This window comes from Lycium barbarum, chromosome 12, assembly GCF_019175385.1.
Source record: "Lycium barbarum isolate Lr01 chromosome 12, ASM1917538v2, whole genome shotgun sequence".
Taxonomy (NCBI): domain Eukaryota; kingdom Viridiplantae; phylum Streptophyta; class Magnoliopsida; order Solanales; family Solanaceae; genus Lycium; species Lycium barbarum.
The window spans coordinates 75445573-75517661 of NC_083348.1; the positions used below are offsets into that span (position 1 = coordinate 75445573).

The 72089-nt window shown below is 35.0% G+C and overlaps 5 protein-coding genes, 1 non-coding gene and 2 pseudogenes across 7 annotated transcripts; all 8 read right to left on the reverse strand.

Moving 5' to 3' along the window:
* Positions 1-2291: 2291 nt before the first annotated feature.
* Positions 2292-2365, reverse strand: TRNAN-GUU (transfer RNA asparagine (anticodon GUU)). Its single transcript has one exon. It is a non-coding gene; the product is annotated as a tRNA-Asn (tRNA).
* A 12196-nt stretch (positions 2366-14561) lies between these two features.
* LOC132624450 (uncharacterized) lies at positions 14562-15536 on the reverse strand. The gene has a single exon (XM_060339231.1). It carries the CDS (start codon positions 15534-15536, stop codon positions 14562-14564), a length of 975 nt encoding a protein of 324 aa, XP_060195214.1.
* A 1637-nt stretch (positions 15537-17173) lies between these two features.
* On the reverse strand, positions 17174-18165 carry LOC132622410 (protein PHLOEM PROTEIN 2-LIKE A9-like). The gene is made up of 3 exons (XM_060337016.1): positions 18013-18165; positions 17795-17871; positions 17174-17682 (listed from the first exon to the last, which is right to left on the reverse strand). Exons 1-3 carry the CDS (start codon positions 18064-18066, stop codon positions 17328-17330), a joined length of 486 nt encoding a protein of 161 aa, XP_060192999.1. The 5' UTR covers positions 18067-18165; the 3' UTR covers positions 17174-17327.
* Positions 18166-24803: 6638 nt separating this feature from the next.
* On the reverse strand, positions 24804-26498 carry LOC132624451 (protein PHLOEM PROTEIN 2-LIKE A9-like). Its single transcript, XM_060339232.1, has 6 exons — positions 26484-26498; positions 26276-26369; positions 26183-26193; positions 25591-25647; positions 25384-25460; positions 24804-25271 (listed from the first exon to the last, which is right to left on the reverse strand). Exons 1-6 carry the CDS (start codon positions 26496-26498, stop codon positions 24917-24919), a joined length of 609 nt encoding a protein of 202 aa, XP_060195215.1. The 3' UTR covers positions 24804-24916.
* Positions 26473-27428, reverse strand: LOC132622039 (protein PHLOEM PROTEIN 2-LIKE A9-like). Its single transcript, XM_060336551.1, has 3 exons — positions 27309-27428; positions 27094-27170; positions 26473-26981 (listed from the first exon to the last, which is right to left on the reverse strand). The coding sequence occupies exons 1-3, from the start codon at positions 27360-27362 to the stop codon at positions 26627-26629; spliced, it is 486 nt and encodes a 161-aa protein (XP_060192534.1). The 5' UTR covers positions 27363-27428; the 3' UTR covers positions 26473-26626.
* A 16214-nt stretch (positions 27429-43642) lies between these two features.
* LOC132622052 (protein PHLOEM PROTEIN 2-LIKE A9-like) lies at positions 43643-45933 on the reverse strand. 2 transcript variants are annotated; one of them, XM_060336567.1, is made up of 4 exons: positions 45721-45933; positions 45377-45453; positions 45049-45264; positions 43643-44398 (listed from the first exon to the last, which is right to left on the reverse strand). In XM_060336567.1, exons 1-4 carry the CDS (start codon positions 45772-45774, stop codon positions 44299-44301), a joined length of 447 nt encoding a protein of 148 aa, XP_060192550.1. In that variant the 5' UTR covers positions 45775-45933; the 3' UTR covers positions 43643-44298. The 2 variants fall into 2 exon arrangements, with proteins under 2 accessions (XP_060192550.1, XP_060192549.1); XM_060336566.1 differs by lacking the exon at positions 45721-45933 and adding an exon at positions 45593-45720 and having other exon boundaries at positions 43658-44398.
* Positions 45934-48770: 2837 nt separating this feature from the next.
* LOC132624452 (uncharacterized) lies at positions 48771-52735 on the reverse strand (annotated as a pseudogene).
* A 3680-nt stretch (positions 52736-56415) lies between these two features.
* Positions 56416-57317, reverse strand: LOC132622051 (protein PHLOEM PROTEIN 2-LIKE A9-like; annotated as a pseudogene).
* Positions 57318-72089: the final 14772 nt, after the last annotated feature.

Genomic DNA, 72089 nt, shown 5'->3' on the forward strand with positions numbered 1-72089 from the left:
CATGCATGTCATGGAGGGGGCCCGCAAGGGGTCTACTCACCGGTCCTGGGCGACCCAGGCGGTGGGGTCCTCACATCAGTCATAGCTCCATAGAATTCCTTTGTTTTGAATAGGACAGTAGGTACTCCACTATGCTTTGTGTAGTTCGCCTTAATAGCAGGATCCCCAAATTTGCTCTTTTTAGGGATTTGGATTGCAGGTGTTTGAATTGCATTCACATAGTTGTTTGTGGTCTGATTTACTTGGGTAGTTGGTTCATTGGAGTTGTTAGGGATACAAAAGCAAAAGGAGGGCTTATTACAATTAGTTTTTTTTTTTTACTTAAACTTAATGGCCTGGACTATTTTAATTTGTTTGGGTAATGTATTAAATTTCGGTGGGCGTTCGGTTTTATCAAACTTCGGTTCGGATATTTCGGTTTCGTTTTTTTAAAGGTAGACACCAAACACTGAACCAAACTAGTTCGGTTTGGTTCGGTCCGATTTTTCGGTTTTCGGTATTTATGCTCACCCCTACTATATATATACTAGTATGGGATAGAATAATCCTATATTTAATGTGAGATCAATGCAACTTTTTTACTATAAAGGAACTATTATATTTATCTCATCTCTAAATGATCTAATGATATTATGAAATCACTTAAACTACTAACAAAAAGAAAATGTATCATAACTTTGCCGGTCCCAACTCCCAACTATTACGATGAAAGGTGAAATTTAAATTAATTTAAATGGAAGTTTCATTAAATAAGCAAGAAATAAATAGCTATTTTTTGAATCTCTGGCCAAGTTTTGTCCCAACTTCATCCCTTTATAGCACATTCCTTCTCTTACTTTCTCATGAATATTCCTTAATTTAAGCCCTTTCTGGTAAATACGTTTGAACAACTCTTATTTGTCGTGATTTCTAACAGTTGTCTCAAATTATTTGTCGTTTTAGAAGTTCAAGACAATTAATTCTTCCTTTCCTATTTTACGCTTAGCAGCAATTATTTTTGAAGACTACAAACATCTCAATTATGGGGAGATGACACAAAAATAGAGTAAATATTCAGCAAAGAGATATTATATGTTAAGACATAAATTATGGTAAAATGGTCGAAATCCCTCTTAATTAATATCTTTTTAAAGATCGTGTAAAAATATAAATGCGACAAATAATTTGAGACGAAAAGAGCATCAAATTAGTGGCTCCATTAAGTTAGACTGGTCATTTATTTGAAGAGACAGTTGCAACCCTAGCTTATTCTTAACTAAGAAATCTAATTGTACTACCTATAATGAGTTAGTTTACTGGTTTGAATCACTATGGGTTGTCATTCAGTTTAGTGAAGCTAGTCCGTTTCAGCTCTCTTTCTCTTTTATATTCTTTAACATTTTCTTTGTTTTATTCCCTTTTTAAAATTATGTACTTCCTCGACCAATAAACCTCCCTAAAAAGGAAAAACACATATTTGGTGAAAATTCTTATAACTATTTCGGTAATTCAAGTATTTGGGATTGAAGTAGATTTAGAACCCTAATTGATATTACCTAAATTTCGTTAAATTACTACTACTATTTTACTCTATACTAACCATAAGTACCTATTATGATTACATTTTTATCTCAGATGTAATATCAACCATAATAAGTCCAACAGTTATTAAGGAAAATAAAGTCCCACAATGCAAAATATTATACAATATTGAAATTCAAAAGAAAGTTAAACAGAAGAAAAGGAGTATGAAATTATTATATATCTGATATGGTTGGGTATTATTAATGAAATTAAATGGGTAGAGGGCCTAGAGTAGAAACTTGTAAGTTACTAAAAGAGAAAGTAAGTGTAGAAATAAAAGAGAATAATTATCTGCAGGTTGAAATATAATAAATTAATTTAAGAGAACTGAAAAGTAGGGATATGGAATAACAAGAAATGAGAAAGAAATTGCTATGACATAAAAGTAGGAAGTGGGCCCAGAAATATAAAATTATATAACCATCTCTGAAAAGGCGGCATGATGCTCAATATGGTGTGAAATGAAGATTGAAGCGGGATTCAGCTTTCAGAAAATTGTAAATTAAGCAAACTAATCCTGATCTTTTCATCCAAAAATGTAAGAGTACACTGATAACACGCTGAAATACAACAATATTAAAGCAGGAAAAACGTTTAATACCATACATACCTCCAAGTCGGCAAGGAGGACTACGGGAAGCTCCTCAAAGTCTCCCTTACATATTAGTAGATGAAAGCAAAAGTAAGTAAAAACAAAGAATTAACCACAAAAAAGGGAGCATTTGATACGCTAGAAGGAGGGCTCAAACCTCCGACCTTGTGGTTAACAGCCACACACTCTAACCAACTGAGCTATTCCAGCTTGTGCCAGTGAAATACTGCTTTCTGGCTAAATTCTTGCATTTCGTTTTGAAATGATCGGACAAACTTCTCTCTTACAGATTAGGAAGTTTATCGAGGCCTAATTTGTTTTTACTAAGATTAAGACGGTTAAATCTGAATGCACATCTAAATATTAAGACACGCATTAAGATTTAGATGTTTGAATATCTAAATATATATTTGAATATTAAGATGTGCAATAAGATTTAAATGTCTGAATTTGAATACATAACTGAATACTAAGATGTATTAATATATGAATACTAAATAATTAAGACTCTTTGTTGTCTCAACAATATCTGAATATAATAAAACTTTTCTTTATCTAGAAATTAATAAATAAAATGCTAAATTAATCTAACCTAATTTATATAATTTTAAAAAAATTATATGGCAGTTGGTGGTGGTCGTGGATGCCGATTGAGGATTGTGTTGGTGGATGGTGATGGTTATAAGTAGTAACTAATGGTGATGGTCTCTATCATAATGATTAATAGTGGTTGTTGATCGTGGTTGTTGGTGGTAGAAGCTAATAATTGTGGTGGATGATAGTGATAGCTAATGGTAGTTGTGAATGATGATGGTAATTGACAATATATAATGGTGGCTGATGGTGGTTATTGCTCAGTATGTAGTGATTGATAGTTGTAATGGTGATTGGTGGTGGTGATTGTAACTAATGGTGGCTGATGGTGGTAAAATCCAGGTGTGGTGATTGTGACTGAGGACAGGAGAGGATCTAGGGTCCGGGAGGGTGTCCGAACACCCTCGGCAAAAAATTATATCGTATATATAAAGTTTTTATTTTTTAATTTTTATGTACATATATAAATTTTGAATACCTTAAACACAAGAGAAAATGTCAGTCTAGCGGTTTAGTGAATTCAAAATTCACCTTGAGGTTTCAATGTCAAATAAAAAACGGTCACTGCATTTTTATAGACTCACTTAATGATTAATAATATTGAAACATTCATTAAAAGCAAACAAATGAATCCTAAAAACGTGTTCAGAAAGCAATAGAATTGAATTTGAGCAATAATTGCACTCGTCAATTCTCAAGGAGGAGATGAGAATTGATAGTAATTTATATGGTATAATAACAAGATATTTTTTCAAATTCTTTTTTAGTTTTCTTTTCAAATTTATATATTATTTTACACTCTTTCTCTCACATTTTAAACACAAAAGTAACATTTGTTAAAAACTATTTCATATTTTACAAGTTTCGCTTTCTATTCATTAGTATAAATATAAAAATAAAAAAAATAAAAAAATCTAAACTCATATATTTCTTTTTGTTATGCAGAAGATATAGCAAATTATGAATTCCATATTATATTCACAATTTCACATGAGTTGTAAGATACCAATAATTATGTATGGTATCAGTTACTAATTTATAGTTACTTATATATGTTTTAAAGAAAATATGTATCTCAAATACTCCTTCCATTTCAATTTATGTGAACCTAATTGATTGGGCACGGATTTTAAGAAAGAAGAAAAGACTTTTAAACTTGTGGTGTTAAATGAGTCACATATATTTTGTGTGGCTATAAGTCATTGCATAAAAGTAAATTGTTTTCAAATATAAAAAGAGGTCATTCTTTTTTGTACGGACTAATAAGAAAATAGGTTCACATAAATTGAAACGGAGGGAGTATCTAGTAATAAATATTATTCATTACCTTTTATATGTACGGTAGGGTGTGTTTGCTATGGAGGAGACCATTTTCTGAAGGATGTTTTTAGTTTTTTCATGTTTGGTTGGTAAAAAAAAATTAATTTTTTAAAAAGAGGAAAATGACTTTCTATGAAAGTAGGTAAAACACATCAACATTCTTGATATCAAGATCAATGAGGTGCTTCAAAATGGTGTGTGGATTTGGGAAAACCTGAACATCAACATTCATGAGGACCTGAAGATTACCATCATGGCTAATAGCATTTCCATCAACTCAGACACTAATGACAAGCCAATTTGGACTATATCACACACTGGAAAGTTCTCCATTGGCTCAGCTTGGAAGAATCCTAGACAGGAAAAACCACACAACTAGCTTGACAGTAGATTATGGCATACCAACATCCCTTTCAAGATGTCTTTCCTCACTTGGAGAGCTGTCCACAACAGACTCTCAACAGATCAAAGTGTTGCAAGACTTGGAATTCCTATGGATCCAAAATGCTACTGTTGTAACACTAACAGAGCGGCTACTGAACTTGAATCAGTAGATCACTTATTTTGTCATGTAGAACTAGCTAATAGATTATGGTCTTACTTTGCAGGTCCTCTTGGCATCATCACCAACATTACAAATTTGAAATTTACACTCCTCAACTAGTGGAATCATAAAACAAAAAATCCATTTTGTGCCCTCATCATCAAGATCATTCCAGCTCTAACTTGTTGGGAAATTTGGAGATCGAGATGTTGCAACAAGTTTGAAACAGAAAGGTACTCACTTTACAGATCAATTGCTAATATTCTCTTTTCTATCTTGCAGGTCCTTAAAAAAAAGTTTGGAAATGCTAGATTTGGAAACTCATGGAACGCTATTTGTCAAGCCTGTGAAGCATTATCCATCAGAAATCAACCTTACAAGTCAAATGGATCAGGCCCCAACTCAACAGTGTCAAGCTCAATAGTGATGGGAGTTGTTTAAATGGGATCTGTGGAGGTGGAGGAATAGTCAGAGACCCCAATGGAAAGACTCTATTTGCCTATTCTATCCCACTAGGCCAAGGAACCAGCAACATGGCCGAAGCTGCTGCAATGCTATATGGACTGAAATGGTGCTCAACAAATGGCTTTAACACACTTTGGGGAGAAACTGATTCTCTACTAATAACAAGATGCATAAATAGAGAATGGAAACCCCCCTGGAAGATTGCAAAACTCATAGAAGATATTCAGAAACTAGTTGAAGAGAATGGATTTATCATCACACACTGCTATAGAGAAGCTAATAAACCAGCAGACAAACTAGCTGCATTTAGTCATGGAGGTGGTGTAATCCAAACCTTCAACTTCTCTGATATCCCTGCTTCAATCAAAGTGTTACACCTTGTGGATTTTCGCGTTGTTGTAAGCAAACTAACGTGAGTTCGGAGAGGCCATGATACCCCTATAAGGTCAAGGAAGACTTTTAATAAGTGTTAGACAAGTATTTAAAGGTTTCGGGATCAAGCGAATCGAAGAAATTAGGTTCGTTGAAAATTTGGAACAACTTAGCAAAATTTTTGACGGAAATTTTGGTCCAACTTTTCAGGGGCATATCTCCTAGAATATGAGGAGTTACGGAATCCATAACCTATGTAAATTGAAGTTCAGCGAGTCTTCTTTCCAATGCAACTAACAGATCGTATTTCTGTGAAGTACGGAGGAAAATACGGCCCGTACAATAAAGTACGTTCCGTAATTTTTGGGCGTATTTTGCCAAAAAATTTTAGAACTTAAATCCCCCCCCCCCCCCCAAAGTACGTGACACTATTCATCACGTACTATTCCCTAGATATCCAGAAATTGAGGCGGTGGAATTTTTTTTCCCAACTTTTAATATTCATTTCCACGCCTTGGGCCTCATTTTTCACCCAAAATCAAACCCTAATTTCTCTCTAAGCTCCCCTTAACACCCACAAACACACCAAATCATTCCAAATAAAATCAAGAGAAGATCAACCTTGAAAACCTAGTTTAATTTATGGAAGTTGTGTGTTCTTGCTTTCACTTGGAGTTGTGGGGATTAAGTATTGGAGCAAGTTTTGTGAGTTGAAATTCTTCAAATACAAGGTATGTTCTTCATCTCATCTCTTGTGTTAAGTGGATGTGAAGGTTTAGCAAGTCTAAAAAGTGGAAAGAGTTATGGGAAAAAGTTCAAATATGAATATTGATGATATTTTGAGTGTAAATTAACTTGAGCTATAATTGTTAGCATATTATGAGTATAATCATGTTATGAGGGGTAGTAACGATGTTGAGAAAGTGTTGTATACAAGAGTACAAGGGGTGGTTTGAATTTGTTGTTATGGATTATTTATGGAAAGAAGTTTTGGGATGGAATTGAGTATAATTTGAATATAATCTTTTGATTATGGAATTGTTGATATTGTGATCTTGGGAGTTGTTTATCATATGGAGGAAGTCGTTGGAACAAAGGAAATGCTGCCCAATTTTCGTTAGCTCATTTATTAATTTAGTTTGACCATATGAGCGTTTCAATGACTTACTTTTAACGCGAATCATCTTGAATGTAGAATCGTGAGCTTGGAGGGGAAGCGGTTAGTCGATAAAGTTAAAGAGACGCAAAGGTATGTAAGGCTAGTCCCCCTTTCTTTCAAAAGGCATGACTCGTTTATTACTATCTCTATTTACGATTTCCATGACTTCTCTTCATTCCAAAAGTTACAAGTCTATATTATTAAGAGTCTTCTTATGAGCCAGAGATGGGATATGTTCTATGATAATGATGATGATTCCATAGTTGTTAAACTACATACGACACTCATAATGCTCCTAAGTCCAGAAACACTAGAGGTTCACAATTTCCATGATTCTTGCGATATAATCGATAATGATCCTTATGATGGTAATTCTTACGTTATGACTCCACACACGATTTTCATATTGCCCTTACTCCTAAAATGTTAGATTTCCATGACTCTTAAGGCCCTCATGATGAAGTTGATGAGTGTTCTTCATGACAATGATTATGATGATAATTCCCCTCCTAGAGATACCCAGAGCCTAAAGTTTTAAATGTCATCGTGAGATGACTGAGCTTACTATATAAGTTTTGACTATATTCATGATAGTTGGCCCCGTCTTATACTATTGTTTCTTCAAAAGTGAGACTTGATAGTGATGATGATCATAACAGTGATAATGAAGTGAGATAGAATAACGATGATGAACATGATGATGATTTCAATTCTAGAAAGGCCCAAGGTTTAAAGTTCTTAACGTTCTCATGATATCATTGAGCTTGCCGCAAGATAGTATTAATTGTTATTGATTTCATCTTATGTGATTGTTCCTTCAAGGGGATATAGAGGCGTAATCCCCGTATTGCGAATTCATCTAAGATGTCTAAAATATCCTACTCCTAAGAAAAGCTAGAATTTATGACTTCCAAGACTCTTAAGATAATGGTGATAAAATACTTCTGTAGTGATGGCAATGATGATGATGAGATACACCGAGCCTTGTTATGGATGGGTATGGATGACTTGTATACGGATACTGTCGAGCCAATATGGCCGAATACGGATACTGTCCAGCCAATATGGCCGAATATGGATACTGTCCAGCCAATATGTTCGAATACGGATACTGTCGAGCTAATATGGCCGAATACGGATACTGTCGAGCCACCATGTGGCCGAATACGGATAATGTATAATGTGTAAGAGTGGATATGGTATCGTTACATGTAGATGCATGTGCATTCCACGATTTCTAAGGAAGGTAAAGTAAGTATGACGAACACCTCAAAAGGTATACTTGGGCTTTTATTTCATGTTACCCTTCACGTTTTATTTATGTTACTACTCATGCCGTACATACTCAGTACATATTTCGTACTGACGTCCTTTTTCCTTGGACGCTGTGTTCATGCCCACATGTAGACAGGGAGGTGATCCAGATTCGTAGGAGCTATCAACAAACTTTGAGAGCACTCCATTGTTCCGGAGGTGCCATTGATTATTATTTTGTGTATATATATCTTGGGCACGATGGGGTCTTGTCCTGTCCATATGTCTAGTACTCTAGTAGAGGCTCGTAGATACGTATGTGTGGGTAGTATGATCTCACGATTTCCCATTTGTATATATGTATGTATTATTTTTGATAGCCAAAGGGCTTATGTATATAAAGGTAATTATGTTTCAAGTGAAAAATGGTTTCCCTATGAATAGAAGCATGAGATTAATGAATGAACGCAGGATGAGTATGATGAATAGTAGAATGAGCGGTGCTCGGTGGTTAGCCCCGGATATCCGTCATGGCCCCTAATCAAGTCGTGACACAAAGGGCTCCTCAACATGGATAGATGGGGTACCCTTTCTTTTAGGATCAACGCTATTAAAGACGGCAACCTTGTTTATGATCCTCCATAGAAGAACTGGTTTGGAAGTTTTTGGTTAGGATAAAGGTAGTCTAGTCTCACCTCAATGATCATGTATAGTTTGGGATGTCAAACTCTTACTCAAATGTAACTTTTTGCACATCAATTATCAATGGAGACAAAGTTTGAATTAAAAAAAAAAAGTAGGTAAAACACGTTCCATAAATGACATCCCACATTAATTGTCTCATTGGTACACTCTAACACACCATGCCCCATATCCCCCATTCTCACCACCCCTGCCTCTATAGGGTTTGAATATTTTGTATATAAATGCTTTTGGACAATATCTTTTACTTAGTCACTGATCACCACAAAAAAAGTAAGAAAATCACTTACTTTCCAAACATTTTCCTTCCTATACAAACCCATAGTCGTTACAAATTAATACTTATTTACTTATTCATCCGAAAATAAAGTTTATTTCATTTATATGACTAACTTTTCTTTGAAATCAAGAATATCTAATTATCTAACTATAAAATTACACTTGTGCAGCCAAACATGATGTTGCGAATCACAGTGTAATTATATTAAAGCAAACAAACATATCTTTATAATTACACAGCCTAATAATTACACGGTGATTTTTAAACACATCCTGACTTTTGCTTTGTGTTCCTTAAATAATCACGAATCTTTTGCGTTTTACACTGTTCATTTTTTTGGAACCATTAAGTCCACTATACTTTTCTATATAAGAAAAATAGTTGACAGGTCCAAATAAACGAAGGAATTATCATCAATTTGAACTCTTCGCTAAAAATAGTCAACTTTACATTCAACATGTGATAGAGCTCATACTAGCTATCGGTCTTCACTCATCAGTGTGACTATGTAGTAAATGCATTACTCCCAAGGATGTCACCTAGAATGGGTATAAATCTATGAGGCATAATACATAAGTAGTCCCTTAAACTTGACCTCAGCTGGCAAGTATGACCTCCAACTTAGGTGCACAAGTAGGCACATCAACATGTATAAAGTTGAACATGTAAACACAAATGCTGACATGGCATTGACTTGGCACTAACGTGGCCCTTCAAAATTTATGTGCCACGACAGCATTTGTGTTTACAAATGATTAATAGTGGTTGTTGATCGTGGTTGTTGGTGGTAGAAGCTAATAATTGTGGTGGACGATAGTGATAGCTAATGGTAGTTGTGAATGATGATGGTAATTGGCAATATATAATGGTGGCTGATGGTGGTTATTGCTCAGTATGTAGTGATTGATAGTTGTAATGGTGATTAGTGGTGGTGATTGTAAATGATGGTGGCTAATGGTGGTAAAATCCAGGTGTGGTGATTGTGACTGAGGACAGGAGAGGATCTAGGGTCCGGGAGGGTGTATATCGTATATATAAAGTTTTTATTTTTTAGTTTTTATATACATATATAGATTTTGAATACCTTAAACACAAGAGAAAATGTCGGTCTAGCGGTTTAGTAAATTCAGAATTCACCTTGAGATTCCAAGGTCAAATAAAAAACGATCACTACATTTTTATAGACTCACTTAATGATTAATAATATTGAATCCTTCATTAAAAGCAAACAAATGAATCCTAAAAACGTGTTTGGAAAGCAATAGAATTGAATTTGAGCAATAATTGCACTCTTCAATTCTCAAGGAGGTGATGAGAGTTGATAGTAATTTATATGGTATAATAAGAAGATATTTTTTCAAATTCTCTTTTAGTTTTCTTTTCAAATTTATATATTATTTTTACACTCTTTCTCTCACATTTTAAACACATTTTAGACCCAGTTGAGGTTGGAGCCCCACATACCTTAAACATATTTGGTTTGGCAAGAGTTGTAACATGCAAGCATTTAAAAGCATGATATTTGATCTATATAATCGTTCATCTTTTGATCAAAGAACGACCTTGAACAAAGCTATGGATAGGAAATTCAACTCTCTCCCATATATGATACAAAGTAAATCAAATAAGATAAATCATGGAGTAAAAGAATATATTCATCGTAACCAAGATTTGCTAGCAATTGCCGTTTTCCTATTAAATCTCCATTAGTTGAATTAATGTGTCAAATTGTTCTAATTACCAGAACACGAAAATCAAATGGAAACTGTTTATTATCCAATATTTGAAGTGATATTTTTTTAAGATATTATGGGGTAGATAGATATTTGTTAGTTCATTGCATTAGTGTATTCTAAGAATATACATTTGAAAACTTTTTTCCTGAGGGAGAGTCCTTTTAGTAATAGTTTCTAGCACTTAAAGATTAACCTCCTCAAGACACGTAGGAATATGGTGAATTAAGAATTTCATACGGGTCTACTTATTTACATAAAATTCATTTTTGGCTAACCAAAACAGATTCCAAAAGTAACTTCAGATATTCTGAATTTCTTGTTGTTTACATAAAATTTTACAAGAGTCATTGTAAGAGAATGTTTTCCTTGATTATTCTGTTCCCTTGAATGGGTTGATATACATGATTTACAACATAATTGTAGGCTACAAATTAGGAACTAATTTGACTAAATAATTCTAACATATGCTATCCTAAAATAGAAGATTACAAAATGTATTTGACTAAATAATATTACATAATCTAACACACCCCCGCAGTCGAAGCGGGAGGTTTACGAACGGTTAGACTGTTCCGAAAATCATCAAATAGTACGCGCGGAAGACCTTTGGTGAAGATGTCAGCAATCTGATAACGGGACGGAACATGTAGGACACGAACTTCGCCACGTCTAACTTTTTCACGAACAAAGTGAATGTCCATTTCAATATGCTTGGTACATTGATGTTGTACCGGATTTCCAGACAAGTAAATGGCACTCATTTTATCACAATAGACCAAAGTTGCTTTACGAATAGGACAGTTGAGTTCAAGCAACAGATTACGAATCCAACAAGATTCAGAGACAACATTAGCAACCCCTCTGTATTCTGCTTCAACACTTGACTTGGATAGAGTAGGTTGGCGCTTGGAAGACCAAGAAATCAAGTTATCCCCAAGATAGATACAATAACCCGATGTGGAGCGTCGAGTGTCTGGACATCCTCCCCAATCATCATCTGTATATGATAGTAGTGACTGTAGAGAGGATTTGTATAGATGTGTGCCAAAGTCAATCGTACCTCAAATGTAACGCAAGATGTGTTTTAATGCTTCCATATGCTGGACTTTGGGGTCATGCATAAACAAGGAAACCTGTTGAACGGCGTATGATATGTCCGGCCGAGTGAATGTCAAGTATTGCAAAGCACCGGCCAGACGACGATACTTCGTAGGATCCTCATACGGGGCGCTTGAAGAAGCGCTGAGTTTGCCTTTTGTGTCAACCGGAGTGGGGCAAGGCTTACACTGTGACATGCCTGCTCTATCAAGAATATCCTCTGCATAAGAACTCTGAGACATAAAGAGACTATTTTTGTCCCGGGAGACAGCAATCCCCAAAAAATAGCTCAACGGACCCAAGTCTTTCATTGCAAATTCCGTAGCTAACTTGGACATAATACCGAGTCTGAGAGAGTCTGAAGATGCAGTTAGAATAATATCATCCACATATAACAAAATGTAAGCAATATCTTTTCCACGACAATAAGTGAAGAGAGAGTTGTCAGATGTACTATGCGAGAAACCAATAGTTGCCACATACTCAGCAAAACGCTGATACCAAGCCCGTGGTGCCTGCTTCAAACCATAAAGAGACTTACGCAAGAGACAGACATGATCAGGATGAGCCGGATCCCGGAATCCCAGAGGCTAATACATATAGACGGTCTCATTCAAGTTGCCATGTAAGAAAGCATTCTTTACATCAAGCTGGTGAATGGGCCAAGAGTGAGATAAAGCAATAGTAAGAACCACACGGATAGTTGCCGGCTTGACCACCGGACTGAAAGTCTCGTCACAATCAACACCTTCCCGTTGAGACCTGCCATCACCTACAAGACGGGCTTTATGCCTCTCAAAAGAACCATCAGATTTCTTTTTATGCCAAAAAATCCATAAAGACCGAATAATATTAGCATTTGGAGGACGAGGGACCAACTCCCAAGTCTTACTATCAATAAGAGTATTATATTCATCTTGCATATCATTTTTCCAATTCGGGTCATTAAGGGCAGCAACGGGATTCCGAGGAATGGGTGAGATGGAATTGTTGGTGACACTTAAGGCTTGATTATGGTATTTCAAGTTTGGCTTAAAAATCCCATATTGACTACGTGTAGTCATGTGATGGACGGGTGGGGGGCTGGCAGGGAGGGTGCTGCTGCCGTGGTGGGGCAGCGTGGGAGAGGGAGGGGCTGGCAGTGGGGGGACTACCGTGGGGGCCGTGACAGTGGGCTGAAGAGGCTGGCGGGCAGCTGGGACAGTGGAGATGGACTGCTGGGCAGTCGACGATGACGGAGAGGAAGTGAGGGGGCTCGGGTGGCGGGTTGCACGAGAGGGAGGGGGCTGCATTGGTGGAGCAGTGGCCTGGTCATGAAATAATTGGATTCTCAATGGGGAATTATCATCATCCAAAAATTCATATGAGGTAGGAGATGGAGTATTTATTTGTGAAAATGGAAAGGGATTTTCATCAAACCACACATGCCGGGCTATGATTATTTTTCGGCTTGCTAAGTCATAGCATTTGTACCCCCCGATGATTGGAAGGATATCCTAGGAAGACACACGGAGTGGACCTAGACTGCAACTTATGAATTTGTGTGGAGGGAAAGAGAGGAAAGCATACACAGCCAAAGACTCGGAGATGAGAGTAGGATGGATTCTTTTGATAGAGAATGTGAGTGGGTGTTTTCTATGCTAAGAGTTTAGAAGGGAGAATATTGTGGAGGTACGTTGCCATGGCTAAGGCGTGATGCCAATAGGAGGGGGGCATAGATGCATGGTCAAGGTTGTACGAACAATATTATTGATAGATTTAATTTTCTGTTCCGCCTTACCATTTTGGGGGGAAGTGTGGGGACAAGAAAAGCGGAAAAGCATTTCGTTTTGTTCACAAAACTTATGAAAAGTACCATTGTCAAATTCACGCCCGTTGTCACATTGAAAGGTTTTGATTTCTTTTTCAAACTGAGTGCGAATGAAAGTCCGGAAAGACAAGAAGCAATTATAAACTTGGAACTTTGTTTTGATGGGAAAAGTCCAAAGAAAATTAGTGTAATTGTCAAGAAATAAAACATAATATCTGTGACTTGAAGAGCTAAGAACAGGTGAAGTCCATAAATCACTGTGAACAATGTCAAAGGGCATAGTAGTAGTTGAAAGAGAGTCATAAAAGGGAAATTAATTAATTTCCCCAGAGGGCAAGAATGACAAACATTGTTTCGAGCCTTATTACATTCAATAAAATTACTACTACGTAAAGAACTAAGAATAACATCCCCTGGATGACCTAAACGGGAATGCCATATATGAGGAGAGATGACACTAAAAGTAGATGGTGCGGAAGACGAGATGGCTCGAAATTTTTTTGAAGAATGGATAAAGATCACCCGAACTCTCACATCTCATGAGTTTGCTCCCCGTCCGTAAATCCTTCACATAAAAACTAAAAGGATCAAATTCAACAGAAACCATATTATCGATAGTAAATTTACGAACGGAAATAAGGTTTTTGATGAGTTTAAGTGCATGTAAGACATTTTTCAGTTTTAAAGAGGGATTTTCTTGAAGGGATGTATGACCATAACCCCGAATTGGAATCATGTTACCATTACCAACAACAATGCCATTATTTTTGCTCAATTGATAATAAGACGAGAGAGTACCTTGGGAGTTGGTCATATGAGATGTGGCTCCGGTGTCCATGTACCAATTCTTGTCATCGATCAGATTCAACGACATTGTGTGCATAGCTTGATCAATATCTATGGGCGCATACCCACCATGTGATGACGAGGCTGACGAGTAGAACGAATGTGGAGAACGAGGACCAAGAACTCCCTGCTGCGAAGGAGCTGGACGCGACTGCTGCCAGCCGCGGGGCTGCTGCCACCCAGCCGTGGGGAACGGGCACGGTGGAGTGGCCTACGGCTGTTGCCCTCAAGCTGCCCACGGTGGAAAATACCACGACGGGGCAGCGGGTCCCTGCTGCTGTGACGCGGCGGGCTGGTATGCCTGTGCATTGGTGCGGCTGCCCCCGCCGCTGCTTTGTCCATTGCCGCTGCCACCGCGGTTGTTGCGGTTGCCGCCGCTGCAACCGCGGTTGTTACGGTTGCCGCCGCTGCGACCGTGGTTATTTTTCTTTCCACGATTCTGCGAATTCCCACGATTGTTGAAGTTATTTGCAGAGTTATTGGGATGTCCATTTCCTGAGAAATTCTGAGGAGTAACATTGTGGGAAACAAGAGCAGCATTGGAGTCGGAGTCGTGAATGGCGTCCTCGGCATGGCTATCCTCCTCAAGCTCAAGCATCGATCGGACAACGTCAAAAGATGGGAGAGGAGTACGGTGCTGCACCGTCGTGCGAAAAGTTTTATATTCCTCCGACAACCTTCGTAGAAGACGAAGCACAAGTCGTTCGTCGGAAACTTTGTGACCGACGTTGGCGAGATTGTCTGCAAGAACTTTCAGCCTGGTGCAGTATGCTTTCACATTTGGAAAATCCACCAATTTTGTGTTGGTGAATTTTGCATCAAGAGCAAGAGCCCTAGCCGATTTGTTGTCCTGAAAGAGATGAACAAGACGGTCCCAAGCTTCGGCTGCGGTGTCCTCTTGATGAATGATCGTGTTGAGAAGATCATTCGATATCGTACCATATATCCATTGCCGAACAATGTCATCTAGCCGTTCCCATAGGGCCTTAGCAGCAAGTTTTTCGACTGCAGTTGCCGGTGGTGGCACAGTTGGGGAGGCAGGAGGTAAGATGTGGTCAATGACCAAGTTTGCACGACAATGGAGCTTGAAGAGGGTAGCCCAGTTATTGTATTGACTTCCTTCGTAGTCAAGCACAATAGGAATGCATGATTTGATATTGGTGACGGTAGTCGCAGGATGCAACTTGGAGGTGTCAGCCATGGAGAAGAGGAGGGGGAATAGTCGAAGAAGAGGAAAACGAAAAGAGAGGGGGGGGGGGGGGGGGGGGGGTCGGCGGCCAAGGGCTAGGGTTTTTAGGAGAACCTAGTCTGATACCATGTAAGAGAATGTTTTCCTTGATTATTCTGTTCCCTTGAATGGGTTGATATACATGATTTGCAACATAATTGTAGGCTACAAATTAGGAACTAATTTGACTAAATAATTCTAACATATGCTATCCCAAAATAGAAGATTACAAAATATATTTGACTAAATAATATTACATAATCTAACGGTCATATTTAGCATTAAAAGACATGCAAATTTTCTCTCTAATACTGAATAACCAGAACAACTCTCTCAGAGATTATTAATTGTTAAATATTTATAACTAATAATCATGGACATGAAGTGAAGTTGAATATATGTCTTTTTGCAAATTATATATTATTAACTATTGATACATTTAGGTAACATCTCATAATAAAATACGTAGAAATATATATTCAAACAAATCATAAAGTTCTTTTGATTGTTTTTCTTTAAAAAATGTATCCTTATCAGTAGTTACGAAGAGCGAGTTAAATTACAACAAGAAAAACTTACTGGGCGATCTCGCGTAGGAGAAGGAAATCACAAGAAACAATTTTCTGATGGTAGAGTCACTAAGCTAGTCCGACATTGTTTAAAATTGGCGGGGCATTGGAATTTGGATTCTCACGATAATCACAAGTGAGAATAGAAGAACGAAAGAGTTATAGTGTTCTGAATAATAAATTTTTATTCAATAATTGGGGGTATAAATTCACTAGTTGGAAGTTTGCTGAAGGATCACATCCTTTTATCCGAAGAAGCACATCCCTTCATACGAAATCGGGTTTGGGATAGTTGCCAAGCGCATGTTTTTACTATTTATTTTTAAGTGGGAAAATTACGTTTTTAAGAAGGGGTATTTTAGTAATTAAACTTTCAAGTTAGGGAGTTCATGCTTTTAATATAATATAGACAGAAATGTCTGTTGGGTAAATATTCAACAAATTTCTAAATTAATTTTAGCGGAAAAATATTAGAAATGGAAAAATGAATAAAATAAATTTGGTTTAAGAAGATTATCAATCAATCAACCAAATCCGAAGCCGAGCCGAGTAACAAGGACGGCGCAAGGGGAGTCCCTCATCTCAACCCTTTAAGAGCTAAAAGAAGTGCTTCTCTATTTAAGCACACTTATTTTGATTTCCACCACCTACGTGGGACAAAACTCCTTTCCAAAAAGAACTTTGCTTTAAATCTCATTTTCCCTCCATTTCCTTTTTTCCTCCATTTCTCATTCACACCCACTTAGCTAACTTCAACAATAACTGCTTGCAAAAAATAAAGCACAGGCAAAAACTATACAATGTTGTGCACAAACATACAAATCCTTTGCTCTCTCTAAGTTACCGTGTGCAGATGTCTCTAGGTCTCGTTGTCTTTTAGATTCTTCGTCAACTTCTTTTCCTTTTCTCTGAGCTGCATGGCTCTTGCTATTTCTATTCTGAAGATATATTCAACGTTAGAGGCATTGTTTTGTTGTAAGCTTAATGCTTCAGCTACTTTGAGTTATCATTAAGTTCAATATATGAGTGTAAGAGATCATATGATTGTGAACCATAGTTTCATTCATGATGCAAGCAATACAAACACAACTACAAATTAAATATATGTAAGAAAACACACTCTTAACAAAATACATGGAACAAAAAGACGACTTTTAACTTGAGCTTCCTCTCTTATTTCACTCCATCAGCTAAATTAGCTTCTCTCTGTCAAGTTTACACAATGAATTTTGAGACCTCCTTTCCACTTTTTGTTCCAAACTTCATACAACCCAAAACAAAGCTTATCATCAGGATTCCCCTTCCCTTTTGTTATTGTAATAGTTTTTTGTATCATCTTTTTGTCCTTCTCACTTGTCAAATTCACCTTTCTCCATTGAGTGTTATCTCCCCATTTAGCCATAATATAAACCGGTGAATCTTTCCAACCGAACGCACCAGTCATCAGTGACATTGTAAAGCCAATGTCGTATGATTTCTTTTCTACAATATTGTCAATGCAACCAGTTACCTCCAGCCAATTTACTTGTATAAGTTCTGCACCATCATTTCTGTAATTCAAATATATTTAAAAACAATGTTTGCTCAAACTACAAATTAAATAAGTAGTAGTAACACGTTTAATATGATAAACTTAATTAGATTTGATATGCCCAATCTTACTCGTATTTGGGTAACCTCCAAAAGCGCTCATCGTTTCCCCAAACAATATTAAGAGCTTTGGGATATACTATATAACCCTGCAAGCAACAAAAAAATATATTATTATTTGTCAAAGATCTTCATAAAAAAAAAAACATAAACTAAGCATAATGCAAGAAGCAGAGTAATGGGAGAAACAAGAATTGCATATTGGAAGAAATGAATGACATTTCCTGAACCTTTTTTGTTTTACAGAATGTGTGATTGCCTTGATAGTGACATTTTGAAGCCATTTGCTATATAAGTTGAACTCACAAAATTACAAAGAATGTAGAGATTTGAGTGCCTTATAATAATTTGGCCTTACAACAACCAGATATATATAGATATGAAATTTCATGCAACTTCCAACTGCATGCATGCACTCGCCAAAAGGAGCAAAGGGAATCAAGTCACACGGAAGAGGCCTTTGATTAAGAATACCACCAAACAGGACAGAAATGCCTGAAATTCAATCCTCTGAAACTTCAAATACAACATATTTTGATGTTTGTCGAAACTGGCCGGTGCAAATTAAACAATTTTAAAAGATTGACTACAGGTTAAATGATAGTGGTATCCAGATATGGTACCCGTAAAAATTTTACAATTTTTTTTCTAAGAATATGTTTTAATTATCCCTTATTGGCTTACTCGGTGCTAATCTAACTAATCGAACCAGGACCGACAAAAAAGTTAAGAATATACATACTCCGTGCTATAAGTTGTCAAAAATTGAAGCGAATATTGATTAGAACCGCTCTTGGTTTTTGTACTAGAGATTGTGTCCAAATTGCTTAAAAATATTCTACCCACTACAAAGTGCCTTTGTACTATATTCTCACACGGTTAGTATCATATTAGTTCAGATCTTCCACTTTTAGATCTCTTTCCCATTGCTTTTTTAATCAACTATCCCTTGATCCTAGTCAGCCCAAATTAATTACCTAGCCACGTAAACTTGACTTGGAGAAATCAGACTAACGGCCACGTTAAGTTTAGTTCGGTGACGCCGGATCAACGGATACACTTCTCTCATCTCGGGTCAGTCGCCTTCGGTGCAATCCCCCGATCTCTAGAAAAGACCAAATATACTCGTGCTCATTTGGTCCTACCCTCGGCCCCCGATCTCACCGATCTTGCATATACCCGATTTTTACCGTATACATACATGCTTGCCTCCATATTTCTATTATTTCTTATAATTCTTGATATGATTGTTACTTCAATTCATTTTGGTAAGTATATTTCAAATTTTCAACGGATTTGCAATTTAAACAAGGCAAAATATTGATTTCATGAATGATCACTTAACTTTTATTTTATTGCATTAATAACTCCAAATTATTTTTATAATGAATAATTTATTCAACTTTTATTTTTGTCATCATAAAAAGTCGCTCAACTTTATATTAAAAAGAAAACAAAATATAAAAATTCGAAAGAGAAAACCCCTCATAGTTTTGCTTATACACAAAAAAGAATTCTCTTAAGGTACGTTATTATTGTATTGGCGTGGATGCAGAAGGTGGGGCGAGCACACAAGATATATAAAATATATTACTCAAAGAACAACAAGAAAAATTGAACGCTAGAAGGAGGGCTTGAACCTCCGACCTTGTACAATGGAAAAAGAGGGACATACATGTGGAAGAAGATGTTGCAGTGTAGAGACTTAATAGAACAAGAAATATGGTGGCAGGTTAAACAAGGAAACTCGTATTTTTGGCTAGACAACTGGACAGGAATGGGGGCTTTATACCAAAATATGCCTCCAGATTTCATATTTGATAGAACAGTGGTATTAGTGCAGGAAATGGTGCTGGAAGAAGAATGGGATGAAGGAAGATTAATGGAGATTCTCCCAGGTAATATTGTTGAATATATTATCCAGAACATTAAGCCACCAAATCCTGATGGAGTCCAAGATAAACCTTTCTGGAAACTAGATACTAGAGGCAAATTTACAGTGGGAACAGCTTTCAATTTGCTGAGGCAGAGAATGGATACTAATGAGTTGTACAAGAGAATTTGGATAAAAGGATTACCAGTGAAGATCTCATTTTTTCTATGGAGACTATGGAAAGCTAAAATACCTCTAGATGAGATAGTGAAGAAGTGGGGCTTTCAGTTTCCTTCCAGATGTTTCTGTTGTGATAAGCCTAAAGAGGAAACTATAGCACATTTGTTTTTAAAGTCCCCTGTTGCACAATATTCATGGAACATTTTCTGCAGACCCATGGGATTAAATATTCAAAATCTTCAGCTGAGTCAAGTTATTAATTTGTGGTGGGATGCCCCAGTAAATCAACATGTAAAATATATTTTCCAAGCAGTGCCATAGTTGCAGGTGTGAGAATTCAATAGCATGCCATTTATACAGGATTTCACTGTGATTACATGGCATTAGGCTCAACCACCTCAACAGCTTGCTTGTGGCATGTGATTCTTATAAAGTTCATAGCAATTAATTTAGAGCCATCCAGTAACTATGCCTCGTAAACAATTATGCTGGATGGGCAATAATATCAACATATCGGTGTTTCCCCAATACCATAGCTTATAAAGCAAATTTGTATTGGCACCAAGTCAACAAAGTAGTAATGGATGGTTATTATCCAAGAAGTAAGTATCCCTTCCTTATTTTCCAACGGCACCTTAACTTGTTCTCAACTGGTAACTAAGCATGCACATCTAGACATCTAAACTCATTCCCACTGTATCTCGTGGACACCTGACACTGACGTGGCACATACATTTTGGAGGTGTCTAGATGATTATTTTGTAAAGTTGGAGTGTTCAATTGACACATTGGAGACGAGTTGAGTTGTCTAGATGATCATTTTGTAAAGTTGGAGTGTTCAATTGACATATTGAAAATGAGTTAAGGTGTCTAGATGATCATTTTGTAAGTTAGAGTGTTCAGGCCAAGTATAAAAATGTCTATCTACTTATTATGCCTTTTCTAACCATACTCTTTGCTCAATTTTTAATTTTAAAAGGCAAGCCAGTCCTGACAGCACTGTTATTTTTTGAAGAATAAAAAGAAGAGAAATTACCAAAATATCCATGAGGAATAGCAACAGTAGATCCCTGAAGCTTCGTTCCTCTAAAATGAGCTTCCTCCACACTTAACCCATCAACAATCACACCTTCATTTCATTCACAAATTCAAACACCAATTAACCAAAAGACTGTGTTACACCTCGTAGTTTCGTACGTTAAAGATTTATAAGTGTTGGATGTTTCAAGTCTGGATACTAAAGTTACTTTCAAGGATATACGAGAACATGTGCACCAATGTTTTTGGTTATGAGGGTTTAAGTTCATATAGTAAGCTATGGGAGGATTGGAGAGCAAGTTATTTAGGGGAATTAAGTTTTTGGAATTTTGGAGAAAAATATGAGGGGCAATTTTGGCCCAAATTTGAGGAAGATCTTTTAGTATATGTGGAGTTTTGAAGCAAAGCAAAAGCCTAAATTGAAGTTCATGGAGACTAGTTTCCAACGCAACAAACCCCTCATCGATACGACATCGGAGTAGAGAATTATAGACGTTACAATTTAGCCGGGCAGAGCAGGGGACTGCACTGCGCGAACACACAGTGTCGCGCGCTGCTACAGTGCCACCGACTTAAATCCACTATATAAGGGCTAAAATCCATATTTTCCTCCATAATAAACTTCCCAAATACTCTAGAAAGCTCAGCCAACATAGGAGAGCTTATATACACCACAAAGTGAGGATTTTACATAATTTTTAAGTGACGGAGTATTAAACGAGGTCTGAGTAACGTGTAGTCGCGATTATAGTTTTGTTTTGTGTTGAAGTTGACTTGGATTCAAGTAAACATTGAAGATTTTTCTATTCTAGAAAAAGTAAGATATGATTCTCTTTTTATTAATATTGATTCAGGAATATTTACGAGAATAAGAGTTATAATTATTGCGTTGGTATGGTTGGCGTATGGATTGAGGTTTGAAGAAAGTTTTGCATGAAATTGTGCATATTTATCTTGTAGAATCTTGATGATATTGTTTTTGATGTTGGTATGGTTGTTGTTATTGTGATTTCGGGCTAGGCATATATATAGGGGAGATGCTGCCCGAAGTTCGGCAGATTCTAAATGAATTCGAATTAAAGGCTTAAGATGAACATGTGAGGATGAGTCTAATAATAGTGTGAATTGTTTTATATGTAGATTACGGGATTGCAAACGATCTTAAGTAAATTTCAAGACAGGAAGTAAGTTGAAAAGTCGAGAAATAAGCCTCCAGATATGTTAAGGCTAGTCCCTTTCTTTCTAAAGGAATGATCATTTTGTTATAAACCTTTGTGTCATACCCATAATATCCTTGGTTCCATAAATGCTAAGAGTCCATGAATCTAATGATCCTTATGATGTTATTGAGCTTCTAAAGGCATGATTCTTTTCCTACCAACCCATGCATGAATTCCATAAAAATCCTCATTTCCAAGAATGTTAGAGACTCAAGGCTCTTAAAGTTTTTATGATGCTAAAGATGAATATTTTTTTTATGATAACCACGACGATGATTAGGAGGGATTTATTTATCAAAGCTCCAAGGCATACGGATTTCATGTTATTATGAGATGATTGAGCTTACTTTACAATTTCTTAATTTTGGGTAATCTCACCTTATGACCCTTGTTCCTTCAAGGTGGGATAAACGATGATGATTGATCCATAATATAATCGGAGGCTACCGACCTTACGTCACTCCGATATAGTTGTGGCTTTTGATTGGGCTCTCATACATGCTTTATATATATGTATGTATTTTCTCACACCGCGTCGCGCTATAGTCGGCCGGGCATGGCACGTAGATGTGCACACCACTGCAGTGGGCATGTTATGATATCGCCCCGGACGCGGGAGGTCCGGATGCGGGCTAATGATGATAACACCGAGCCTTAATGACCGGGCATGATACTATATATATGACACCGAGCCGTAATGGCCGGGCATGGTACTATATATATGTATAAAAAATGTTTTTTTTAAAGTTAAGCATGCATGACATCCGCCTCAAGAGGCATCTAGACGTACAGGTTATCTCTCTCTTATTTCATGTTACATTTCATATCTGTATTATGTTGTTATCCATGCCTTACATACTCAGTACATTATTCGTACTGACGTCCCTTCTTGTGGACGTTGTGTTCATGCCCGCAGGTTTAGGTAGTCAAGCGAGCAGCCCAGCGCAGTTGAATCTTCCCTCAGCTGCAGTCAGTGCGCTCCACTTGGTTCGGAGCCGCCGTCTATTTTGGTATGATATTTTGATTTGTACATATGGGTATAACGAAGCCTTGTCCCGTCCTTGCTACAGTTTATATTCCATCGAGGTATGTAGACATTTGTACGTAGTTAGGAAGTTATGTAGCCTTTTCGGCTCTATGATACTCGTGATATTGTAGCGACCTTGTTGGTTCGTATATGCACATATATGTTGGATTACCGGATATTTTTATGTTGGGCCCATTCTGCGTGCAGGTATTCTTTGAGTTATGTTATATGTTGTTCAAGGTAACTGTTAAGTCAGGTGGTTCCCGGCCTATGGGTCGGAACCCGTCATGCCCCACGTTAGGGTGTGACAGAATGTTCTTTGGATAACTTAATTTTAAGGAAACATGAAGAAACGTACCCTTCGGCCGTCTAGTTTACCAAACCTGGCCGAAGTATACACTTTTGGTATACACAAGGCCGACCAAATGAAAACGACTGTAACAAAGGTAACATTATTCAACTTTTAGTTTTTTTTTTAAATATCATTCACCTTAATATCAATAAATCATAAATTACAAAGCTGAGGGAGCATAAGCTCAACCCACTGTTCTAGTTTGCAGGTAATAACTGTTATTCAAATTGTGATCAAAACAATAAACGTCGTTAGTAAAAAAATGTTCAAACAACGCAACAATATTTTAATAAAACCAAGAAAACAAAATGACAGAATAATATCCGACACCACAGAATTCACTGTGTGTCCTTAAATAATTTAATCCCCTTAAGTCCCGAGGATATGGATTACTTCCTCCAAAGATAAAACGGATAAACCTATCAAAGGAGTAGCAGTACCTCAAACGCCTATGACTTCACGCGAACTCAAAGATGGCAACGAATCACACAAGTCAGTTACTCAGTTTTTATTTTGTAAAAGTATGCATAATGCAGATGGTATGCAGAATTTATGTTGTGCAGAAAATGAGGCATGTCCTCTGTATTTATAGCCAGCGAAATACCTGTTCAGAACAGGTATGGTGTCTGCTCGGAAAGGCCATGCCTTTTCAGAAAATAGAAATGTCTGTTGGGAAAATATTACACAAATTTCTAAATTAATTTTAGCAGAAAATACTAGAAATGGAAAAATGAATAAAATAAATTTGGTCTAAAAACATTACAAATCAATTGATCAAAGCCAAGGCGAGTCGAGCAACAATGACGGCGCGAGAGAAATTCGTCTCCTTAACTATCTAAGAGCTAAAGAAGTGCTTCTCTATTTAAGCACACTTATTTTCCTTTCCACCACCTATATGGGACAAAGCTCCTTTCCAAAAAAGACTTTGTTTTAAATCTCATTTTCCTTCTATTTTCTTTTTTCATTCACACCCACTTAGCTAACTTCATTCATTAGCTAGCTTCAACAATAATTGCTCGCAAAAAATAAAGCATAGGCAAAAACTACACAATGTTTTGCACAAACATACAAGTCCTTTTCTCTCTCTAAGTTACCGTGTGCAGATGTCTCTAGGTCTCGTTGTCTTTTAGATTCTTCGTCAAATTCTTTTCCTTTTCTCTGAACTGCATGTGGCTCTTGCTATTTCTATTCTGAAGATATATTCAATGTTAGAGGCATTGTTTTGTTGTAAGCTTAATGCTTCTACTTTTAGATCTCATGAAGTTCAATATATGAGTGTAAGAGATCATATGATTGTGAATCATAGTTTCATTCATGATGCAAGCAATACAAACACAACAAACAAAATAAATATATGTAAGAAAACAAACTCTAACAAAATACATGGAACAAAAATGTGACTTTTAACTTGAGCTTCCTCTCTTATTTCACTCCATTAGCTAAATTAGCTTCTCTCTGTTAAGTTTACACAATGAATTTTGAGACCTCCTTTCCACGTTTTGTTCCAAACTTCATACAACCCAAAACAAAGCTTATCATCAGGATTCCCCTTCCCTTTTGTTATAGTAATAGTTTTTTGTATCATCTTTTTGTCCTTCTCACTTGTCAAATTCACCTTTCTCCATTGAGCGTTATCTCCCCATTTAGCCATAATATAAACCGGTGAGTCATTCCAACCGAACGCATCAGTCATCAATGACATTGTAAAGCCAATGTCGTGTGATTTCTTTTCTACAATATTGTCAATGCAACCAGTTACCTCCAGCCAATTTATTTGTATAAGTTCTGCAACATCATTTCTGTAATTTAAATATATTTAATAACAATGTTTGCTCAAACTACAAATTAAATAAGTAGTAGTAACACGTTTAATATGATAAACTTAATTAGATTTGATATGCCCAATCTTACTCGTATTTTGGTAACCTCCAAAAGCGCTCATCGTTTCCCCAAACAATATTAAGAGCTTTGGGATATACTATATAACCCTGCAAGCAACAAAAAAAAATATTATTTGTCAAAGATCTTCATAAAAAAAAAACATAAACTAAGCATAATGCAAGAAGCAAAGTAAACAAGAATTGCAATATTGGAAGAAATGCATGAAATTTCCTGCACCTTTTCTGTTTTACAGAATGTGTGATTGCCTAGATAGTGACATTTTGAAGCCGTTTGCTATATTAGTTGAACTCACAAAATTACAAAGAATGTGGAGATTTGAGTGCCTTATAATAATTTGGCCTACAATAATCATATATATATATATATAGACATGAAATTTTATGCACCTTCCAGCTGCATGCACGCACTTGCCGAAAGGAGGTAAAGCGAATCAAGTCATTAGCTAAGAATATCACCAACCAACGTAGAAACAGCTTTCTCACACGGTATTATATTCTCACACGGTAAGTGCTGGCCTGGAAACAACTTTCCATTATTTATAAGTTAACTTTTATACCTTTTATAAGAAGATTATCAATCAATCAACCAAATCCGAAGCCGGGCCGAGTAACAAGGACGGCGCAAGGGGAGTCCCTCATCTCAACTCTTTAAGAGCTAAAAGAAGTGCTTCTCTATTTAAGCACACTTATTTTGATTTCCACCACCTACGTGGGACAAAACTCCTTTCCAAAAAGAACTTTGCTTTAAATCTCATTTTCCCTCCATTTCCTTTTTTCCTCCATTTCTCATTCACACCCACTTAGCTAACTTCAACAATAACTGCTTGCAAAAAATAAAGCACAGGCAAAAACTATACAATGTTTTGCACAAACATACAAATCCTTTGCTCTCTCTAAGTTACCGTGTGCAGATGTCTCTAGGTCTCGTTGTCTTTTAGATTCTTCGTCAACTTCTTTTCCTTTTCTCTGAGCTGCATGGCTCTTGCTATTTCTATTCTGAAGATATATTCAACGTTAGAGGCATTGTTTTGTTGTAAGCTTAATGCTTCAGCTACTTTGAGTTATCATTAAGTTCAATATATGAGTGTAAGAGATCATATGATTGTGAACCATAGTTTCATTCATGATGCAAGCAATACAAACACAACTACAAATTAAATATATGTAAGAAAACACACTCTTAACAAAATACATGGAACAAAAAGACGACTTTTAACTTGAGCTTCCTCTCTTATTTCACTCCATCAGCTAAATTAGCTTCTCTCTGTCAAGTTTACACAATGAATTTTGAGACCTCCTTTCCACTTTTTGTTCCAAACTTCATACAACCCAAAACAAAGCTTATCATCAGGATTCCCCTTCCCTTTTGTTATTGTAATAGTTTTTTGTATCATCTTTTTGTCCTTCTCACTTGTCAAATTCACCTTTCTCCATTGAGTGTTATCTCCCCATTTAGCCATAATATAAACCGGTGAATCTTTCCAACCGAACGCACCAGTCATCAGTGACATTGTAAAGCCAATGTCGTATGATTTCTTTTCTACAATATTGTCAATGCAACCAGTTACCTCCAGCCAATTTACTTGTATAAGTTCTGCACCATCATTTCTGTAATTCAAATATATTTAAAAACAATGTTTGCTCAAACTACAAATTAAATAAGTAGTAGTAACACGTTTAATATGATAAACTTAATTAGATTTGATATGCCCAATCTTACTTGTATTTGGGTAACCTCCAAAAGCGCTCATCGTTTCCCCAAACAATATTAAGAGCTTTGGGATATACTATATAACCCTGCAAGCAACAAAAAAATATATTATTATTTGTCAAAGATCTTCATTAAAAAACATAAACGAAGCATAATGCAAGAAGCAAAGTAATGGGAGAAACAAGAATTGCAATATTGGAAGAAATGCATGAAATTTCCTGCACCTTTTCTGTTTTACAGAATGTGTGATTGCCTTGATAGTGATATTTTGAAGCCATTTGCTATATTAGTTGAACTCACAAAATTACAAAGAATGCGGAGATTTGAGTGCCTTATAATAATTTGGCCTACAATAATCAGATATATATATATATATACATGAAATTTTATGCACCTGCAGCTGCATGCATGCACTTGCCAAAATGAGGTAAAGTGAATCAAGTCATTAGCTAAGAATACCACCAACCAACGTAGAAACAACTTTCTCACATGGTATTATATTCTCACACGGTAAGTGGTGGCCTAGAAACAACTTTCCATTATTTATAAGTTAACTTTTAGACCTTTTCTCATTGCCTTTTTTAATTCAAAACTATCACTTGATCTTAGTCAGCCCAAATTATCTCAAGCGAAGTCATAACTTTCTAAAGATCTAGAAAAAAGTTGCAAGTTGTATTCTAATTGACTTTTCTTAATCTTATATTCCCTAGCTCCGGCCTTCGTCCCACAATATTCTTCATGTTTCACTTTCCTCAAGTTATAGTCTAAGTGACCTTTCTTAATATTATAAATAGTATTTTTTTATAATTTATTTATATCTAAATTGTAATTTTAAAATATTGAACTAATCTAATTTAATTTAATTCAGAATTAGTTTAATTAAATGGACTCTTGAAAAACGAAATATGACAACTAATATGAAATGGAGGGATTAATGATTTTTTAAATTCACTCTTTTGCTCTATTTAAGTTTACTAAGCAACCTTCCACATAGAATATTTGACCACTTGATTCTGTTTTTTTTTTTTTTAAAAGAAAATAATCGGTGATAAGGAGGCAAATAATCAATTTATGCCTAAGCCGACAGAAAGCATAATAAGCAAAGGGCCTAAGTGCGACCAAATTAAAGGGTCAAAATTCCTCTTATTAAATGTTGAATTTAATAACGAAAAAGAGTGTGGAGTTCCTTTTAATATTTCCGGCATATATCTATAGGGGTGGGCGTTCGGTTTTTCGGTTTGATTTTATCAAATTTCGGTTTGGCTATTTCGGTTTCGGTTTTTTGAAGGTGAACACCGAACCAAACTAGTTCGGTTCGGTTCTTTTGATTTCGGTTTTTTGAAATTCGGTTCGGTTCGGTTTCGGTTTTTTCAATTCGGTTTTTTTGATATGATATTAGAAGTGATTCCATTTACACTAATTCATATTCTCAAAAGCAATAAAACATAAAACTGATAGATTGAAATCAAAATCAAACAAACAGGATACACAAGAACAGAAAATCATAACCACGATATAGGATTACTAGGTGTTATATACATACCGTAAGAATAATTAAGAAAACACATAAAGGACATACATTAATCCTAAAGACACATCCTGGTCACCTTTTTTTGTTAAGGATATTTGATTTTCTCAACTGAAGTAGAAAATTAGGGATACAAAAGCAAAAGAGGGCTTATTACAATTGTTTTTTTTTTTTTTTTTTTTGCTTAAACTTAATGGCCTGAACTATTTAAATTTGTTTCGGTAATGTATTAAATTTCGATGGGCGTTCGGTTCGTCGGTTCGATTTTATCAAACTTCGGCTCGGCTATTTCGATTTCGGTTTTTTAAAGGTGGACACCAAATACCGAACCAAACTAATTCGGTTCGGTTTTTTGGTTTTCGGTATTTATGCCCACCCCTATTATATATACTAGTACGGGATAGAGTAATCTTATATTTAATGTGAGATCAATGCAACTTTTTTACTATAAAGGAACTATTATATTTATCTCATCTCTAAATGATCTAACGATATTTTGTAATCACTTAAACTACTAATAAAAAGAAAATGTATCATAACTTTGCCGGTCCCAACTCCCAACTATTACGATGAAAGGTGCAATTTAAATGAATTTAAATGGAAGCTTCATTAAATAAGCAAGAAATAAATAGCCTTTTTTGAATCTCTGGCCAAGTTTTGTCCCAACTTCATCCCTTTAATTTACAGCACACTCCTTCTCTTACTTTTTCGTGAATCTGCCTTAATTTAAGCCTTTTCTGGTAAATACGTTTGAACAACTCTTATTTGTCGTGATTTCTAACAGTTGTCTCAAATTACTTGTCGTTTTAGAAGTTCAAGACAATTAATTCTTCCTTTCCTATTTTACGCTTAGCAGCAATTATTTTTGAAGACTACAAACATCTCAATTATGGGGAGATGACACAAAAATAGAGTAAATATTCAGCAAAGAGATATTATATGTTAAGACATAAATTATGGTAAAATGGTCGAAATCCCTCTTAATTAATATCTTTTTAAAGATCGTGTAAAAATATAAATGCGACAAATAATTTGAGATGAAAAGAGCATCAAATTAGTGGCTCCATTAAGTTAGACCGATCATTTATTTGAAGAGACAATTGCAACCCTAGCTTATTCTTAACTAAGAAATCTAATTGTACTACCTATAATGAGTTAGTTTACTGGTTTGAATCACTATTGGTTGTCATTCTCAGTTTAGTGAAGCTAGTCAGTTTCAGCTCTCTTTCTCTTTTATATTCTCCTTGCTCAGCTAGAAGTGTATCCAACTCTTGCATGCTTTGCTCGTAACTAAGTGCCTACTGCTTCCATTTCTCTGCCTCTCTTTCCTTTTCCTCAAGTTGTGCATGGTGCTCGGCTTCAGACACAAGATTTTTCTTACACAGTTGCCGGAGTAAGATGTGTGCTTCTGCTTCTCCATCCTTAATTCGTCCCCTCAGGCTAACGGCAGGTTTGATTGATCCTTCCAAGTTAGCGGTCAGCCACTCCAAATAGTTATCCTCATATCCAGCTTGGTATCTGTTTGGCTCAATTGAATCTGCTTTCATGGTTTCTCTCAATTTCCACATACTTATAACTTCTTTTGCAAGAATTTTTCCCTCTTTGTAGTCGGCTCGATAATGATCCATGTCTGCTACTAAAGGTATATTTTGCTTTCTTCCAGATTGTCTTAAAACTCTCAGTAGGGCATAAGGTTGCAAGCCCCAAAGTCCCATCAAAACTAAAAACGGCACGATCTTTGTACGAAACACCAAACCCTCAGATGGAAACCAACTGAACATCCACCGAATTGAATCATCGTTCAAACGGCTAAGAAGTCTTACCCACCCTTCTACACAATTTGGCTTTTCAAATGATTTATTAGTCAAAATAGCGTCTGGAACATGTCCTAGAATGTGATTTTCACCCGTCGACTTTCGAAATACTAGACCTCTGTCAACCTTTTGAAGATGTTCTATCAACCAAATCTGTAAAAGCAAGTTGCACCCCTCAAAATGCTTGTACCCGTGTTTACAACGTCCTAACGCTCGATAGATATCTGCCACGACCATAGGGACCACAATGTAGTATTTCCCGTCAATGCCACCAAATAGAGCTTCAGTTACAGTAATGAGACGGGTGTGAATATATCTTGTTGCTCCTTTAGGGAACACCATAGTTCCCAAGAAACACACCGCGAAAGCGAAGCACCGTTTTTGTTTCCAAGAGTCATACGAGAAAAATTCATCTTAATGGTTGGTGAAACTTTGTTGATAGCCAAATCTATGATACAAGTAATCGTACGGTATCGTAGACCCTTGTAAGCATTCTACGCCTTTGCCCTTCCTGAATCCGAAACTGTCAACAAATTCCTTTGGTAAAGGTTCCTTTAGAATAATCATGCCACAGTTTTGCCATTTTTTCTTCTTATGTAACAAAGCTGCATTTTCTACATAGCCTCCTATTTCTTCTAACAATGGAGTCATTTCAATGTTGCCGAATCTAAACACAACCCTTTTCTCATCCCAAAACACAGTTGCCGCCTCGATGATGTTTCTACACGGTTGGATATCCATTAAAGACGGTAAGTACCCCAACGCTCTACGTACCATACGCTGTCAGTAGTCACCCAAATCAATCCATCATGCTTTTAATTGAGGAGGGACGCTCAAAACCATGCTAAACCTCGGGTAAATATTGTGTTGACTCATGGCTACCTGCGTTCACAAATGGTTAGTTCTACCTAAATAGCACATGGTCCACATAACACACATGTTTATCTTTCAAATCAATGCACATAACGTGATAATCGTCGCTTGGGGTCATAGAACCACTCGGACATTTAGACGAGGTTGACTAATGGATTTAATACACCTGGGGTATTAAGCCTCCTAGGTTTGCGTGATACATGTCCTTAAAGAGGATTTTGGTTTAGCTCTATCTTAGCTGACTAGGAACTGGTTTCCTATGACACAAGGCTCCCCCAAGTGGACAACTTGGGAGTGGAAAGTCTGTGGCTGTCGAATTCACCGCCGATCGACTAAATCTAAAAGATCGATCCAACTAAAGGGTGATTTAGTAGTACACGGCCGCGAACCGCGAAATCGCTTTAAGTGTGTGAATTTGTGTGAATTTTCCAGGAGTGGAGGAAGTATGAGCGGAATGCCAATTTAATAAAAGCAAAAATATACATATTACATAGAAGAGGCAAAGAAGGAATAAAACAATAATAAAAACATTTAAAAGCATATAAAGCAACAATAAAGGCAAAATAAACAAACAAAACATCCAACAAATTTTATTAACCTAAGTCTGTTATGGTTAGAACCTAAAGTCCCAGCAGAGTCGCCAAATTGTTATACCCCATTTAAACGGGTTAAAGTAGAGTACAACATATTGGTGATTCCTATTTGTTTTATTTTAAGGAGTCGCCACCTAATTAATTTAATGGTGAATTAGGACACCTAATTTATTAGCTAAGGTAAAGCCTAACTAAACCTCCGTTAATGGTCTCCTTAATTAGCGTGATTCTAGGTAAAGGTTCTAGATTATCCTAAAGGGAAGGGGTTAGGCATCCTTTAGAATCCGTTAACTACGGTTAACCGGTCAAACTTAGGTTAATAAATTAGGGCTAAAGAGGCAAATATAGCATTTAAATTTTAAGAAAAATGGCTTGTAAATGTTGCTAGGGTTTTAAAGAAAAATATAATAATGCTATTTAAAATAATACTTATAAATGTTGTTAAAGCTTTAAATGGAAATACAATAATGCTATTTAAAATTTGATTTGTAGAAGATATAATGATATGCATAAAAAAAGACTTTAAATGCTAATTAAAATAGGACTTATAAATGTTGCTAAGGGTTTAAATGAAAAAATAATGCTATTTAAAATAAGACTTGCAAAAAATATAATAGTTTGCATATAAGTAATAGCTTTTAAGAGAAGACTTAGCAAATCTGAACTTTGGATAAAATTATGTTATATGAATATGGCGATATAGACAAATCTAAACTTATTCTTTATAAATAGGATGCAAAAGGAAGTGAGTTTTCTTTCTCTTTTTTTTTATTAACTTTATTTAACTATATCCGGCTAAAAAAAATTATATAATTGGATAAATCTTGGAAAATTGTTTATAAAATATACTTGAGTTCATATTTGCGTATTAGTGATGTTTTAAAATTTCTAAGATAGGAAGAATAAATCATGATTCCTTTAGCTCAAAATATGTAGTCATGCTATTTTGAAAATCAATTATTCTAATAAAATAAAATAAAAAATAATATAGATGCTATAAATAATTTTAACATAAAAAAGGGAATGAAACCTATGGGACTAATTGTTAGTTTCTCTTTTAAATTAACTACCCATCATACTAAACAAACCCACTAATTCCGCTAAGGTTCATTCTAGCTAAGAAAACAAACAAAGTAAAGTATTAGTTGTACAATACAAATTAAATGCACAAAATAAGGAGCAAATATAATTAAATGGGCTCAGCCCATTTTCTAGGACTGCTGCGATCTGCTGCTGTTGGGCTTTGGCCTAGTAATCTTTTTTTTTTATAGATTGCTGCAGATGGGCTGGACACGAGAGAGGTTATGTTGGTCTTTAGCCCAACACCGAATGCGGAAGGAGACGAGTCCCTTGGACTCGTATGCGATGGTCATGCATGAAAATGAAAAGAAAGGATTAGTATTTAATCAATGAATAAGGTTAAACACATAAAATATAAGCTCAAAACAGATCAGTAGATTATGTATATACTGTGTATATTTAAGTATACCTCATGTATACACATTCTTAAGGATGTATAGAAGGTTAATATTGGAAAGCTTTCGCCCCCGTCTTCCTGATGTTGCTCAAGTTCCAAGGGATTTCATGAATCTCAGGCATGGATAACACCGGGGAGGGTTCAAGCTTGATCCATAATGACCAATCTAACCTCCTCATTAACGTGCTTAAACGAAAGTATACTAATATATACATTCATATACATAACTCTGCTACAGCATACTTGTAGTACATAAACGAACAACACTTAGACATGGCAGAATCGAACAGTATACATTTGCTTAGACTAACTCCATGGGATATAAGACATGGCAAGGCAACTCAAATAGTCATATTAATTCTTTATTCCTACTCTCGGTTCAACAAGGCAGAACAGTTAAATTTTACATTCCAAGAGACAAATTACTTGCACTATAATTTTTATAATTATTCACAACAGACACAAATAATTCGCTGCTATGTCCATCTCATGCTAGGATAAAAAGAAGAAAGGAACTGAAATATGCTTCTTAAATTAAAAGCCAAACTGAACTCCTATTTAAAACCCGAAAGAGCAGATCACTGAACCAAACCAATGCGCACTTAGTCTATTAAGTTTGCTTGACTCAGACGTGAAGGGAATAAAGAAAATGAATAGCAAAAAACAAGAAGATCGTATATGAAAACAGAAAGCCACCTTATAACAGAACTAATCCTATGAATTTGAAATAAACAACTGAATCGAAATGAAGCTAAACCGAAGAAGGAACTCAGTTATCAAATTCAAACAACATTAAGACTGAACGAATCTCACTGAACTTATTAAAACATCAGAATAGGAAAATGACACAGATCAATGAACAGAATCACAGAGGAAGAATAATGTGCAAAGGAAAATCCAGAAAGCATACCAGGAAACATTCACATCTGGGCTTCATTATGCAATAACTGCTGATTCATGACACACATATGACATATAAAACATGATTAACCATAACAGGATATTCGACATATGCTTAAACATGGATAAACTTAGGCTAGGATAACATAGAAACATACTTTGACTAGGCTAAGCTAAACAAAGATCCAATCATCCTTAACTGTAAAATAACTCATCGTATACAGCTTCATTGGGTTAAACTAACTTAAGCAGGCTAGGCAATTCAATTACTAAGCAAAACAGGAGGGTCTTTCTCCTTCGACTATGATCACAGTTTCAACAACCAAATCAAGTAATGTATATCATCTTTATTAAAACAGATCAGGCTAAACATAGTACAGTTCTTCAACAAATGAAATAATGAACCTGCATTGGCATAGCAACTAGTCGCGGCTAACCATATAAACAACCAATGATGAATAAGAACCAAGACATTTAAGCATGCTTAGCTAAATAAGGTCAATATATTTAAGATTTAAATAGCAAGGCTTAGACCATGTTGAACTAACTTAACATATCAGGCAAGCTTAATCATCCTACATAAGAACATTATTGACTTGATTTAGCATGTTTAATAACTAGGTAAATTATTTCACATAATCCTATTCCTTTTAACTAAGTCAAACTGAACACGAGTATGATTCATACACAGAACCCGACTATCCTAACACATATACAGATATTTAAACTAAATGCACAAATCACATAGAAGCAGTAAAATGAACTAACACAGAACAAATAAACCCTAAATAAAATAAAAAGACACAAAAAGGGAAAGGAGAATCACCTGCTTCGGGTGCAGCGAAGTGAGGCTTCGAATCTCCGATCTGCCCCGAAATACCACAAACTCCTGAGTTGGTATCACTCGGATCCAAAACAGCGAAAAGAGAAAAAATGTTTAGTATTTTTTTGAATCGATATTAAGCGATATTGTGACTGCTAAAAAAAACTAATATTTTGTAGGGTATTTTTTGGGCGGCTGAAGAACTCTAATTTTTAGGGAATTTCCGCGGCTAAAATACTTCCTCTTTTTCTTCCGAAAATGATTATTTATAGGGTATAGATTAGGGTTTTGCTGGGGGTTCTAAAAGGAAAAATTGGGCGGGATTTAAGTTGAATCCTTTTTCAAACACAAAATGTTAGGGTTCTGTCGTCGACAGAAAACCCAGAAGAAGAAGACAACATTCATAAAAACTTCATACTCGAAAAATCAAAAGGGAACAGATAAAGACGGATTTCAACTCACAAATGGCCAAAACCCATTAAGGGTTTCAAATCGAAAATAAAAGAAAGAAGAACAGAAAGAGGGAAGAAAATTACCCTTCATGTTGACCCTGATAGAGAAGGTATGGTGTATTTAATTTCCATTCCCGAATTGACCATGCATAGTCTGTGGGAGGCGAAATAATTCTGCGATTTAGCCATTTTTGTGAGGAGAGAGGGGGGGGGGGGGTGCGGCGCTGAGTGATAAAAACCTAGTTGTTCATTTTTGTTAACAAGCGGGTCGGGTCAGTCATCGGGTTTAATGGACTGGGTCATATTACAATGGGCTGAGTTAAATATTGTTTTGGGCTGGTGGTTTTTTGGGCTGGGTAGTCGGGTAGCAAGTTGGTCTCATAGGATTGGGTTAAAATATGGGCTGGGCATTGATGGACTGGTCCGAAAATAGTTATAAATTGATTGGGGCAGATGGGCTAAAAATATATTTGCTTCTTGTGCTATTTTGGGCTTCTAAATTTTCATAAAAGATCTATTTTAATTAAAAATATTACCTATTATAAAAGTATGTATTTATTAGTGCTCAGATAAAAATAAAATTATAAAACGTAATAATGACCGTGCGATAATATTTTAAGAGTTCAACAGTAAATAAATGCTATTATTTAATTATGCGAAAATAAATGCGATGCGTGTGCATAGGATGGTAAAAAAAATGCTGAAATGATTATAATGCGAATTATAATAATACTGGTAATAATAATAATAACAAAATAATAATAATAATAATAATAATAATAATAATAATAATAATAATAATGACAAGGATAATAGCGGTAGTAGTAATAAAAATAATAACAGCTAGTGACTGCAATAGAATAATGAAAAGCCGGTATTAATAAAAGCTAATAATTATAGTAAATATAAATAATTGTTTCTTAGGTTGCCAAAAATATTAGAAGCGCAAATAGATATTTTGGGGAAGGCGGGACAAAATTGGGTGTGAACAACCTAATTTTCGTTAAATTACTACTACTATTTTACTCTATACTAACCGTAAGTACCTATTATGATTACCTTTTTATCTCAGATGTAACATCAACCATAATAAGTCCAACAGTTATTGAGGAAAATAAAGTTCCACAATGCAAAATATTATACAATATTGAAATTCAAAAGAAAGTAAAACAGAAGAAAAGGAGTATGAAATTATTATATATCTGATATGGTTGGGCATTATTAGTGAAAGTAAATGGGTAGAGGTTCTAGAGTAGAAACTTGTAAGTTACTAAAAGAGAAAGTAAGTATAGAAATAAAAGAGAATAATTATTTGCAGGTTGAAATATATTAAATTAATTTAAGAGAACTGAAAAGTAGGGATATGGAATAACAAGAAATGAGAGAGATTGTTATGACATAAAAGTAGGAAGTGGGCCCAAAAATATAAAATTACATAACCATCTCTGAAAAGGCGGCAAGATGCTCAATATGGTGTGAAATGAAGATTGAAGCGAGTTCCAGCTTTCAGAAAATTGTAAATTAAGCAAATCAATCCTGATCTTTTCATCCAAAAGTGTAAGAGTACATTGCCAACACGCTGAAATACAACAATATTAAAGCAGGAAAAACGTTTAATACCATATATACCCCCAAGTCAGCAAGGAGGACTACGGGAAGCTCCTCAAAGTCTCCCTTACATATTAGTGGATGAAATCAAAAGTGAGTAAAAACAAAGAATTGACCGCAAAAAAGGGAGCATTTGATACGCTAGAAGGAGGGCTCGAACCTCCGACCTTGTGGTTAACAGCACACGCTCTAACTAACTGAGCTATTCCAGCTTGTGTGGTGAAATACTGCTTTCTGGCTAAATTGTTGCATTTCGGTTTGAAATGATCGGACAAACTTCTCTCTCACTGATTAGGAAGTTTATCAAGGCCTAATTTATTTTTACTAAGATTAAGACGGTTAAATCTGAATGCACATCTAAATATTAAGACACGCATTAAGATTTAGATGTTTGAATATCTGAATATATATTTGAATATTAAGATGTGCAATAAGATTTAAATGTCTGAATTTGAATACATAACTGAATACTAAGATGTGTTAATAAATGAATACCAAATAATTAAGACTCTTTGTTGTCTCAACAATATCTAAATATATAAAAAAAAATCTTTATCTAGAAATTAATAAATAAATTACTAAATTAATCTAACCTAATTTATATAATTTTTAAAAAAATATATGGCAGTTGGTTGGTGGTGGTCGTGGATGCCGATTGAGGATTGTGTTGGTGGATGGTGATGGTTATAAGTAGTAACTAATGGTGATGGTCGCTATCATAATGATTAATAGTGGTTGTTGGTGGTAGAAGCTAATAATTGTGGTGGACGCTAGTGATAGCTAATGGTAGTTGTGAATGATGATGGTAATTGGCAATATATAATGGTGGCTGATGGTGGTTATTGCTCAGTATTTAGTGATTGATGGTTGTAATGGTGATTGGTGGTGGTGATTGTAAATGATGGTGGCTGATGGTGGTAAAATCCAGGTGTGGTGATTGTGACTGAGGACATGAGAGGATCTAGGGTCCGGGAGGGTGTATATCGTATACATAAAGTTTTTATTTTTTATTTTTTATGTACATATATAGATTTTGAATACCTTAAACACAAGAGAAAATGTCGGTCTAGCGGTTTAGTGAATTCAGAATTCACCTTGAGATTCCAAGGTCAAATAAAAAACGGTCACTACATTTTTATAGACTCACTTAATGATTAATAATATTGAAACCTTCATTAAAACCAAACAAATGAATCCTAAAAACGTGTTTGGAAAGCAATAGAATTGAATTTGAGCAATAACTGCACTCTTCAATTCTCAAGGAGGTGATGAGAGTTGATAGTAATTTATATGGTATAATAACAAGATATTTTTTCAAATTCTCTTTTAGTTTTCTTTTCAAAATTATATATTATTTTTACACTCTTTCTCTCACATTTTAAACACATTTTAGACCCAGTTGAGGTTGGAGCCCCACATACCTTAAACATATTTGGTTTGGCAAGAGTTGTAACATGCAAGCATTTAAAAGCATGATATTTGATCAATATAATCGTTCATCTTTTGATCAAAGAACGACCTTGAACAAAGCTATGGATAGGAAATTCAACTCTCTCCCATATATGATACAACGTAAATCATCATCGCAAAGCATAAATGAACAACAAATCCTTGTAATTGACCCATATAGTTTCTTGGGATAAACACATTCTTTCGTAGCAGACTGGCCCATTGTAGTTTATTATGTATTTATGACATTATCGCAAATCCTCTACACATTTGTACTGTTGCATTTGTCATTTGAAGGGTCTGAATTTCTAAGTAGCATGGTATGTACATTTCTTTTTCAAAACTGACATGTTCAAAAGTATGTTTAATTTCTTGTTGGTGTTATGTTTAATTTCTTGTTGGTGTTTGTAAACACATAAGTATACACATATATTAATATAAAAAGAAAATAAGAATAAGACAAATACAAATGACATGAGGGATTTGAAAATAAACTTGTGGCAGAGGATCATTCGATGTTAACAACCATTGTTCTCGATAATGGTTGTTAGTATCATTTTTTGTCTAGCCAAAACTAAGAAATGTTCTACCGTAACCAGAAAACTTGGCGATCAACATTTCATTTAATTGATTCTCATGTGTCAAATGGGCGGGTTGGGCTGAAATTGGACCAATCAAAATGGGCTGAGGAAATAAATGAGTTGGGCTAACATTGACCCAAAAGTTACTTGGGCTGAAATGGGTTGGGCTAAAAATGGATTGGGTCATGACCCGCCCAACTTGACCCAGTTTTTTTGAAGGGTCTATTTTCTAGAAAAATATTTTTCGAAAATTATTTTCGCGGATTTTTCGTGAAAATATTTTTGAGGAAAACATTTTCCGTGGTAAATATTTTCGAGAAAAACATTTTTCGTGAAAAATATTTCCCATCATATTAAACATATTTTCGTGAAAATATTTCCCTTCATATTAAACATACCACAAACTTGTAAGATACATGATACAAGAAACGTGTATACATAAAAAAAAAAAAAAAAAAAGTAAATCTCAAGCAATAAACTCAAATTTAAGTAAATCTTAAAAATGGGCTAGAATTGGGCTAGTATTGGGCTAAGATGGAGATCACTTTAAAATGGGCTATGTTGGGTTGGGCTAAAATCAGCCCAATATAAAATTATCTTGAGCCCAACTCATAAAATTTTGGGCGGATTGGGCGGGCCATCAATTTTTGGCCAAATTTGACACCCCTTTCACTATAACCGTTGTGTTTCACAATCATTTGTTCAGGAAGAAACATCATTGTCTTTTACTGTTTCCTCTTCCATTGCCAAGCAATACAACTTTTTAGAATATATATGTGAGATATTACAAAAAAATTGAAGTAAAAAATGCAAGCTCAAATGTTGAATAAAATAAATGGTGTGAGTGACGTGGTAATTGAACTCAGAATAATTGATTATGATTTTAACTTAAACATCAACAAAGGCATAGTACAACCAAATAGTACCAAACTTTCTCGAGAAAAGGAGAGCAAATAATCAACTATGTTATTACATGTGTGAAAAAGAACTAAAAGTTTCCCGCTAAGAGATGGCTTGATAAAAAACCAAACTCATGTATAAGAACATGATTGTAACTCTGCCGTGTTATTCAAAAATAGATAGAGGGATGACAATTAGGAAAAGTAAAAAAACAGAAGCTTAGAGAAAATACACGAAGATGAATCAGACACTAAAAGGGTCACCATGGAAGCAAAATGTCTCAAAATTGGGTGCCCAAAGTTAGACCCAGTTGAGGTTGGAGCCCCACATACCTTAAACATATTTGGTTTGGCAAGAGTTGTAACATGCAAGCATTTAAAAGCATGATATTTGATCAATATAATCGTTCATCTTTTGATCAAAGAACGACCTTGAACAAAGCTATGGATGGGAAATTCAACTCTCTCCCATATATGATACAAAGTAAATCAAATAAGATAAATCATGGAGTAAAAGAATATATTCATCGTAACCAAGATTTGGTAGCAATTGCCGTTTTCCTATTAAATCTCCATTAGTTGAATTAATGTGTCCAATTGTTCTAATTACCAGAACACGAAAATCAAATGGAAACTGTTTATTATCCAATAGTTGAAGTGATATTTTTTTAAGATATTATGGGGTAGATAGATATTTGTTAGTTCATTGCATTAGTGTATTCTAAGAATATACATTTGAAAACTTTTTTCCTGAGGGAGAGTCCTTTTAGTAATAGTTTCTAGCACTTAAAGATTAACCTCCTCAAGACACGTAGGAATATGGTGAATTAAGAATTTCATACGGGTCTACTTATTTACATAAAATTCATTTTTGGCTAACAAAAACAGATTCCAAAAGTAACTTCAGATATTCTGAATTTCTTGCTGTTTACCTAAAATTTACAAGAGTCATATTTAGCATTAAAAGACATGCAAATTTTCTCTCTGATACTGAATAACCAGAACAACTCTCTCAGAGATTATTAATTGTTAAATATTTATAACTAATAATCATGGACATGAAGTGAAGTTGAATATATGTCTTTTTGCAAATTATATATTATTAACTATTGATACATTTAGGTAACATCTCATAATAAAATACGTAGAAATATATATTCAAACAAATCATAAAATTCTTTTGATTGTTTTTCTTTAAAAAATGTATCCTTATCAGTAGTTACGAAGAGCGAGTTAAATTACAACAAGAAAAACTTACTGGGCGATCTCGCGTAGGAGAAGGAAATCACAAGAAACAATTTTCTGATGGTAGAGTCACTAAGCTAGTCCGACATTGTTTAAAATTGGCGGGGCATTGGAATTTGGATTCTCACGATAATCACAAGTGAGAATAGAAGAACGAAAGAGTTATAGTGTTCTGAATAATAAATTTTTATTCAATAATTGGGGGTATAAATTCAGTAGTTGGAAGTTTGCTGAAGGATCACATCCTTTTATCCGAAGAAGCACATCCCTTCATACGAAATCGGGTTGAGTCCGGAGCCAAAATGGCTTATTTTTGCAGCCATTAGACCAAAATAGGCTGACTTTTTTTTTTATACCACAATGGGTATTTCGTTGGTTATCCAACGAAATACCCACACAAGCACTGTTCATAGCTGGATATTTTTGTTGCATTTCGCTACACTTGTAGCGAAATGCAACAAATATTTTTTTTTTTTTTTTTTGCATTTCGTGAATTAATAAACGAAATATGTGTTTTTTTTTTGCATTTCGTGAATAAAAAAACGAAATAAGAAATTATATATATATATATATATATATATATATATATATATATATATATATATATATTGCATTTCGTGTATTAAAAAACGAAATAGGATTAAAAAAAAAATCGTTCATATAAAAACGAAATTGGAAAATATATATATATATATATATATATATATATATATATATATATATATATATATATATATATATATATATATTATTTTTGCATTTCGTTGGTATATCTGCGAAATAGTAAAAAAAAAATTGTATTTCGTTTATTAAAAAACGAAATATGAAAATATTTTTTTTTTGTATTTTTGTATTTCGTTTATATAAAAAAATAGGAAAATAATTTTATTTTCATTTCGTTTATATAAAAACGAAATAGGAATACATATATATATATATTTCATATACCAATGAAATAGGATAAATATATATATATATATATATTTTTTGTATTTCATTTATATAAAAACGAAATAGGAAAATAATTATTTTTTTTCATTTATATACCAATGAAATAGGAATAAATATTGTCCGCATAGATCTCGAAAAAATACGCAAGTTCAAAAAAAAAACGCGTAAAACGGACGTTTGAGCGCAAAATTATGACCATCTAAAGTTTGACGACTTTACAACTAGTTTTTCTCCCTATATTTTTTAGAATTATATTTATATTCAAAATAAAGTTATGTCTTGACTTTACAACTATTTGTTTTTTTGTTTATTAAAAAACGAAATAAGATTTATTTTTATTTCGTTCATCTAAAAACGAAATATGAAAATAATTTTTTTTGTATTTTTTTTATATAAAAAAATAGGAAAATAATTTTATATATAAAAACGAAATAGGAATACATGGTCTGGTCACTACCCAGTGTAATCCCACAATAGTGGGGTCTGGGGAGGGTAAGATGTACGCAGCCTTACCCCTACCTGGGTAGGGAGGCTGTTTCCGATTGACCCTCGGCAACCCTCCTCCTTTATCCGGGCTTGGGACCGGCAATGTGAGCGAGCTCACACAGGCGGAGTTGAAATAGGAATACATATACCAATGAAATAGGATAAATATATATATATTTTTTTTTTGTATTTCATTTATATACCAACGAAATGCAAAAATAATATATATATATATATATATATATATATATATATATATTCCAATTTCGTTTTTATATGAACGAAATTAATTTTTTTTTATCCTATTTCATTTTTTAATACACGAAATGCAATATATATATATATATATATATATATATATATATATATATATATATATATATATATATATATAATTTCTTATTTCGTTTTTTTATTCACGAAATGCAAAAAAAAAAAAAATTGTTGCATTTTGTTTATTAATTCACGAAATGCAACAAAAAAAAATTGTTGCATTTCGTTGATTAACTCACGAAATGCCAAAAAAAAAATATATATTTGTTGCATTTCGCTACAAGTGTAGCGAAATGCAACAAAAAAATCCGGCTATGAACAGTGCTTGTGTGGGTATTTCGTTGGATAACCAACGAAATACCCATTGTGGTATAAAAAAAAAAAAGGCAGCCTATTTTGGTCTAATGGCTGCAAAAATAAGCCATTTTGGCTCCGGACTCAAATCGGGTTTGGGATAGTTGCCAAGCGCATGTTTTTACTATTTATTTTTAAGTGGGAAAATTAAGTTTTTAAGAAGGGGTATTTTAGTAATTTAACTTTCAAGTTAGGGAGTTTATGCTTTTAATATAATATAGACAGCAATGTCTGTTGGGTAAATATTCCACAAATTTCTAAATTAATTTTATCGGAAAAATATTAGAAATGGAAAAATGAATAAAATAAATTCGGTTTAAGAAGATTATCAATCAATCGACCAAATCCAAAGCCGAGCCGAGCAACAAGGACGGCGCAAGGGGAGTCCCTCATCTCAACTCTTTAAGAGCTAAAAGAAGTGCTTCTCTATTTAAGCACACTTATTTTGATTTCCACCACCTGTGTGGGACAAAACTCCTTTCCAAAAAGAACTTTGCTTTAAGAGCCCGTTTGGATTGGCTTATAAGCTGTTTTCAGCTTTTTTGAGTGCTTGGCTGGCCAGCTTAAAGTCATTTTGTGCTTAAAATAAGCTCAAAAAAATAATTGGGCCCATTTGACTTAGCTTATCTAAAGCAGCTTATAAGCTGAAAACAGCTTATAAGCCAAAAAAAATAAGTTAGACTACTCCAACATTTTTTTTAGCTTATAAGCTGCAAACAACTTATAGGCATAAGCCCATCCAAACAGACTCTAAATCTCATTTTCCCTTCATTTCCTTTTTTCCTCCATTTCTCATTCACACCTACTTAGCTAACTTCAACAATAACTTCTTGCAAAAAATAAAGCACAGGCAAAAACTATACAATGTTTTGCACAAACATATATACAAATCCTTTGCTCTCTCAAAGTTACCGTGTGCAGATGTCTCTAGTCTCGTTGTCTTTTAGATTCTTCGTCAACTTCTTTTCCTTTTCTCTGAACTGCATGGCTCTTGCTTGGGCCAAACGACTACACAGTGTAATTTTTGAGTTATCATTAAGTTCAATATATGAGTGTAAGAGATCATATGATTGTGAACCATAGTTTCATTCATGATGCAAGCAATACAAACACAACTACAAATTAAATATATGTAAGAAAACACACTCTTAACAAAATACATGGAACAAAAAGACGACTCTTAACTTGAGCTTCCTCTTTTATTTCACTCCATCAGCTAAATTAGCTTTTCTCTGTCAAGTTTACACAATGAATTTTGAGACTTCCTTTCCACTTTTTGTTCCAAACTTCATACAACCCAAAACAAAGCTTATCATCAGTGTTCCCCTTCCCTTTTGTCATTGTAATAGTTTTTTGTATCATCTTTTTGTCCTTCTCACTTGTCAAATTCACCTTTCTCCATTGAGTGTTATCTCCCCATTTAGCCATAATATAAACCCAGTGGCGGAGTCAGGAAATTTATTAAGGGGTGTCAATTTTTTTTTTTAAAAGGCCAATAACGAAAGTAAAAAAAATAAGCATGTCATCAACTGGGATCGAACACACAACCTTGTTAACCTAAACCTCTGACACCCCTCAACCACTCGGCTAAGCCCTCAACTTATTACAAGAGGTGTCAATAGTAATACATATATGTATAAAATCAGAATTTCACATACCTATACAATGTAATTTTCCGGCGAAGGGGTGTCGCTTGACACCCCTCGGGACCAGGTAGCTCCGCCCCTGTATAAACCGGTGAATCATTCCAACCGAACGCATCAGTCATCAGTGACATTGTAAAGCCAATGTCGTATGATTTCTTTTCTACAATATTGTCAATGCAACCAGTTACCTCCAGCCAATTTACTTGTATAAGTTCTGCACCATCATTTCTGTAATTCAAATATATTTAAAAACAATGTTAGCTCAAACTACAAATTAAATAAGTAGTAGTAACACGTTTAATATGATAAACTTAATTAGATTTGATATGCCCAATCTTACTCGTATTTGGGTAACCTCCAAAAGCGCTCATCGTTTCCCCAAACAATATTAAGAGCTTTGGGATATACTATATAACCCTGCAAGCAACAAAAAAAAATTATTATTTGTCAAAGATCTTCATAAAAAAAAAAACATAAACTAAGCATAATGCAAGAAGCAGAGTAATGGGAGAAATAAGAATTGCATATTGGAAGAAATGCATGAAATTTCCTGAACCTTTTTTGTTTTACAGAATGTGTGATTGCCTTGATAGTGACATTTTGAAGCCATTTGATATATAAGTTGAACTCACAAAATTACAAAGAATGTAGAGATTTGAGTGTCTTATAATAATTTGGCCTTACAACAACCAGATATATATAGATATGAAATTTCATGCAACTTCCAACTGCATGCATGCACTCGCCAAAAGGAGCAAAGGGAATCAAGTCACACGGAAGAGGCCTTTGATTAAGAATACCACCAAACAGGACAGAAATGCCTGAAATTCAATCATGTGAAACTTCACATACAACATATTTTGATGTTTGTCGAAACTGGCCGGTGCAAATTAAACAATTTTAAAAGATTGACTACAGGTTAAATGATAGTGGTATTCAGATATGCTACCCGTAGAATATGTTTTAATTATCCCTTATTGGCTTACTCGGTGCTAATCTAACTAATCGAACCAGGACCGACAAAAAAAGTTAAGAATATATACACTCCGTGCAATAAGTTGTCAAAAATTGAAGCGAATATTGGTTAGAACCGCTCTTTGTTTTTGTACTAGAGATTGTGTCCAAATTGCTTAAAAATATTCTACCCACTACAAAGTGCCTTTGTACTATATTCTCACGCGGTTAGTATCATATTAGTTCAGATCTTCCACTTTTAGATCTCTTTCCCATTGCTTTTTTAATCAACTATCCCTTCATCCTAGTCAGCCCAAATTAATTACCTCGAGCGGAGTCACACTTTCTAAGTTCTAGAAAAAAGTTGCAAGTTGTAGTCTAATTGACTTTTCTTAATCTTATAAGAATGGTTTCTTAATTCACTTTTTTCCTGTAATTAAGTTTCCTATGCAACCTTTCACCTGGAAGATTTGATCAGTTGATTCTGTTTTTCTTTTTTCTTTCTCTTTTATGTAATTAAGCACGTCATATTTGGTGATAAGGAGGCAAATTAAATAATCAATTAATGACTAAGCCGACAGAAAGCATATAAGTGAAGGGCCCAAGTTGGACCAAATTAAAGGGTCAAAATTCCTCTTATATAAAGGTAGCATATATACATTTCAAAGCAAGTGTGATAGTTGAATGAGTAGAAGAACAATAGAGTAGTGGCTTAAAGATGACGGCTCGACTAATTCTAGAGAACACAGATAATTAACAACGACGCGCATTGTTACTTCAACTCATTTTCGGAAAAGCATATTTCAAATTTTGGACGAATTTGCTATTTAACAAGGCAAAATGAAAAGTTACTTATCTAAGTTACTTCCCTATGTGCAGAGGCAAGCAAAGTTGATGCTAATTTGTTATTTGACAAATTGACATAAACACTGAGTACATTGTTTACCCCGAATTTCGGTAACAATTGAATTTGTAAGTGAGATATAGGATATGCGGATGAATTTTAATCTACTTTTGGTTGATGTGAAATATGTATGGGTTCGTATGCTATAATATGTATGTATGGATATATATGCTAATGCCTTGAATAAATATGTTGATATTGGTGATTGAGCTATATATATATATATATGGCAATATATTGTATTGAGTGGATGAACAAGCCAAAGTATACTTCAAATCCGGACTAGAATGAGAGGGAGAGAGAGAGCTTCAATATATTTATCTATTACAATGTTCTAGATCTCAAAAACCAACCCCTAAAAGTAGGGAAATGTCCTCTATTTATAGGTTTGCTTCATGGGCCTTGAATACAATACAAAGCATTTTAAAATAAAGAAACCCTAAAAGGATAAGGTAGTATCGTACGGTCTGACACCCGTACGGTTGTCAGTACAAAATGACAGAACGGTCTTAACGCGTGGCAGCACCGCAACTGGTAAACCGGACCAACGGCCACGATAAGTTCGGACACAGAGAAACCGGACTAACGGCCACGTAAACTTGACTTGGAGAAATCAGACTAACGGCCATGTTGAGTTTGGTTCGGTGACGCCGGATCAACAAATACACTTCTCTCATCTCGAGTCAGTCGCCTTCGGTGCAATCCCCCCGATCTGAAGAAAAGACCGAATATACTCGTGTTCATTTGGTCCTACCCTCGGCCCCCGGTCTCACCGATCTTGCATATACCCGGTTTTTACCGTATACATACATGCTTGCCTCCATATTTCTATTATTTCTTTATTTTTTTCTCAAATATATACTAATATGTTCCTTTCACACTCCTTAATTTTCCATTTCTAATATATGACGAACACTTGTTAAAAACAATATCATATTTTACAAGTTTTGCTTTCTATTCATGAGTATAAGTATTATTTTGAAAATAATATTTTCTAAACTCATATGTATATTTTTGTTATTTAAAAATATATCAAATCATAATTTCATATTATATTCACATGAGTTGGAACTTGGAAAATACAGACCATCCTTTATGGTATTAATTACCAATTTAAAATAACTTAATATATTTTTTAAAATGTGTATTTGAATATCTAGTAATAATTAATGTTTAATACACAGTATTTCTTATATATATACATAGTCGTCACACATTAAAGTTTCTTTACTTGTTTGTCTAGGAAAAAAAAGTTTATTTCATTTTTTTGTGATTAACTTTTATGTTGAAATAAAGAATAGAATGTGTAATTGTATTTATACAACCAAATATAACGCCGAAACTTACATTATAATTATGTTATAACAAACAAACAAACAAGTCTTTCTTATTACAATCCTTAATGGTTGCTCAGTCTAATAATTACACAGTGATTTCCAAACACCCTAACTTCTGATATGTGTTCCTTGAATAATCATGAATCTTTTGCGTTTTACTTTCTGATCATTTTTTTCAGAACCATTTAACAATAACATACCCAATGATATCCCGCAGTATGAGATCTGGGGAGGATAAAGTATACCAGACCTTACCCCCATTAAGTCTACCATATTTCATATATAAGAAAAATAGTTGTAAGATGTATTAACAAATCCACCTAAAGGAAAGAATTATCGTCAATTTGAACTCTTCGTTAAACATAGTCAACTTTAATTTCAACATGTGATAGAGCTCATACTAGTTATCACTGATCCTCTTTGTTCTCGCCCTTTTATTTTGTGGAGAGAGGGATAAATGCTACTATCGACCTTCCCCAACCACCTCCACACCCAAAAATTTAAAAGGAAAAAAGAGGAAATGGAATTGCATGGACCTCTTCACGGCTTATTAGGAGTATTTAATAGATGCATTACTCCCAAGGATGTCACATAAAATGGATATCAATGGATATCAATCTATGACTATACCTCAAGAATGCACAATTAATCTTACAGTAGGGAAGGGAGTTTTTTGAGATATCAGAAAAAATACATCTGTTAATATGTTCTCGTTTATACATATTAGACGAATGATAAATGGAGTCCTGATTTTATAGATATATAATGAAGAATGCTTTCCATAAACTGGTAAAGAGCATAAAGAAACTCGAAATTTACTGCTCATTGTGGAGGTTATCACAGCATATTGATCAATTCATTGCTCTAATTCTTGATCGATTGATGCAGCTTCCAGGTCTTCGCTGACTGGTTGGTGCAGCTGCATTGATGAAAAGCAACTTAAACAAAGGGCTCAACAAACGATTGCATCACTATGTACTCACAGCAACATAATGAAGAATGTACGATAACAAAGAATCAATACAAATGTGTCATGACCATCTAAATTGCAGCTCCTACATAGATTTAGTCTATATGCTCATTTTCCAACATTAGCGGTCATAAGCATTTATCAGAGGAAAGACAACTAAAAGAGAATCGAAATTAGCCAAACATTTGGTCGCAGATTTGAGATTATTGGACTTATGTGATACTCCTCCCCACAAAACCAAGTAACATAGTCTCCAATTCATTTCTACCTAACTAAAACAGTCAAACTTTGGAGAAGTAAAAGATACTCACAATTTTTTAACCAAATGACTCGTTGACTCGCATGTTTCGTCATCAAAGCCACAGTCCGAATAACGTTTTAGGTGGTCAGGATGTCATCTCAAAGCAGGTATCATAGTCAGTAGAAACCGCTGTTGTCTAAGGAGCAGCTTTGATATGAACACTTGCTTAGCAACTTTACAGATAATCAAACAGATAAAGCAGGAAAGGCATCTCCCGGTAACTAGTATCAAGAAGAAACATACTGCTGTTGCAACAGAAAATAGGTGGAAGGCACGCAAGGAAGTGTCATTTTCTTAGGGAAGAGAATCATGGTTCCACAATGTTACGTTTTGGAATTTTGCCTTCATCTCCCAGAAACTCGAATCTTCCTCAGACCTTTTTCTTTTCTCATCAGGCATTTTCTTTCCCAAGACACACCCTGAAGAAGCAAGTCGAGATGTTTCAAATAACACAAAGTTAAGAAGATTAAGGTCCTAGTATAAATTCAAACTATAATAATCGTAAGACTTTGGGTGGTGGAAGAGTGATATAGGTAGGTTTACCACGAAGTTCAAGAAAGAAAAAAGGAAAAAGATGATATCATTGAAAACAGCAACACATGCGGTGATACATATTTTAAAAGTGCATGTCACAGAATTGAAGTATCGAAATTGGAGTGGGGAGAGTACATCCTTTAAATGGTCCTAAATTATTACTTCCTGCCCACCAATACAAAAGCTGTAAGATAACGGATTAAAGGGCAGCCCAGTGCACTCAGCTTCCGTTATGCGCAGGGTCCGGAGAAGGGCTGGACCAGAAGGGTATATAGTAACTTTACCAGTTACTCCAAGACTCCCTTTCCTGTAAGATAACAGACAATCATTCAACAGACATAGGAATATATCTTAAGTTCATCTGGACATTTTCCTTCCACAAAACTGTTCTAAGATTGACCAAAGTGTCTAATGAAACCAGAAGCTTAACCATAAGTTCTGTTAAATCATCAAAAGTTGGAAGGTAAACTACAACCCATGTAAACTAGCTAGGATCAACTCTCGAAAGATGAAACAAGCAAATAGCTCACCATGCTATTTATTCCTCTCCCCCTCGCCCCTCCCTCAACCCCCACAACCCCAAATAAGGAAAAGAAAATCAAGCAATTATGATCCTAGTTAGGGCTGTTCACGGTTTTGGTTAAAACCAAAACCAAACCGAAAATTTAACCAAACTGAATAAAAAAATCGACATTTGGTTTGGTTTGGTTTGATTTGGTTTTAAATTTTAAAAACCGATAATATTTGGTTTGGTTATGGTTCTATTAAAAAATAACCGAACCAAACCGATAAATTATATACATAAATTTTATAATTATTTATATGTATAATATTAGTTTTTCATAAATAATTATAAATATTTTATACCTTTTAATCATTAATTTGATTTTTGGTTTACTTATTTCACATAATTGTTTAAGGCCCATGTTTTTAAGAATATGCCCAAGCCCATGTCTTTAATTCTTTTAACTCTTTAAGTGTTAAGTGTAAACCCACTAACAGAAGCTCACGTTAGAGTCTAATATCTTTAACTTAAATTTTTAGCCTTTCTTTGTCAACCATTTGATTTTAGGCTGTTTCTTCTTCTTCTTTTTTCGAATTTATACTTTTCTTTTTCCTTGTCTAAATGGGTCCTAAACTTCTAATATTTTTCATATGAAAAGGACAGAGGTTGTAGATTTGGAGGTTCCTATAGAAGATACTTCAGTAACATCAGCATTTGCTGCAACTCAACCACATAGTATCGCCCTAATACTTCTTCCGTGGGTAATCTTCCTAAAAAACAGAAAAGAACAACTCCTTGTAGTCGAGACCCTAGCCTTGGGGATAATGATAGAAAAACATCTGAAGTTTGAGATCATTACACAAAGTTTTTTTAATAAAATGGGAGAATTGAGGGCAAAATGCAAGTATTGCCCGATCATTACACAAAGTTTTTTTATTTCATATATTTTCATTTTAATTTTAGGTAGTCTTTATGTTTAATTAATATGTATGTTTGTAGCAACAACTAAAATCTCCTATGCTCTACTTTATTTCCATTTTCAACTTTTTAATGTTTTACAGATAAGTCTCATGACTACTAGTCATAAACCAAAAAATCGAACCAAACCGACAATAACCAAACCGGTGGTTATTATTTTATTTGGTTTGGTTATGGTTTTAGACATTTAAAAACCGACTAAATTGATTTGGTTATGGTTTTAATCAATAACCGACCCAAATCGAACCATGAACACCCCTAATCCTAGTTGCAGGTGTGAGAATTCAATAGCATGCCATATATACAGGATTTCACTGTGATTACATGGCATTAGACTCTGCCACCTCAACAGCTAGCTTGTGGCATGTGATTCTCATAAAGTTCATAGCAATTGGTTTAGAGCCATCCAGTAACTATGCCTCGTAAACAATTATGCTGGATGGGCAATAATATCAACATATCAGTGTTTCCCCAATACCATAGCTTATAAAGCAAATTTGTATTGGTACCAAGTCAACAAAGTAGTAATGGATGGTTATTATCCAAGAAGTAAGTATCCCTTCCTTATTTTCCAACGGCACCTTAACTTGTTCTCAACTGGTAACTAAGCATGCACATCTAAACATCTAAACTCGTTCCCACTGTATCTCATGGACACCTGACACTGACGTGGCACATACATTTTGGAGGTTTCTAGATGATTATTTTGTAAAGTTGGAGTGTTCAATTGAAACATTGGAGACGAGTTGAGTTGTCTAGATGATCATTTTGTAAAGTTGGAGTGTTCAATTGACACATTGAAAATGAGTTAAGGTGTCTAGATGATCATTTTGTAAGTTAGAGTGTTCAGGCCAAGTATAAAAATGTCTATCTACTTATTATGCCTTTTCTAACCATACTCTTTGCTCAATTTTTAATTTTAAAAGGCAAGCCAGTCCTGACAGCACTGTTATTTTTTGAAGAATAAAAAGAAGAGAAATTACCATAATATCCATGAGGAATAGCAACAGTAGATCCCTTAAGCTTCGTTCCTCTAAAATGAGCTTCCTCCACACTTAACCCATCAACAATCACACCTTCATTTCATTCACAAATTCAAACACCAATTAACCAAAAGACTGTGTTACACCCCGTAGTTTCGTACGTTAAAGATTTATAAGTGTTGGATGTTTTAAGTCTGGATACTTGAGTTACTTTCAAGGATATACGAGAACATGTGCACCAATTTTTTTGGTTATGAGGGTTTAAGTTCATATAGTAAGCTATGGGAGGATTGGAGAGCAAGTTATTTAGGGGAATTAAGTTTTTGGAATTTTGGAGAAAAATATGAGGGGCAATTTTGGCCCAAATTTGAGGAAGAATATCTTTTAGTATATGAGGAGTTTTGAAGCAAAGCAAAGCCTAAATTGAAGTTCATGGAGACTAGTTTCGAACGCAACAAATCGCACATCGATACGACGTCGGAGTAGAGAATTATGGACGTTACAAGTTAGGCGGGCAGAGCAGGGGACTGCACTGCGCGAACACACAGTGTCGCGCGCTGCTACAGTGCCACCGACTTAAATCCACTATATAAGGGCTAAAATCCATCTTTTTCTCCATAATAAACTTCCCAAATACTCTAGAAAGCTCAGCCAACATAGGAGAGCTTATATACACCACAAAGTGAGGATTTTACATAATTTTTAAGTGACGGAGTATTAAACGAGGTCTGAGTAACGTGTAGTCGCGATTATAGTTTTGTTTTGTGTTGAAGTTGACTTGGATTCAAGTAAACATTGAAGATTTTTCTATTCTAGAAAAAGTAAGATATGAATCTCTTTTTATTAATATTGATTCAGGAATATTTACGAGAATAAGCGTTATAATTATTGTGTTGGTATGGTTGGCGTATGGATTGAGGTTTGAAGAAAGTTTTGGATGAAATTGTGCATATTTATCTTGTAGAATCTTGATGATATTGTTTTTGATGTTGGTATGGTTGTTGTTGTTGTTGGTTGTTGTTATTGTGATTTCGGGCTAGACATATATACAGGGGAGATGCTGCCCGAATTTCGGCAGATTCTAAATGAATTCGAATTAAAGGCTTAAGACGAACATGTGAGGATGAGTCTAATAATAGTGTGAATTGTTTTATATGTATATTACGGGATTGCGAACGATCTTAAGTAAATTTCAAGACAAGAAGTAAGTTGAAAAGTCGAGAAATAAGCCTCCAGATATGTTAAGGCTAGTCCCTTTCTTTCTAAAGGAATGATCATTTTGTTATAAACCTTTGTGTCATACCCATAATATCCTTGGTTCCATAAATGCTGAGAGTCCACGAATCTAATGATCCTTATGATGTTATTGAGCTTCTAAAGGCATGATTCTTTTCCTACCAACCCATGCATGAATTCCATAAAAATCCTCATTTCCAAGAATGTTAGAGACTCATGGCTCTTAAAGTTTTTATGATGCTAAAGATGAATATTTTTTTTATGATAACCACGACGATGATTAGGAGGGATTTATTTATCAAAGCTCCAAGGCATACGGATTTCATGTTATTATGAGATGATTGAGCTTACTTTACAATTTCTTAATTTTGGGTAATCTCACCTTATGACCCTTGTTCCTTCAAGGTGGGATAAACGATGATGATTGATCCATAATATAATCGGAGGCTACCGACCTTACGTCACTCCGATATAGTTGTGGCTTTTGATTGGGCTCTCATACATGCTTTATATATATGTATGTATTTTCTCACACCGCGTCGCACTATAGTCGGCCGGGCATGGCACGTAGATGTGCACACCACTGCAGTGGGCATGTTATGATATCGCCCCGGACGCGGGAGGTCCGGACTCGGGCTAATGATGATAACACCGAGCCCTAATGACCGGGCATGATACTATATATATGACACCGAGCCGTAATGGCCGGGCATGGTACTATATATATGTATAAAAAATGTTTTTTTTAAGTTAAGCATGCATGACATCCGCCTCAAGAGGCATCCAAACGTACAGGTTATCTCTCTCTTATTTCATGTTACACTTCATATCTCTATTATATTGTTATTCATGCCTTACATACTCAGTACATTATTCGTACTGACGTCCCTTCTTGTGGACGTTGTGTTCATGCCCGCAGGTTTAGGTAGTCAAGCGAGCAGCCCAGCGCAGTAGAATCTTCCCTCAGCTGCAGTCAGTGCACTCCACTTGGTTCGGAGCCGCCGTCTATTTTGGTATGATATTTTGATTTGTACATATGGGTATAACGAAGCCTTGTCCCGTCCTTGCTACAATTTATATTCCATAGAGGTATGTAGACATTTGTACGTAGTTAGGAAGTTATGTAGCGTTGCCGGCTCTATGATACTCGTGATATTGTAGCGACCTTGTTGGTTCGTATATGCACATATATGTTGGATTACCGGATATTTTTATGTTGGGCCCATTCTGCGTGCAGGTATTCTTTGAGTTATGTTATATGTTGTTCAAGGTAACTGTTAAGTCAGGTGGTTCCCGGCCTATGGGTCGGAGCCCGTCATGCCCCACGTTAGGGTGTGACAGAATGTTCTTTGGATAACTTAATTTTAAGGAAACATGAAGAAATGTACCCTTCGGTCGTCTAGTTTACCAAACCTGGCCAAAGTATACACTTTTGGTATACACAAGGCCGACCAAATGAAAATGACGGTAACAAAGGTAACATTATTCAACTTTTAGTTTTTTTTTTTTTTTTAAATATCATTCACCTTCATATCAATAAATCAGAAATTAAAAAGCTGAGGGAGCATAAGCTCAACCCACTGTTCTAGTTTGCAGGTAATAACTGTTATTCAAGTTGTGATCAAAACAATAAACGTTGTTAGTAAAACAATGTTCAAACAACGCAACAATATTTTAATAAAACCAAGAAAATAAAATGACAGAATAATATCCGACACCGCAAGATTCACTGTGTGTCCTTAAGGAATTTAATCCCCTTAAGTCCCGAGGATATGGATTACTTCCTCCAAAGATAAAACGGATAAACCTGTCAAAGGAGTAGTGGTACCTCAAACGCCTATGACTTCACGCGAACTCAAAGATGGCAACGAATCACACAAGTCAGTGACTCAATTTTTATTTTGTAAAAGTATGCATAATGCAGATGGTATGCAGAATTTATGTTGTGCAGAAAATGAGGCATGTCCTCTGTATTTATAGCCAGCGAAATACCTGTTCAGAACAGGTATGGTGTCTGCTCGGAAAGGCCATGCCTTTTCAGAAAATAGAAATGTCTGTTGGGAAAATATTACACGAATTTCTAAATTAATTTTAGCAGAAAATATTAGAAATGGAAAAATGAATAAAATAAATTTGGTCTAAAAACATTACAAATCAATTGATCAAAGCCAAGGCGAGTCGAGCAACAACGACGGCGCGAGGGAAATTCGTCTCCTTAACTATCTAAGAGCTAAAGAAGTGCTTCTCTATTTAAGCACACTTATTTTCCTTTCCACCACCTATGTAGGACAAAGCTCCTTTCCAAAAAGGACTTTGCTTTAAATCTCATTTTCCCTCTATTTTCTTTTTTCATTCACACCCACTTAGCTAACTTCATTCATTAGCCAGTTCAACAATAATTGCTCGCAAAAAATAAAGCATAGGCAAAAACTACACAATGTTTTGCACAAACATACAAGTCCTTTTCTCTCTCTAAGTTACCGTGTGCAGATGTCTCTAGGTCTCGTTGTCTTTTAGATTCTTCGTCAAATTCTTTTCCTTTTCTCTGAACTGCATGTGGCTCTTGCTATTTCTATTCTGAAGATATATTCAATGTTAGAGGCATTGTTTTGTTGTAAGCTTAATGCTTCTACTTTTAGTTCTCATGAAGTTCAATATATGAGTGTAAGAGATCATATGATTGTGAATCATAGTTTCATTCATGATGCAAGCAATACAAACACAACTACAAATTAAATATATGTAAGAAAACACACTCTTAACAAAATACATGGAACAAAAAGACGACTTTTAACTTGAGCTTCCTCTCTTATTTCACTCCATCAGCTAAATTAGCTTCTCTCTGTCAAGTTTACACAATGAATTTTGAGACCTACTTTCCACTTTTTGTTCCAAACTTCATACAACCCAAAACAAAGCTTATCATCAGTATTCCCCTTCCCTTTTGTTATTGTAATAGTTTTTTGTATCATCTTTTTGTCCTTCTCACTTGTCAAATTCACCTTTCTCCATTGAGTGTTATCTCCCCATTTAGCCATAATATAAACCGGTGAATCATTCCAACCGAACGCATCAGTCATCAGTGACATTGTAAAGTCAATGTCGTATGATTTCTTTTCTACAATATTGTCAATGCAACCAGTTACCTCCAGCCAATTTACTTGTATAAGTTCTGCACCATCATTTCTGTAATTCAAATATATTTAATAACAATGTTAGCTCAAACTACAAATTAAATACGTAGTAGTAACACGTTTAATATGATAAACTTAATTAGATTTGATATGCCCAATCTTACTCGTATTTGGGTAACCTCCAAAAGCGCTCATCGTTTCCCCCAAACAATATTAAGAGCTTTGGGATATACTATATAACCCTGCAAGAAACAAAGAAAAAAAAAATTGTCAAAGATCTTCATAAAAAAACATAAACTAAGCATAATGCAAGAAGCAAAGTAATGGGAGAAACAAGAATTGCAATATTGGAAGAAATGCATGAAATTTCCTGCACCTTTTCTGTTTTACAGAATGTGTGATTGCCTTGATAGTGATATTTTGAAGCCATTTGCTATATTAGTTGAACTCACAAAATTATAAAGAATGTGGAGATTCGAGTGCCTTATAATAATTTGGCCTACAATAATCAGATATATATATATAGACATGAAATTTTATGCACCTTCCAGCTGCATGCATGCACTTGCCAAAAGGAGGTAAAGCGAATCTAGTCATTAGCTAAGAATACCACCAACCAACGTAGAAACAGCTTTCTCACACGGTAAGTGCTGGCCTGGAAACAACTTTCCATTATTTATAAGTTAACTTTTATACCTTTTTTCATTGCCTTTTTTAATTCAAAACTATCACTTGATCCTAGTCAGCCCAAATTATCTCAAGCGAAGTCATAACTTTCTAAAGATCTAGAAAAAAGTTGCAAGTTGTATTCTAATTGACTTTTCTTAATCTTATATTCCCTAGCTCCGGCCTTCGTCCCACAATATTCTTCATGTTTCACTTTCCTCAAGTTATAGTCTAAGTGACCTTTCTTAATATTATAAAGAGTATTTTTTGTATAGTTTTTTAATATCTAAATTGTAATTTTAAAATATTGAACTAATCTAATTCAATTTAATTCAGAATTAGTTTAGTTAAATGGACTCTTGATAAACGAAATATGACAACTAATATGAAACGAAGGGATTAATGATTTTTTTAAATTCACTCTTTTGCTCTATTTAAGTTTATTATGCAACCTTCCACATAGAATATTTGACCACTTGATTCTGTTTTTTTTTTTTAAAAGAAAATAATAATAATAATAATAATAATAATAATAATAATAATAATAATAATAATAATAATAATCGGTGATAAGGAGGCAAATAATCAATTTATGCCTAAGCCGACAGAAAGCATAATAAGCGAAGGGCCTAGGTGCGACCAAATTAAAGGGTCAAAATTCCTCTTATTAAATGTTGTATTTAATAACGAAAAAGAGAGTGTGGAGTTCCTTTTAAGATTTCCGGCATATATCTATAGCGGTGGACGTTCAGTTTTTCGGTTTGATTTTATCAAATTTCGGTTTGGCTATTTCGGTTTCGGTTTTTCGAAGGTGGACACCGAACACCGAACCAAACTAGTTCGGTTCGGTGATTTCGGTTTTTTAAAGTTCAGTTCGGTTCGGTTTCGGTTTCAGTTTTTTCAATTCGGTTTTTTTGATATGATATTAGAAGCGATTATATTTACACTAATTCATATTCTCAAAAGCAATAAAACATAAAACTGATAGATTGAAATCAAAATCAAACAAACAGGATACACAAGAACAGAAAACCATAACCACGATATAGGATTACTAGGTGTTATATACATACCGTAAGAATAATTAAGAAAACACATAAAGGACATACATTAATCCTAAAGACACATCATAGTCACCTTTTTTTGTTAAGGATATTTGATTTTTTCAACTGAAGTAGAAAATTAGGGATACAAAAGCAAAAGAGGGCTTATTACAATTGTTTTTTTTTTTTTTGCTTAAACTTAATGGCCTGAACTATTTTAATTTGTTTCGGTAATGTATTAAATTTCGATGGGCGTTCGGTTCTTCGGTTCGATTTTATCAAACTTCGATTCGGCTATTTCGATTTCGGTTTTTTAAAGGTGGACATCAAACACCGAACCAAACTAGTTCGGTTCGATTTTTTGGTTTTCGGTATTTATGCCCACCCCTATTATATATACAAGTACGGGATAGAGTAATCTTATATTTAATGTGAGATCAATGCAACTTTTTTACTATAAAGGAACCATTATATTTATCTCATCTCTAAATGATCTAACGATATTTTGCAATCACTTAAACTACTAATAAAAAGAAAATGTATCATAACTTTGCCGATCCCAACTCCCAACTATTACGATGAAAGGTGCAATTTAAATGAATTTAAATGGAAGTTTCATTAAATAAGCAAGAAATAAATAGCCATTTTTTGAATCTCTGGCCAAGTTTTGTCCCAACTTCATCCCTTTATAGCACACTCCTTCTCTTCTTTTTCGTGAATCTGCCTTAATTTAAGCCTTTTCTGGTAAATACGTTTGAACAACTCTTATTTGTCGTGATTTCTAACAGTTGTCTCAAATTATTTGTCGTTTTAGAAGTTCAAGAAAATTAATTCTTCCTTTCCTATTTTACGCTTAGCAGCAATTATTTTTGAAGACTACAAACATCTCAATTATGGGGAGATGACACAAAAATAGAGTAAATATTCAGCAAAGAGATATTATATGTTAAGACATAAATTATGGTAAAATGATCGAAATCCCTCTTAATTAATATCTTTTTTAAAGATCGTGTAAAAATATAAATGCGACAAATAATTTGAGATGAGAAGAGCATCAAATTAGTGGCCCCATTAAGTTAGACCGATCATTTATTTGAAGAGACAATTGCAACCCTAGCTTATTCTTAACTAAGAAATCTAATTGTACTACCTATAATGACTTAGTTTACTGGTTTGAATCACCATTGGTTGTCATTCTCAGTTTAGTGAAGCTAGTCCGTTTCAGCTCTCTTTCTCTTTTATATTCTCCTTGCTCAGCTAGAAGTGTATCCAACTCTTGCATGCTTTGCTCGTAACTAAGTGCTTGTTGCTTCCATTTCTCTGCCTCCCTTTCCTTTTCCTCAAGTTGTGCATGGTGCTCGGCTTCAGAGACAAGATTTTTCTTACGCAGTTGCCGGAGTAAGATGTGTGCTTCTGCTTCTCCATCCTTAATTCGTCCCCTCAGGCTAACGCCAGGTTTGATTGATCCTTCCAAGTTAGCGGTCAGCCACTCCAAATAGTTATCCTCATATCCAACTTGGTATCTGTTTGGCTCAATTGAATCTGCTTTCATGGTTTCTCTCGATTTCCACATGCTTATAACTTCTTTTGCAAAAGAATTTTTTCCCTCTTTGTAGTCGGCTCGATAATGATCCATGTCTGCTACTAAAGGTATATTTTGCTTTCTTCCAGATTGTCTTAAAACTCTCAGTGGGGCATAAGGTTGCAAGCCCCAAAGTCCCATCAAAACTAAAAACGGCACGATCTTTGTACGAAACACCAAACCCTCGGATGGAAACCAACTGAACATCAACCGAATTGAATCATCGTTCAAACGGCTAAGAAGTCTTACCCACCCTTCTACACAATTTGGCTTTTCAAATGATCTATTAGTCAAAATAGCGCCTGGAACATGTCCTAGAATGTGATTTTCACCCGTCGACTTTCGAAATACTAGACCTCTGTCAACCTTTTGAAGATGTTCTATCAACCAAATCTGTAAAAGCAAGTTGCACCCCTCAAAATGCTTGTACCCGTGTTTGCAACGTCCTAACGCTCGATAGATATCTGCCACGACCATAGGGACCACAGTGTAGTATTTCTCGTCAATGCCACCAAATAGAGCTTCAGTTACAGTAATGAGACGGGTGTGAATATCTCTTGTTGCTCCTTTAGGGAACACCATAGTTCCCAAGAAACACACCACGAAAGTGAAGCACCGTCTTTGTTTCCAAGAGTCATACGAGAAAAATTCATCTTGATGGTTGGTGAAACTTTGTTGATAGCCAAATCTATGATACAAGTAATCGTACGGTATCGTAGACCCTTGTAAGCATTCTACGCCTTTTCCCTTCCTGAATCCGAAACTGTCAAAAAATTCCTTTGGTAAAGGTTCCTTTGGAATAATCATGCCACAGTTTTGCCATTTTTTCTTCTTATGTAACAAAGCTGCATTTTCTACATAGCCTCCTATTTCTTCTAACAATGGAGTCATTTCAATGTTGCCGAATCTAAACACAACCCTTTTCTCATCCAAAAACACAGTTTCCGCCTCGATGATGTTTCTACACGGTTGGATATCCATTAAAGACGGTAAGTGCCCCAATGCTCTATGTACCATACGCTGTCCGTAGTCACTCAAATCAATCCACCATGCTTTTAATTGAGGAGGGACACTCAAAACCATGCTAAACCTCGAGTAAATATTGTGTTGACTCATGACTACCTGCGTTCACAAATGGTTAGTTCTACCTAAATAGCACATGGTCCACATAACACACATGTTTATCTTTCAAATCAATGCACATAACGTGATAATCGTCGCTTGGGGTCATAGAACCACTCGGACATTTGGACGAGGTTGACTAATGGATTTAATACACCTGGGGTATTAAGCCTCCTAGGTTTGCGTGATGCATGTCCTTAAAGAGGGTTTTGGTTTAGCTCTATCTTAGGCTGACTAGGAACTGGTTTCCTATGACACAAGGCTCCCCCAAGTGGACAACTTGGGAGTGGAAAGTCTGTGGCTATCGAATTCACCGTCGATCGACTAAATCTACAAGATCGATCCAACTAAAGGGTGATTTAGTAGTACACGGCCGCGAACCGCGAAATCGTTTTAAGTGTGTGAATTTGTGTGAATTTTCCAGGAGTAGAGGAAGTATGAGCGGAATGCCAATTTAATAAAAGCAAAAATATACATATTACATAGAAGAGGAAAATAAGGAATAAAACAATAATAAAAACATTTAAAAGCATATAAAGCAACAATAAAGGCAAAATAAACAAACAAAACATCCAACAAATTTTATTAACCTAAGTCTGTTATGGTTAGAACCGAAAGTCCCCAGCAGAGTCGCCAAACTGTTATACCCCATTTAAACGGGTTAAAGTAGAGTACAACATATTGGTGATTCCTATTTGTTTTATTTTAAGGAGTCGCCACCTAATTAATTTAATGGTGAATTAGGACACCTAATTTATTAGCTAAGGTAAAGCCTAACTAAACCTTCGTTAATGGTCTGCTTAATCAGCGTGATTCTAGGTAAGGGTTCTAGATTATCCTAAAGGGAAGGGGTTAGGCATCCTTTAGAATCCGTTAACTACGGTTAACCGGTCAAACTTAGGTTAATCAATTAGGGCTAAAGATGCAAATATAGCATTTAAATTTTAAGAAAAATGGCTTGTAAATGTTGCTAAGGTTTTAAAGAAAAATATAATAATGCTATTTAAAATAATACTTATAAATGTTGTTAAAGCTTTAAATGGAAATACAATAATGCTATTTAAAATTTGATTTGTAGAAGATATAATGATTTGCATAAAAGAAGACTTTAAATGCTAATTAAAATAGGACTTATAAATGTTGCTAAGGCTTTAAATGAAAAAATAATGCTATTTAAAATAAGACTTGCAGAAAATATAATAGTTTGCATATAAGTAATAGCTTTTAAGAGAAGACTTAGCAAATCTGAACTTTGGATAAAATTATGTTATATGAATATGGCGATATAGACAAATCTAAACTTATTCTTTATAAATAGGATGCAAAAGGAAGTGAGTTTCTTTCTCTTTTTTTTATTAACTTTATTTAACTATATTCGGCTAAAAAAAATATATGTATAATTGGATAAATCTTGGAAATTGTTTATAAAATATACTTGAGTTCATATTTGCGTATTAGTGACGTTTTAAAATTTCTAAGATAGGAAGAATAAATCATGATTCCTTTAGCTCAAAATATGTAGTCATGCTATTTTGAAAATCAATTATTCTAATAAAATAAAATAAAAAATAATATAGATGCTATAAATAATTTTAACATAAAAAAGGGAATGAAACCTATGGGACTAATTGTTAGTTTCTCTTTTAAATTAACTACCCATCATACTAAACTAACCCACTAATTCCGCTAAGGTTCATTCTAGCTAAGAAAACAAACAAAGTAAAGTATTAGTTGTACAATACAAATTAAATGCACAAAATAAGGAGCAAATATAATTAAATGGGCTCAGCCCATTTTCTAGGACTGCTGCGATCTGCTGCTGTTGGGCTTTGGCCCAGTAATCTTTTTTTTTTTATAGATTGCTGCGGATGGGCTGGACACGAGAGACGTTATGTTGGTCTTTAGCCCAACACCGAATGCGGAAGGAGCTTGGACTCGTATGCGATGGTCATGCATGAAAATGAAAAGAAAGGATTAGTATATAATCAATGAATAAGGTTAAACACATAAAATATAAGCTCAAAACTGATCAGTAGATTATGTATATACTGTGTATATTTAAGTATACCTCATGTATACACATTCATAAGGATGTATAGAAGGTTAATATTGGAAAGCTTTCACCCCCGTTTTCCCGATGTTGCACAAGTTCCAAGGGATTTCATGAATCCCACGCATGGCTAACACCGGGAGGGTTCAAGCTTGATCCATAATGACCAATATAACCTCCCCATTAACGTGCTTAAACGAAAGTATACTAATATATACATTCATATACATAACTCTGCTACAGCATACTTATAGTACATAAACGAACAACACTTAGACATGGCAGAATCGAACAGTATACATTTGCTTAGACTAACTCCATGGGATATAAGACATGGCAAGGCAACTCAAATAGTCATATTGATTCTTTATTCCTACTCTCGGTTCAACAAGGCAGAACACTTAAATTTTACATTCCAAGAGACAAATTACTTGCACTATAATTTTTATAATTATTCACAACAGACACAAAGAATTCGCTGCTATGTCCATCTCATGCTAGGATAAAAAGAAGAAAGGAACTGAAATATGCTTCTTAAATTAAAAGTCAAACTGAACTCCTATTTAAAACCCGAAAGAGCAGATCACTGAACCAAACCAATGCGCACTTAGTCTATTAAGTTTGCTTGACTCAGACGTGAAGGGAATAAAGAAAATAAATAGCAAAAAACAAGAAGATCGTATATGAAAACAGAAAGCCACCTTATAACAGAACTAATCCCATGAATTTGAAATAAATAACTGAATTGAAATGAAGCTAAACCGTGTTGACACCCAATTTTGTCCAGCCTCTCCCCCGAAATACCTATTAATGCTTCTAGTGTTTTGAGAAATTAAAAAATATGCACCCACGTTTTATTATTCCGCTACAGTTATTATTATTATTATTATAATTATTATTATTATTATTATTATTACTATTATTATTATCAGCGTTATTTTGTTATCAATTATTAATCATCATTATCATCGTTATTTTATTATTAATTATTATCATTGTTTTATCAATAATTGTCATTTATTATTATTATTATCATCATTATTATTTCTTATTATTATTATCATTATTATCTTGTTATTACCACTATTATTGTTATTATTATTAATTTATTAACATTTTGACACTATCAATAATTGTTATTTATTATTATTATTTTATTATTAATTATTATCATCTTTATTATTATTAATTATTATCATTTTTAATTATCAATATTTGTTATTACTATTATTATTATATCTATTATTATTTTTTATCACCATTATCATCAATATTATCACTATTACCATTATCATTATTGTTATTAGCAGTATTACTACCGCTATTTATTTGCTGCTATTATTTAGTATTATTCAAACTTGCATTTCTCAGCATTGTTTTACCAATTTCTGCACACGTATCGCATTTTATTTCGCACAATTAAATGACAGCGTTTATTTATTGTTAAAATGATATTGCACGGCTATTATAGCATCATATAATTTTATTACCCGAGTCCTAATAATTACACATTTGTATTAGGCAATATTTTGTCATACTCAGTATATTACTAATCAATATGGGTCTTTATTTCAAATTTTAGAAGCTGAACCATTTCTTGCACTCGGTCCGTATTTTGACTTACCGGACCCCAAATCAAAGTCCGATTAACTCCTAATATTTTTTGGACTAGACCATATTTTTTATCTCAATTTTTAGACCAGTCCATGTTTTAATTCACTAGTCCATCCTTTTAATACCCAGTCTAAAATTTGACCCGGTCCACAAATGGACCGGGTCCGATCCATTCTTTCATCCAAATAAGGGAAACCCTTTTTAGGGTTTCCCCTTCACTTCCTCATTACCTCCGCCGCTTCCCCGCCCCGCCCCTGTTCTCTCTCTTCTCCTTCCCTCTCTTCTCCCTCCATTTTCGCCCATACCTCTCCTCTCCCCCACTACGCCCTGTTCCCTGCTGTCCCCCACTTCATATTGTCCCCCCACGCTCCTCTCTCTCTTCCTTTTCGGACGAAAACCCTAGTTCAAACCTAAGATTGAGGTTATAAATAATGTTTTCCCAAGTCAGAAATGGGGGAGAGATGGGATTTTCATGAAATTCCCCTAGAACCTGAGGTTTTTTGAATCGAAAAAATCTGTTGCAATTTTTTTCCCCCAAGAACTGAGACCTTTTTTTGAATCGCAGAAACCCCCTCCCCCTAAAAAAATCAAAGCTTCCAGTCGCAAAAATCCCTAAAATACGTTCTATTGGCAGTTTAATCTTGTTTGTTATCAGTAAAATACCGAATCAATTCATCGTTTGCCTTGGTGTTTGTCGCGAATCCGAGCATCGCAAGTTTGGATTCGATTGTGTTCGAGTAGATATCGAAGCCCCGCACCCATTTCGCTGCGCCTGCAAAAGGTAATTTTCCTTTATATTTTCTTTTATTTCGGTTCTGCACAAATTATGATTAGTTTCTTTTTGTGTCAACTGTAAGATAAATTGTTTACTTCTATTTCTATTTGTATTTTGTGTTTAAACTCTGACTCTGTTTGTTTATTCAAAAAATTTGGTGTAATTAAATTGTTTGCTTGTTTCAACCAGGATTGTGTACGTTAAATTTAGTTAGGTTTAATTGTGTTCTCACCATTTGCAAAGTTTAATCATGTTTAAGAGCATCTAATTCTCGACTATTGTCAGCTGGGTCTTGTTTAGTCGAGATTCAGTAGGTTGAGTAAATGATCCAACATACTGATTAAATGCGTTTCATTCCCCAAAGAATATTCTCATGTTGTTTCTCCGTGTATTGGAATGGTTCATGGTCTACAATTCACTATAGGTATTTTTAAGTGCTTAGTTCATTTCTATCTACTGATTAAGGTCACTTCTATACCTGTCTATCTGGATAATTCATGGCACATTTGAAATAAAACATGCTTTCGTATGTGAGGAATGGTCATTTGTTCCCTTATGTGATCCTTTTCTGCACAACACTAAGTGGTATCCCAACATGTATAAATATGCGATTCAGATTGCTTTATTTTAAAGTAAATGGCACTGTTGGTTTGAATACTTGTTTGAAAGTCCAGAATGGCATGAATCCCCTTTTTGTGAAGCAGGCATAGCATGCTCTGGTCCTGTTTCTTACCATTGTGTAAATTGAACATGTGTGGAGCCTAGAGGTTATTTTAGATCGCAACATTATCATGAGTATATCAAGAATGTATGTCTGTTTTGATTAAATATTCAATCATGTGTCTAGCATAATTTGAGGAATGCACTGCTGAATGGTTTGATCTGTTTAAACTACTTATATGGTTCTGTGTCTGAGTTTGAACATAGATGAAGAATAACCCCAGTAATAACTAGGTTTGGATTGAGTTTTCCCTGTGAATGTTTTGCTACTGGCTAACTCAGTTTTTCTGTGAGTTTAACAGCGTTTCTTTCCAGGCTCCTTTTTCTTGACTGGTCTTAAAAAATGATGTTTGATTTGGTTGTTTGAAGGTCTTAATTCTTTGTTTGAGTTGACTTCTTTCTCTTTCAGATTCTTCTGTGGTTCTTGATTTAGCTCATTTTTCATACTTTGCACGTTCTGATGTTTTCCTTATCTCTGAATCCATGAGGATCAGTTTTCGGTACCAGGTTGTTTTTTCTGTTGTCATAAATGATCCCTTTGTTCTTGCTATTCATCTTCTTCATTTCCTTCATATTTGAGTTGAGCAAAATTCAATAGATCAAGGGTGCGTTTGGTTCTGTGTCAGTAGGCTGTTTCCTTCAAATTCAACTGGGAGTTTAGTTCAGTTTTAAACTAAGGACGCACATTTCAGTTCTTTTCTTTTTATCTTAGCTTGGCTGATATATTTAACCTCTTCTCCGATTTAGGTTACTATCAAACTAAAGTTGATATTTGAAGCATGCTTACTAGTTTAAAGCTGAACCCAGACCTCTTCGCATACTCCTTGATGACTCTGTTTCTTCAAAAAAAAATGTAAAAAATCTTTTATGTGTTTTGGCGGTTGTTTAGTCATACGAACCCTCCGAATAACCTCCTTTGCACTAGTTAGCATGTTGATAAGGCCTGCTTGCATACTTTGCCCATGTGTGTTTATGTCCATGTTTCGAAATAACTCCGCAACGTTTGTTTAATTGAGTCTATGCATACTACGTGTGTCTTGAGATTTATTGGGTACATATGTTGCTTTTTTTTGCTGGATCCGTTACGACTTCCTTTCGTCCAAAACATGGAATACGCATCAATCTGATTTCGTATAAGGAGATACTCGTATATGGATATACTTGTGTGTGGATAGCCTGATCCAATTTAGTTTTCTATTTGTTATGTGATAGTATTTAAAATCTCTTTCTTTGAATTATGGATTTTGCATTTTTTGAATTATTAATCATCTAGACCCATACTAATCCATTTCCTTTTATTTTATGCATGACATTCGCATACGGGTCCGAGGGACTCGTCTTCCGCATTTGATGTTGGGCTCAAGGCCCTACGGAATATCATTTCCCCCCTCTGCCCGCTGCCAAAGAAATAAAAGTGGAGTTTTGGGTCAAAGCCCAAATATAAGAAGAAAAAAAAAAGACCAGCAGCAGTCTCAAAACGGGCTGGCCCATTTGACATTATTTGGTCCCCTTTTATTTATTTTGTGCCTTTATTTGTCTTCATAACTTGTGAATTCTGGTAAATTGGTGGGTTAGTTTAGTATAATGGGTAGTTAATTAAAGAGAAATTAAATAGATAAATCAGTAGGCTCCATTTTATTTACTTATATTATCTATAATATCTATCTTAAGTTATTTACATTATCTTTAATATTCATCTCAAATTATTTACACCATTTATAATATCTACTAATATTAGAATCATAAACTTCCGATAATGAGAACAAATGCCTTGAGCCGGAGGATTACTTTCCACCCCTTTATCGCAATAGGGATTTAACGTATCATAGACCTAAATATATGAATTTAGGTATTATAAGTTGATCTAATCTTAATTAAGCTCGGTTAACAAAAGATAACAAAAGGGTAAAGAAACTCGTTAGCTGTTTCGTATTTCATTTATACTTCTAAAGTACAGGATCAACTAATACTTTATCGTTTAGTTTGCCTCAGATATTTACTAAAATATCGCACAAACCTGCGTTTTTTTTTTTATATGCAAATCATCATCTTTTGCCAATCCTATTATTATACTTTCACCTAAGACATTAGCAGTTTTAAGCCTTATTTAAATAGCATTTTAAAATCTCCTTTATACTAATATTAGTCTTATTTAAAATAGTATTATTATTTGAAGTCTTTTTTTTTTATATATAAAATGACATTTAAAATCTTCTTTTGCACAAATTGTTATGTTTTTTACAAGTCTTATTTGCACAAGCTATTTTCTTAAAATTTAAATACTATATCCAACATTGATTAATTAACCTAAGTTTGGCTGGATAACCGTAGTTAACGGATTCTAAAGGATGCCTAACCCCTTCCCTTTAGAATGATATAGGACCCTTACCTAGAATCACACTGATTAAGCAGACGATTAATGGAGGTTTAGTTAACTTTACCTTAGTTAATAATTAGGTGTCCTAATTCACCGTAAAAATCAATTAGGTGGCGACTCCTTAAAAATAAACAAAGCATATTTAGGAATCTCCAATATGTTGTACTCCGCTTCAACTCCGGTTAAAATGGGGTATAACAGCTTGGCGACTCCGCTGGGGACTTTTAGGTTCTTAACCATAACAACTTAGGTTAATAATTAAATTTGTTGGATGTTTGGTTGTTTTCTTTATTTTTTGCCTTTATTGTTGCTTTATTTTTTTCTTTTTATGTTCTTTTAAGTGATTGTTTTATTATGTAAATTTTCTATGTAATATGTATGTTATTGCTTTTCTTAAATTGGCATTCCGCTCATATTTCTTCCATTCCTGGAAAACTCACACATATTCACACACTTAAAGCGGCTTCGCAGTTTGCGCCCGTGCACTACTAAATTACCCCTTTAGTTGGATTGGTCTAGTGGATTTAGTCGATCAGCGGTGCAGTTGACGGCCACAGACTTTGCACTCCCAAGTTGTCCGCTTGAGGGAACCTTGTGTCATAGGAAGTCAACTCTTAGTCTGCCTAAGATAGAGCTAAACCAAAACCCTTTATTAGGAGCATACATTTCATGACCTAGGAGGTTTAATACCCTTGGTGTATTAAATTCATTAGATGACTTTACCCAAACGTCCAAGCGGGTTCGCGACCCCGAGTGACACCAATCATACTTTATGTGCATGTTTGAAGGATAATTGTGCCTAAATATTGACTATTTGCTCTAATTAATTAAACTTTAGGAGGGAGGGCATGATTAATATTTCTATGACAGGTATGAATTTGCATTGGAGTACAACGAATGATGAAGATCAAAGACAGCACAAATGGAGCTAGAAGTTAGACATAGGAAATTGTATTTACTTTACTTAAATTAGGAAATACTTTATGTTGTATTCATTTAACATGTAATAAATATTGCATTATCTTGTACTTTATTTGAGAAATAGAATCTGTTTAATTAATCAAAGCAACGGGATGACATATTATGGCACACTTTACCCTTCAAACGACGATAGGCCTACCTCTGGCACAAAGAGGTCACATGCATATTAGGACGCGTTATTGTTTGATATACTTGTTTGACAATTTGTTTTTATTTGATGAATTATTTGCTACACGTCTTACTTGACTTTACATGATCATGACTTTACCTAGATATGTTCACGAGACTAACATCGTTTATACTTTATGTTTCTTTTATCTTATTCCCAAAAAAAAGTTGATTCGTGTTGACACTCAATGGCCGACCATCCTTACATCACAAGGTCAAAGACATCATCGTTACCTCAACGCAGCTGGGTTGTTCAAGGAAAAGCAAATATTACGTCTGGTCCAGCCGCATCTATTTCAACTAGCCCGGAAAGCATCATGGTTTCTAATGACCCTCCCGAGATTTTTGAACACGGAACTACTATTCAACGGGATGAACATATCGCCCGCCTGACTCAAGAGATTGAGGATCTACGTGGAGAGCTAAATCGGGTTAGAAACATGACCAACTTATCCATTACACTCCAAAGTCCACCTCCTGAACCTAGGAGTGTCGCACCAAACCCGCCTCATTTTCCATCACTTGAACCTTTAGTTCCAGAACATTTTCCTCCACAAAACAATGCACCTACCAACAACAACTTACCTCCAATCACCTCCGCAAATCCACCAAATCCATCGCCCATCTACACCCCTCCACAAAATCAATCACCCACCTACACTACCTATGCCGCTCCTGATCCACCACCCGTCAACCCACCAAATCAATCACTAGGTAACACTCCTTACATTGCTTTACCCACCAACACTAACCCACCACCTACAATTACTCCTCTAAACCCACCAAACCAAGCCCTTACATACTTTGGCTATCCACAACAACCTTTCTACCCTTACCATTACGTTGAACCCTACCAAGCTCCACTATTCCCTTACCCTGTCTATAGTACTCGACCAAATTACTACCAACCCCGAGCACCTCAATATCAAAACTTACGTCCATACCAATTTGCCCAAATTTCCACCCACCGAAATCGACCACATACCACACATAGAGCCCGTCCAAACCCTGTCATAAAAAACACCCGTGATTACACTCAGTTCGCTGAACCTTTGTCTCAGCTATTTGAAAGACTGAAAGCGGCAGGCGTGGTACAACCTATTGAAGGGAAAATTCTCAATCCTATCCCAAAATGGTTTGATAGTTCCAAGCATTGCGCATATCATTCTGGAGTTCCGGGGCATGCCACTGAGGATTGCTATGGCTTCAAAAGCAAAATCGAAGCCTTGATTAAGGAAGGAACAATCCAGCTCACTGGAGCTCAACTCGATATGGATCGCCATCCGTTTTCCTACTCACGAAAACGCCAACGTGAACATGATAATTATCGAAAAGTTAAGAATCGGAAGGAGGCTGTTACGCCAATTGGAAAAGATGGAGAGAGGCGTGTCATCAACGTTCGTTGCGCCTGTGGGGATGATCCGAAAACAAGTGCCAGTGAAGATGGCTGCAACAACTACTGAGACACCAACCATCCAGGTTACAGAACCAGGAGAGACTCTGAAGAACTGGACTTGTACTCCGTCCCTGATTCGCCAGGAGCCTTGGTGGCATGAACATGTAGTGAACTTGTTTTCTTTTATTGATACTTGAACCGTACCCAAAATTTTGTTTGTTTTGCTTCACCTTGTGGAAGCTTGAATTGCAAAACTATGAATGCATTTCAGATTTTTCCTTAATCATCTATTTTCTACTTTACTTATCAAATCTGCCAACTCTACGATTGTGACATGAACGAATAGACAAATCCTGAGAGAGTAACAAAGAAACTAGGGGACAAGACAAGATTCCACTCGAGAAATTGAAATAGCCGATAGGTGACAACCTAAGCCTAAAGCTGGCAATTCAAGAAGAAATCAAAGTACGCCATTAGGTTAGACAACCTAGTTTGCCACCTTTCCTTTAGTTGCGAACTACGCTTGACCTGATTCCTCGGTGGATACGTAGGCAGCCCATATAGGGACTCGGTCATACTAGGTTAGAATTTTTGCCATTCACATGCGTACGAACTACGTTCTGACCTGATTCCCGAGGTGGGATACGTAGGCAACCCACATAGGGTTCGGTTGCTTTATAACAAAAATCCAAAATATTTTATGCGTCACGAACTACGTTCGGA

Coding starts and splice junctions, on each gene's coding strand:
- LOC132624450 (XM_060339231.1), bottom strand. CDS start 15,536: ATGGCTGACACCTCCAAGTTGCATCCTGCGACTACCGTCACCAATATC.
- LOC132622410 (XM_060337016.1), bottom strand. CDS start 18,066: ATGGCTTCAAAATGTCACTATCAAGGCAATCACACATTCTGTAAAACA. Junction 17,872..18,012: donor CATTCTGTAAAACAAAAAAG/GTTCAGGAAATG, acceptor TGTTGCTTGCAG/GGTTATATAGTATATCCCAA. Junction 17,683..17,794: donor TGGAGGTTACCCAAATACGA/GTAAGATTGGGC, acceptor TTTGAATTACAG/AAATGATGGTGCAGAACTTA.
- LOC132624451 (XM_060339232.1), bottom strand. Junction 25,461..25,590: donor CATTCTGTAAAACAGAAAAG/GTGCAGGAAATT, acceptor TGTTGCTTGCAG/GGTTATATAGTATATCCCAA. Junction 25,272..25,383: donor TGGAGGTTACCAAAATACGA/GTAAGATTGGGC, acceptor TTTAAATTACAG/AAATGATGTTGCAGAACTTA.
- LOC132622039 (XM_060336551.1), bottom strand. CDS start 27,362: ATGGCTTCAAAATATCACTATCAAGGCAATCACACATTCTGTAAAACA. Junction 27,171..27,308: donor CATTCTGTAAAACAGAAAAG/GTGCAGGAAATT, acceptor TGTTGCTTGCAG/GGTTATATAGTATATCCCAA. Junction 26,982..27,093: donor TGGAGGTTACCCAAATACAA/GTAAGATTGGGC, acceptor TTTGAATTACAG/AAATGATGGTGCAGAACTTA.
- LOC132622052 (XM_060336567.1), bottom strand. CDS start 45,774: ATGCATGCAGTTGGAAGTTGCATGAAATTTCATATCTATATATATCTG. Junction 45,454..45,720: donor TCTATATATATCTGGTTGTT/GTAAGGCCAAAT, acceptor TGTTGCTTGCAG/GGTTATATAGTATATCCCAA. Junction 44,399..45,048: donor CGGAAAATTACATTGTATAG/GTATGTGAAATT, acceptor TACACTGTGTAG/TCGTTTGGCCCAAGCAAGAG.